The sequence below is a fragment of the Psittacula echo genome, assembly GCF_963264785.1.
Source record: "Psittacula echo genome assembly, chromosome: 1".
NCBI lineage: Eukaryota > Metazoa > Chordata > Aves > Psittaciformes > Psittacidae > Psittacula > Psittacula echo.
In genome coordinates, this window is record NC_137735.1 from 63,251,768 (window position 1) to 63,319,181 (window position 67,414).

Consider the following 67,414-nt stretch of genomic DNA (forward strand, 5'->3'; position numbering starts at 1 on the left):
CACTCTGTTCTCATCAGATTATTCCTTCTGTCCGTGACTTGATTTTCACAATGAAACCACAGATTTTTGAGCTGGCCTTGACTGTGTCCCAGGGTGCAGGGGAGCTACCAAGGCTGCTGCACGGAGCACGGGCAGCAAAGGGGGAGTCCCAGCAGAAGCCAGGGTGGACATGACATCCCCCACACCCTTCCTGGCTTTCCCATGGCTGACACAGCTCCTCCCACTGACAGTGCTGAAGGTCCACAGACCCTCTCTCCACAGAGAACAATGCTGACTTTGTAGAGGACTCCCAGCACTGCTGCTGTGCCCTTGTGGCATCCCCAGCCTGCATCAAAGTCATCTCCTAAACCAAGGATGGTTTTGAGTCTAATACATTGATGCCAGGTTTACCTTGCTGGGCCTGAAGTTCCCAGATGATTCTTTCTTCCGATGTTGAATCCTTCTTGGGATCAAAGATGAGAAAGTCTGTCTCGGTGCCACCAAATCTCAGGAAGCCTGGGGACAGGGCTGTCGCCAGGGCACGCAGTTTGGGATTGCTGAGGGAGGGAAACCAGGAAACAGAAAAACACTGTATTCATGCAGACTATGGCTTTGGGGTAGAGACTAAACATGGCAAGTACTCAGAGGACGTGCTGCAGTAGGTGACCTGGGGTTACCCTGTAGAGAGAAGCAGATGTGGAACATCTGGGGAACACAGTCACAGACAGGGAGTCAAATCTTGGGGCAAAGTAAGGCCATACTCCAAAATAGGGGTTGAGGTTTTTGTGCAAAGCATCTTTCTCCCCTAGATTTTTTGGTTTTGCTTATACATACCTGCCCCATGAGAAGGTGGATGTATAGCTGACTTCACACCATCAGTCCCCATTTCCATCAATGAGACCCAAAGCAATCACTTTTGTACCCAAGAGAGATTAAAAGTCCATGCTGGGACACGTGTTAGCTTTAGCAAAGCAGGTCTGTAAAATAACTCAACACGCAGCACCGACACTGGCCTTCACTGGGAGAAACCACAAGGCATCAGAGAACACCAGGCACACCAGCACTATCTGCTTGGTGGTGACACACAGCAGATTAGAGACCACCAAGTACTTCCCGCTCCCTGTGGAGGCAGGGCGGGCCCCAAACCCAACCCCAAGGTGTTTGGTTGGGGTTGGAGACCCAAGTGAGCACTCTCCAATAAAGCTGTTTTCTCCCCACTTTGATGAGGAGGAAAGATAAAAGTGGTGGGAGAAGGGAGATCAGGACTGGAAAAGTACTGTAGGGTCAAAAAATGGGATCAGACAGACAAAAAGGAAAGAATTAAGATTGCCCCCCAAAAAGGTACAGTCAAAAGGAACAGAGTACAAAAAAAAACTAGAGAAAAAGCAGGGAAGAAAAGGCGGGAGGGGTCAGAGCCAAAAGAACAGGCAGGAACAATCATCACTTCGCAGTTTCAGCATTACCCAAGGGGATAAAAAAGGCTTCATTTTTAGGATCTCCTGATTCAGCTTTGATGGTGACAGATCTTCAGCATTTACTCGGCTTTATGTTGACAGCGCCCCGGCAAATGCCTGCAAAGCCGGGCGGCAGGGCTAGCAGCTCTGCCATTTGTAACCCTTCTGCTCGGCGGCTTCCTTCTCTTTTTCTGCTCGCAAAGCAGCTCCTCTCCCTAGTTTATCCCCGTGCTGCTTCCAGCGAGTACCACTCGAGCTGCGCCTTCCCTCCACCCACCGGCCCTGCCGTTCATTCCCCGAGCACTCACGGCAGGGACCGCCTTGCTGCTGCCCCGGGAGGGCGAAATCAGGGCATCCTGAAGCAGGGCGGATGCAGCAGCCGGCCCCAGCTCCAGGGATGGGGTTCCCCCTTTCCCCCCCCTCTCCCCTCTCCGCGGCAGCAGCGCCTTTGCCGACTCCCCGCCGGGATGCCCGGGCTCTCTTCTCCGTGTCTGCGGAGCTCTCCGCCTGCCCTGGACGGCCCTCCTGGGGGGACCCCTATGCTGCTCCTCATCCCTGGGTTACTTTCTCCTTAGCCCAGAAGGGGCGGGAGACGGCTCACCTGAGCAGAGCGACATAGCGCGGGTCGCGGGCCAGGCTGGCGTCCAGGGTGAGGGAGAGGAAAGCAGGGCTCACCTCGCCGCGGGGGGTGCCCCGCAGCCCCATCCGCAGCACCGCCGCCTGCCCCTCCGAGAGCAGCAGCAGCGGCAGCAGCCGCGGCAGCAGCAGCATCCTCCGCTCCCGGCCGCAGCTCCCGGCCGGTGCCAGCCCCTAGGAGGGCGGGCCTGTGCCAGGGTGTGTGTACTGGGTGGGTGTGCACCCTCCGCTCCCCGCCGGGACGGAGACACGGATGGAGGCAGCGTGAGTAGTGAGCGCCGGGGCCCGCCTCACCCTCTGAAAGGGGCATCGGGATGCAACAGCGTCTTAGAAGCGCAGCCCCGCTGCCGCGCGGTGTATCAAAGCAGCGCCAAGGCACCTGAAGCTCAAGGCTACTCTGCCAACACCTTCAACCATTACAAAACAAACCTGGGGTTCAAGCTGGTTCTTTGCCTGCTTTGACCTTTTGAACATTGCAGCACGACCAAACAACTTCTGCAGCTTTCTGCCTTGCCTGTGCAACCCTGGGCAGCTGCGTGCAAAAACAGCGGACTGGAAAATCACTGCACGCTGAGTATTGCTACTGCTACCACTGAGGGATGAGATGTCAGCCTGACATCCCAGCTGGAAACCGAGTCACAGTAGCACACAGCAAGCCTGTGACAAATAACACGGGGCAACCCTGGAGCTTCAGGCTGAAGCTCACTTCCCCCCCCCCCCCCCCCCCCCCCGCTGCAGCACTGTTGCAATAAGGGTATTTCTTAATTACAGCCAACATGCAACGTGGAATTGCTGTTACAACAAAAAAGACTTGGGCCTGCTTTGAATCTGTACCCCAGGGACTCCCTGCACAGTCCATCCCATGCCAAAACTCTTCCCCTTTGGACTTGGCAGGGAGCCCTGCAGGGAAACAGGCTGCTGCAGATTAATATGCATGCTGTTGAATCATTGGCAGAGTTTCTAAACTCTGGAAGTGTTTATCCCTGGCAGTGTTCAAGGCCAGGTTGGACAGGGCTTTGAGCAACCTAGTCTAATGGAAGGTGTCGCTGCCTGTAGCATCTTTAAGGTCCCTTGCAACCCAAACCATTCTATGAGTCTATGAAGCAATTACACATAACGCTATTGCATTTCCCTACCTGCATCAGTTCACCCTGAAGCATAAATGTTTCTTATCAAGTTTGTTTTGAAAACAGGCGCCTGCTGGAACACGCTGCAAATTGTCCGGTCCCTATCTATTACTTTATTCGGGCACAGTGCTACCCACACTCCCTGAAGTTGGGGTATTAATCAGTGTGGCTCAAGTGCTCCGTTGCCTGTCCCTTCCTGTTCCTGCTTGCTCTACATTTTTATGCTATTAAGTAACTTGCCACCAGAACGAGAAGAACTAGACCAAATGAACTCTGCTTTTGATAAACACAGCCATGGCTCTGCCAGAAAGGAAACACCAGTGACACTCCTGTCTCAGTATCTTAGCCAGCATAATGCTTCCCATTCCGGGGTACACCACCAATTATATGCCTACACCCACAGGAAGGGCTGGGGTGACTATCTGCCAGACGAATAATTCATCTATCAGCAGATGACTGGAGCACCACACTTAACTACCCATGAGTGAACCAAGGATTTAAGAATGCAGCTCAGCACGTGGCATATCACTGCTGCCAACCAGGTTAAAGTCATTACTGCAGGTACAGAAAATGTTAATAGCTGTCAGGTGAGATGCACCTTGTGCACAATTGTTTTGTGCTGGAATTCACTGCTTTTCCCTTTATGTGCTTCCTTGAAGAGAAGCACTTAGAATCACTTGCCCCTGTACCATATTTCTCATGGCAGAGTCACAAGGTGTGTGTTTCAAATAATCAGTGCTACATTCTGGATTCAATTGCTGTGTGCACATGTGTGTACAAAAGGTGTAGCATGTGCTATGCTTTCAGCAGCCCACAAAACTTTTGTATCTGGAACATAATGCCTTCCACCAGTAACACCTAAAGAGCTACAGGTACTAAATGGGAATGGGTAGCTTTTGCCTGGGCATTTTCCACGTTGTATTATACCCATTTTTAAATATGGCAAAGCAGGGGAGAAAAAAAAAAAAACAGAGGTATTTGGACTCTCATGGAAATTAGGGCAGAATCTGAGAGCTACAAGGGGAGGGTGTAAGAACCGGGACTAGGGTTAAACCCACATGCATGTTATTGGAAGCCAGCTCTGTATCAGTACCCGCTCCTGCTCCCGCACTCCACAGACCCAGCCCCTGCCTTGTGGTATTCAAATGCTGTGGTCACAGAGCTCCTATCAGGCAGTTGTGCTTCTCCCGCGCCAGCGATGCCACTAGCAGACACATTGTGCTGACCAGGTTTTCACAACTAGGAAGAGCTAAAAATAAAGCTTTCCAGGAATTTCAACGGCCAGCAGCAGCAGTGTGTTATTGCTAATAGCAACCCCGCTGCTGTTCCTAGGCAACAACCAAGAACTGATGTCTCTATCTATGCATATCTATACCCATCTTTCTGCTTTACCTGTGCATATTAAGGGAATTAGAAGGGAAGAACTGTCTGTATAAAAGGCAAACAATTCTTGTGACATAGCAGTGTTTGGGCAGATGAACAGGGGTGACCCATGTCAGAGTAGCACTTAATCTGTATTTCTGTGTGAGAAGCCTCAGGAAGATGAAATTAAGACTAAGCTTATGCCAAGAAAGCCTGAAAACTGTAAAAACAGAGAGATGTGTGTATCAAGGTGTTTTTTGTAAGCTATCCTTACTCCCTGCCCCCAAATCCCCAGCCCGACCTGGTCCTGACAGTGCTCTTTGGACTCTCAGCTGGTTTTATTTCTGAACCCAACTGGTTATGACTCTCAGATAGCACACACTCTGTTTCTTCAGAGATGAAAATGACACTTTGGGTCTAGGTTTTAGGAGTTGTCTTTGAAGTACACATAGCTTCATAGATATTGCTAAAAGACACTGTTTCCACTGAGTCTGCAGCTGAGAAATTCAGGTACCAGGGGAGCTGCTGAGCTCCAGCACACCAAAGAGAGCACCACAAAAACACTCAGCCTCCCTTCTAATCAAAACAAAACTTTTAAGTGATGATATCTGACTCTCAGTACAACCAATAGTCAGTGCTGGACCACCATGCTGAAAGAGATCAAATGAAGCTCTAAAAGAACAAAGTGAGAGCCGCCTAGGCAGGACTAACTCACTGGAAGCAGCTTTCCAGAATATAGGAATACAATAGTTCTTTTCACACAATGAAAGTGAACAGCTAAACGTTAACCTAAGCCTGACCCTTTTACCAGGCTTTCCAGAGAGACAGTTTTCAATAAGTTGTTACATTTCAGGCATTCCTGAAAATACAGAATTATGGACCCAGGGGAAGGAAGGGAAGGGAATCACACAAACTCAAGAACTAATCTGTGCAGGCATGTTGGGAAATAAATAGGCATAAAGACTAAGAAATATGCTCCAAGGTTTTTGGTCAGAACACTTGCTCTGTACTAGGTGCAGCCTGAAGAGACTTAAACACATTACAGTTCTGATCCAAGTGACTGTGGGTTATGAAGAAATTAACATGAACATCTTACAGAGCATATTTTTGCAACCTACCTTTGCTTTGAAGCGTTTACCATTTCACATAGATAAGCCAATAATTGTTGTTTCTTTCCCTTTAACTCAGGCTTTAGAATATAAACATCCCATTGAAGCAAGAAGTATTTGCCTTCCAAAACATTCTGATTCCATCCTTAGCACAAGCTTTAGTACATCCTTAGTACAACCACCTGTAGCAGACATTCACCAAACCCAGCATATACCATTCCGACACCTGCACATGATACAGCATTGTATGAACACAGGACTATACTTGATGCTGCAGCATATCAGCATCATACAGCAGCACAAAAACACTGACTAGCATCTGTTACATACTTTATTCCCTTCTCTCAGGGGAAAAGCCCAGGTAACAGAGCTTTCTGATTTCAGAAAAACAAGGCAAGCTACATATAAGCAAAGCTTTAGTGCAGATCACTGCAGTTTCACCTCTAACGTTATTAAAGGTCACAGAGAAAGCCTTGGAGGAGTTGCACTCATCCATCTGTCAAAGCACAGCCTGTAAAACAGAGCAGCAGAGACAACAAATGTCATCCTCTCTTTTCCAGACCAGCTTCACACAGACCTGAAACCACCTGCTTGTCTCAAACCAGCATTTGCTGTCATTTCAAAGGGACTCTACCATTTGTAGGGAATATTTGACTTCATTCCTAAACATGCATCTCACCAAAACCTAGTCTTGCAACAGTGCTGGTAGTTACAGTGATGTCCAAGCATGAGGATAGGCAGCTGACAACCAACAATCGACAGCTGCCAGAAACAATTGTTCCTCCTGTTCTCCTCTACAACATAAAACTAAAACCATACGCTTTAAAATTAGCATACAAGTACGAATCTCATGGGAAGTATTGTACAACTCCAGTAATTAATGTACCAATTATTGAACTATTTACCCAAGTTATTGTAATAACTCAGTACTCAGAGTAAATAGTTTTAGAGTAATTTGCTGTGGGTTCCCCCTCACCCCCCAAATCCATGCAAATGTTTCAATCTTTGGAGAAACACCTACATCGAGCACCAATAAATCTTTACAGCAACTGGTTGGGCTCTACAGGCATCACTGAAATTTTCCTACTTGCATCAGCTGCTTAGACACATACTCACGCTGGAGTGGGCATCATCTGTCTTTTGAAGATAATGCAAATAAACCAATAGAGAAATTCTCATTATTTATCATTTGGTCAAAAATATGTATCTCGATTAAAAGGGGAAGGCTTAGATAACCTCAAGTCATGGCAAATACTACTTCTGCACTTGAGGGCAAACAATACCTTGCTGTTAGAGCCAGCCGAACATGTTCTCATGTTTCCAAAACCATTTCTGCCTCAGGCACTTCAATAGCAGCACCAGGATTCCCCTGCAGGCATTGAATCTAGCAACGGAAATGAATCATGTTGCCTCTGAAAAAGTGCTGGTCTTAAATTCTTGACCCGGTTTAACAATGAATGCATTCAAATATCTCACTTATCCAAACTTTGTAAGCCTCTATAAAGTACCATAATTATAGTCTTAGAGGCATGTTTCTGCTAAAGAAGGCTTATAAAAATCTATTCAATTGCTACTTATGATTTCGTTAATGCAACAACAAAAGGAGCAGTAAAATACAACACAACCATAAATTGAGTAAAAAAAGACAGCTTAACTAAGGCTTATCTTAATTTTCCTTTACTGAGAAGGGACCCCCAAAATTTACACAGAAATGCCGTATTTAATTGTGCCTGCATGCTGGCTACCATGATTTAATTCAGCAGTCTATCACAGCTTTCTAGTTGTTCTTAACTTGCAGTGCTCTAGCATTGTTATGTACTACAGAGCAGCTTTGAAAAGGAATTCCCTGTATCACAATTGGGGAAGTTTCAAGCATCTTCAAAATAACTTTCACAAAGCCTAGCTTTATGCTAGAGCAAATCTGGTTCAGAGACCTTCTAAAATTCTAAGTAATGTGACTGATACATGCCTATGGAGTCTCAGAACTTAGAATCATGAATAGTTAGGGCTGGAAAGGACCTTAAGATCATCTAGTTCCAAACTCCCTGCCATGGCAGGGACACCTCACACTAAGCCATGCCACCCAAGGCCTCATCCAACCTGGCCTTGAACACCACCAGGGATGGAGCACTTACCACTTCTCTGGGCAACCCATTCCAATGCCTCACCACCCTCTCAGTAAAGAACATCCCTATACCTAATCTAAACTTCCCCTGTTTAAGTTTGAATCTGTTACCCCTTGTCCTGTCACTACAGTCCCCAAAGAAGAGTCCCCCCCCAGCATCCTTGTAGGCCCCCTTCAGATACTGGAAGGCTGCTATGAGGTCTCCACGCAGCCTTCTCTTCTCCAGGCTGAACAGCCCCAACTTTCTCAGCCTGTCTTCATACGGGAGGTGCTCCAGTCCCCTGATCATCCTCGTGGCCCTCCTCTGGACTTGTTCCAACAGTTCCATGTCCTTTTCATGTTGAGGACACCAGAACTGCACGCAATACTCCAAGTGAGGTCTCACGAGAGCAGAGTAGAGGGGCAGGATCACCTCCTTCGACCTGCTGGTCACACTCCTCTTGATGCAGCCCAGGATACGGTTGGCTTTCTGGGCTGTGAGCGCACACTGAAGGCAGTTCATGTTATATTTCTGATCAACCAACACCCCCAAGTCCTTCTCCGCAGGGCTGCTCTGAATCTCTTCTCTGCCCAGCCTGTACCTGTGCCTGGGATTGCTCCGACCCAGGTGTAGGACCTTGCACTTGGCATGGTTAAACTTCATAAGGTTGGCATCAGCCCACCTCACAAGCGTGTCGAGGTCCCTCTGGATGGCATCCCTTCCCTCCAGTGTATCAACCGAACCACACAGCTTGGTGTCATCAGCAAACTTGCTGAGGGCGCACTCAATCCCACTGTCCATGTCACCGACAAAGATGTTGAATGAGACCGGTCTCAACACCCATCCCTGAGGGACACCACTCGTTACCGGTCTCCAGCCAGACATCAAGCCATTGACCACAACTCTTTGCATGTGGCCATCCAGCCAGTTCTTTATCCACCAAGCAGTCTCTTGATACAGCTTCTCAAAAATCAGTTTCAAGCCTTTGTCTTTTAGTCTTCACATTTAGGCATGAAATTAAAAAATATTCAAAAAAACCCCATTCGCTTTGTTTGGAAAACTGCTACAGAAACATCCTGAAAATTCTCTCTTGGGAACTGCCAGAGACTGAATGTGAATTCGATATTCGCATCTTTTAACATGGCTTAAAGTAGGCATCAATTACAATGCAAATCCGAGACCACTTTGTCATGAATTGCAACTCACTCTCTCTTTCCATTAGGTTACACCTAGAGTACAGGGATTCCTGCAAATAGAAATTTTGGATTAGCTCACTCAAACATGTGTCCAATGTATACACATTATTTAAGTTAGCTATGAACCCAGCCTCTAAGCAGAAGTACACACCAGGCAGTTAGTCCAGTCCTCAAAGCACTCCAAGGGCTATTTCTAAAACCAGGAATGAATTAAGCGCATATCTTTTGATTCTAGCCTGTTGCTCAAGAGGTTCAATCAAAACCTCCAAATGAAGTCAACTTTCCAAGACACATTCTGAACTCACACTAAAATGAGGTATATAAAAGATATAAATATTTATTAGAATTACAGCAGCTTCACATAGCAAAGTTAAAAATTTTAAAATATGTCAATTTCTGCATTCATGATTTTTCTTCGCGGTCAGTAGGTCTCTGGGATATCTGTAGGCACCTTTAAGAGTTCTTCAACTTCTTCCTGTAAAGCCTCAGCTTTTTCACTCAGCAGCATCTATAATGGGAAAAAATAAAATGAACACAAAACCCCCTTGAAAATATGAATATAAGCATTAACTATAGCTTAGGTTCAAACACCAATGTTTCTTTCCAAGCTTGCATCTGGTCTGTAAAAAACTTCTATTGCTGCTGCTCACAGGACTACGGTACCTTTGCCTCAAAGGACCAAAATTTTCACAAGTACTACTACCAGCATTTTTTACTTTTTAGTGTATACCCATATGAAAAACACTAACACAAAAATTTATACTGTACACAGCTGGTTTGCTCAGTTCTGCCATCACTTAATATGCTAAATATAACAGAATACGAACAGTTTTGTCTAGAACTGTTAGCAGGAGCATCTACAACAGACATTTGTTTTTCACGCTGGAATAAACATCTGTAAGTAGTGCCTGCCAAGTTACCAAGTTCTTGCTTAATTCAAAATTTCTTACTACAGCATTTTACATCAGACATTTAGGGACCCCTAATATTAGGAACTATGTAATCCACTACCCTGAGCTGTTTGTTGCTGACAGCTGGCGTATAACAGTTCCCCAGTAGCATGTATAGCATAACACATAGAAGTATTCTTAACTTCCCAATTAGAGAAAACTCAATCAGTTTAATATCTGAGCATGAGAATAAGCTAGATTGCTGCATTTGGCACTGATGAGGAATCTGCTTATATCCTTTTTTTTTTTTTTTTTGGCTTATACAGCAACAAAAAAGCAGTAACGAGCCTACAACAACTATAAACAGCCATGATCTAAAATTACTTTTACTCCATGAGAATATATAAACCAAGACCTCACTTGGAGTATTGTGTACAGTTCTGGTGTCCTCAACATAAAAAGGACATAGAACTGTTGGAACAAGTCGAGAGGAGGGCCACGAGGATGATCAGGGGACTGGAGCACCTCCCGTATGAAGACAGGCTGAGAAAGTTGGGGCTGTTCAGTCTGGAGAAGGGAAGGCTGCATGGAGACCTCATAGCAGCCTTCCAGTATCTGAAGGGGGCCTACAAGGATGCTGGGGAGGGACTATTCATCAGGGACTGTAGTGACAGGACAAGGGGAATGGGTTAAAACTTAAACAGGGGAAGTTTAGATTGGATATAAGGAAGAAATTCTTTACTGTTAGGGTGGTGAGGCACTGGAATGGGTTGCCCAGGGAAGTAGCGAACGCTTCACCCCTGGCAGTGTTCAAGGCCAGGTTGGACAGAGCCTTGGGTGGCATGGTTTAGTGTGGGGTGTCCCTGCCCATGGCAAGGGGGTTGGAACTAGATGATCTTAAGGTCCTTTCCAGCCCTAACTATTCCATGATTCTATGATTCTAAGACTTTGCTATTGACTGCACAGTTTTTTCACACCACCCACCCGTTCATTTATTCTAGACATTCCCTTACTTTACCAAAAGGTCAGCAACTGCTCAATTTGTTACTCTTAACCATCTTTAATAAATTATATTGTCAAGAAAATATTTCAATATTCTTAATACATATTCTTATTTGGATCACAAATATCCACTAATGCCTTATTAGTAATTTGAATCCTTCACTTTTAATGTCATTCAAACACCCACTTTTGACATACTGAAGTTCTGAAGCAGGTTTTTATAGCTTTGTTTCTAACTTACCTTTGCAGATGAAACAATTTGTTTGGCTTGACGTCGTGACAAGTGATCAATCATCTTGACCAGAGTTTCAGGATCTGCATTAGCCAAGTGTGCTAAAGTTTTGTACCCTGCATTATAAAGCTGTTTTGCTCGTGCCTGCAAGTTCAAAAGTTGTGTTAGCTTCTTAGAATAGGCAATAAGAATTGCCATTAAGTGCCAACCTCTGTGCTAACCTAAAACATTTAATCTCTGCTTATTAATCCAATTCTGATTTATTTTTCTAAGAACACAAATACTCCCTGAGAATCATACCTCCCTAAAATACAGCTTTACTGCTGAGATTTATCTCCCAATACAATGTTACCCAGCTCTTCAGAATTCAGTTGTTGCCATTTTCTCTGAGCCTAAATGATACTGACTCTACCGTCCTCTTTTTGTTATCATGTTCTCTGCATTCACTACCACTGACAGGAATGACTGTCACATTATTTGATGATGTCCGAGTGAAAGATTTTGCCCATATTTCCCCCCCCCGAATTTTCACATAACAGAGCTTTCAGAGAGTTCCAGAAGACTATACTTCCCTGTTTCAAGCTTATAAATAATTTCTCTTTCAGTTTAACAGTATCTTTTTTATTTCTCTAGTTTCGTGCGAAGTCATGTCTGTGATCTCACACATAGCAGAGAGATACACATCACAGAAGAGACTGTCTAGAACTTGATTATCGCCAGTATAAGGGTTTGTGCACTATCTGCTTCTCCTGACTTGGTTTGATCCTGCTGCTATGTAAGGTAATCACGCAGTATTTGCTTAACAGAGGGCCTCTGGGCAAACATTTCCTTTGCAAAACAAGTACTGCTAGAACTTCACAAATTTTAAATTAAAATGCATTTCTACACTAGTAGTGGAGTAATTTGTATACCCAAGGCTTTCATATCCTGAGTTATGAAATAATACCCATCTGATGAGCAATTATTGCACCTCCACATATCTGGTCAATTACCTTTTGTTTTCCCTCCCTCCCCTTGCCTCTTTTAAAGACAAGGAATAGAAATACATTTATTTGATGGCATATGTGTTTCTTTAGCATCTAACAGGTAATGGCTTACAATACATTATCTTCCTCCAGGGTAACTGAGGACTATGCATGTTCATTGATGTGAACCAGGTGTCATTAATCTCACCAAAAATAGTAACTATTGCCAGCAAATATTTTCTGTGACCTATTTGGCTGCTATATGCCTAGCATGACTGACAACACAGAATCCTTCTACACTAATGACTTAAACCCCATGAAAAGGTTTTATATTGCTCTTTGAAAACTGTGCAAGTAAGCATGCAGAAAATAACTCTCTCTTTCAATACAGTAACCTCAAGATTGATTTTAACATTTCCTCCACAGAAATCTAAGCAAATTATGTCTGTTCAAGATGACAATTTATTCTGCTACAAGTATCAGCTGTGGCACAGTTTTAACTCCAGTGCAGAAATGCTTTAATTATAGCAGTAATTTTCAAGAGTCATCTTTAAAATAAAATTTTCGTAGAATCATGCTGTCGAGGCTGGTTTAGCCCTTACACAGAAATGTTCCCCTATGGACTGAGCCATCAAAAAACTACTTGCCTCCTGCATCTAATTCAGAAAATCCAATTACAAAAGACACCATTAAGCTCTAAGTCTTCACTGTTTTGCTCCTTGGACTAAAGCCTTACTGCCACCAAATTCAATGGTTGCTGACAAACTGATTTTACAACAGGTTGGACAAGCTAGTTAGATGATTTTGCAAAGGAGTCCAGTAATTACTTATAACCTTGCCCTGAAGTCCAAAAAGATTTTGTACTTTAATAGGAGTCTTTCATTCAGAGACAGAGTAAGCTTCTTACTTAGAACATATGCAACACTGCAAGTGATTGTAAAAGCCTAAGTTCCCAACAGGACTTCACATATTTCTGTGAGGATCTCGTAATGTAACTAAATATGTAAATTATTGTTTCTCTTTACTCAAGAATCCTTTACCACAAGAAACCTGGACTCTGTTTTCCAACTGAGTATACAGCTAGATTATTGTTCTGTTGCTGTGGTAGCAGCCAGAAGAAAAACATCCTTGACTCCAGCTCACATTTCCTCAATAGACCACTTTTCCCCCAATCTCCAGGACTGTTGTGGGATATCCGCACTATGCCAAATTCTCAAAAAAAACCCTAGCTTGGTCTTCCAGATAAGGGACAGTAACATATAGCATACTAGTTTATATTGGGAAAACCTCATAAAGCCAGGTTTACTAACCTCTAGAACACCTGCTACCTCCATCAGAGGGATGAGTTCTGTCTTAACACAGTATGTCAGCTGCTTGGTAAGTTCTGTCAGCAAAGCTTTATAAACCCAGAATTCTTCCAATTCCTGCAGAGATAAATAGAATTAAAAATCAAATTCTAAGTTCTGTATTGGGGGGTATGACTAATAAGAGCTCTGCTATGGCAACAAGCATATATTACAGGGGAAGCATTGCTATTTCTAGTTATCCTTTCAGAGTTGCAGAGTTGTATTCAGCACTCCTCAGCTGAACATCCCAAAGCTGTTTTCCTGACATTCCACAACCAGATGGCCTTATTTCCAAGAGAAAGCTAAAACCATCAGTGCACTATACACTTTGTATATTTTCTCTGTATATAAAGCTTACTTTTAATATAAGAAATATCACTGTATGAGCATGTTTTTCTGAATAGGAAAAATAAATTTGAACAGGAAAGATGAAATACAACACCTGCATTCAGTTCTAATGTAAGAGAACAAGACTCCAGATCTTGCAAATCCCAAAGAATTTATTGGAATCCATTAACACACTACCTCACAGAAGCGCAGAACACAGGAGGCGAATGAGGCAGCAGAATTAAGGAGATTTTGCACATATCCCCGGGACATATTAAATTTCTCTGAAACACTCCATATATTGGTCTCTTTCAGTAGCGCATAAAGGACAAATGACAGGTACAGCCTGTTTACCACAGCACTGTCCACATTCTAGGAATAAAGCAAGTCAGAATTCAGAGCCAATATCATATTCAAGATACTCTGTTAGCACTACAAGGAAGTTCTTTTCACCTCTACTCCTTCCTGTCTTTAAAACATGACTACATTATACCCCATGACATTAAACATTAAGAAAATCATCCAGTGAGGTTAAAAGAAACTTAATAAGTACAACAACAATAAAGAACACTAGCAGAAAAATAATCTAGAATTTGTAAATAACCAAATGAAATGACTAAACTGTGATCTTAGGTATGAGAAATCTCCAGCCTACCTTTCTGATGGCTTGACCAGAAGCTTTTTTTGTAATAAAGCTTTCGGGTACTCCCACAATATCTGCTACTTTTTGCTCTGCTCCACTTAGCTGGTTGAACTAAAATAAGATTTTATAAAGAATTTTCAGATATTTAATTCTCTTAATATTATAGAAAACATAAGTCTATTACTTGAAGTGAAATAATGTTTTGTAATATCTCTATATAGTGCTTAAGTCACTAGACTAGTAGAGTCACTAAAGTCAGATCGCTAACTTCTTTGCCTACTTGTTTGAATTACCTGTTACTGTCAATCTCTGAATGCCACATTTTAACACAATTAAATAGGTATTAGTGCTACCCTTAGTATACAGCACTTTACAATAAAGAGAGGAATTGAATTATGGTTGGATCTTAGAGTGTGCAAAACTAGGTTAATGGCTGTGCTGCTAGGCTGACATTAGCATGAGTAGCCTGTAGGAAGGTATTGATCACAGTGTAATAGTTGCAATCATGGCTGGAGTTAAGCATTAGACATATCAAGGATCAAGACTTAACATTCTGTAGCAGATTTGGCTCCCAAAATTACAGATTAAATGATTGAGCATTAGAAGGTAAATATGGCTCTTGATACATTTAATAGTCGTTTTCTTGCAGTCTACTATGATGCGGTTACATATAACTAGCTCAGAGGAAAGCACTGATTTAGGATTCACCAGACCTCAGTGATGGCAAGGCTAGGCCCAAGGCTAGAGTCAGGATTTGGAGTACTGGCAACTCAAAAGATGTGTTTCTGCCACTATTTCCCCCAAACAGGATCAAATATTACAGATGCAGAAGAGAACTTAGGTTTTTATGTAATAAAAGACAATACTTCTGTGCTGTGAGTGAAAATAAAGTAGCATATCTTAACTTTTCATCGAATTGCTACCCCACTATCTGCATTTCCTACAGTACAGTATTACTACATGCCCTGATGCAAGTTTGCTCGTAAATTCTCACCTGTCGCAAGTATATCATCCAATCTGGGCTACAGTTAGAAGTTGTATCATACGGAGTTGTCAGATACAGAAGATGAAGATTGCTTTCAAGAATCAGCCCTTCCAAACCTTTCTTCAGTTCTCTATAAAGAAGATTGCAGTATGCCAAGTCTATAGACCCTATAATAAGCACACAATGTACTGCAACTTTAAACAGGCATACACAGTTAATGTAAAAGACTTTAACATAGAATCAACATTTCCTTTATCTTCCACAACAGCTTGTTATGCCATCTGAACTGAAGATGGACAGTTGTAACCTGAATAATTGCTCCAACCTGAGCAGTGAAACAAGAACTGATGAAAGACAGTCATCTATTTCCATCTATGTCCGTTCAGGGTGTGGTTTTGGAGTGTTTGTGAATTGCCTTGGCTTTAAAGAAATCCTGGAACAAATCTTGCAGATTGAAGGAATCTGTTTCAGAGACTCACTCTATTCCAATGGCATTCCATACTTTGTATCTTTATGCTATGACAGGAAAACAGAACTTCCTGATATATTCACTATTTTATTACAACTGGTCTACATGTCATATGTTTCCTTTCCCTCCTAAGCTTCCCTCTAGGTCAAGAAATCCCCCTGTTCACCATAACTGTTCATAACAATGAATTATAAGATGAGGTTGTGAGGCATTTTGAGTACAACCACTAAATCAAATCTTTAAATCACTTTTTTTGGGGTAGAGTTCTGGTTTTACTCCCACTGTGATCAACGTTATTACATTTCATTCCCATCATGTTCAGCCCAGCACATTATTTAGCAATCAAATCTGTCTCTCTACAACTTATTTTTCATTACAGTTTCAGACTGAAGATGAGAAAACATACTAAACTGAAATAAGGCTGAGATGAAAGGGTATGTTGAAATAAAGATTATAATAAGAATAGAAAAAAAGTCTTACCTTTATATGTAGCTTTACCCAGCGGTGAGATTGTTAGTGTACATTTGGAATGGTTGTCCTTCTCAGATATTCTTCCTTTTAGGAGTCCTTTTTCTATTAGTTTTTCTAGCCCATCTTTAATTATCTCTGAGAGGCTCCTCTCTTTAGACAGCAGCTGCTTCTGAACACCCAGCAATGTACTGCACATAAAATTGTTGACCTCTTCACAGGTAACTGCTATCTGTATCAGTTTTGCAAGAGATTAGAATGTTAAAAGGTGTCATTTTACACATTCTGTAAGCTATATGAAAAAAACTGTCTACAGAAGCAGAGATATCCTGTTAATGTGTTTCTATAGAATTACATGGGAACAAATAAAAGGACAGACAACTTATGATGGACCTGATGGATTACTCTCTATCTGTTCTATTATTCTAGCTACTGCATCATGTTAATTTGTTTCTAGTTTGAATTAAGTATCAGAAATGGAAATGTTATTAATACTGCAACGTATCATAAGGTAGATTTGTTTTTTTACACATAAGGAAATTATCAATTAATTACGTAACATGACATCTGAGTTAAATAAGACTAATCAAATCTTTGTTCTTTTTATATAACTAGAAGCTGTTCTGAGCTTATAAGCCAATATGTTTAAAAAGTCTATTTTTCCCTAAAGAATCAACAGATAAGATTTTCTTTGTATTTCCAAGCACTTAAGTTACTCACACAGAAGAGTTAACTGATACCTTCAATCCAACCAAAGACAACAACAGAGTCTGCATTCCCTTGGTCAACTCCAGGAGAAGACTGCTGTAACAATTCTCCAAAGGACTGTTAATTAAATCCTGAACCTAAAAAGAGCAAGAAATAGTAGTTCAGAGAAAAGATTTATGCACTAGTTTCACACATTTAAAAATATTGATATGCATGATTCAGCTTTAAAGAAAATAAGTATAGGCATCTAAAAGTTTACAGTTCACACCTGAAAACAAACCACATAAAGGCAGGTTAGAGGTATTATTACATAAGTCAAATACATGCAACATTAAGAAGTGAACAAAAATTGAGCTAGGCATTTCAGCTCCTCCTGTTTATCCCACCAGCTTAATCCAACAATTTAAATTATCAATAGCTTTATAAAAATTACCAAGTGTTTGTCTTTCTCTTGCACTATGAGAATACTTTCTCCAGCACTGTCAATACCAGCTCGACCAGCTCTGCCAATCATTTGTTTATACTGGTTCTTCTTCAGGAAGTCATTAGCAACATAAGGAGCTCTGAGAATAACCCTGTGAAGAAGTCTTCAATAAGTTATGCTTTATATTAGAATTATTAAGTAGCAATAAAATTTTAAATACATTCTTTATATATGCCCCTTGCTTGCTAAATAATTAAAACCAAATGCATCTGTTTGAATAGAAAACCATTTAACAATTTAAGATTTACTGAATGACAAGCCATGTTTATTATGTTTTGCAGAATCTTTGGAACTAGTCTTTACCTCTACTCAGAGGCCTGAGTTTAAGATGAAAACCACTGAGATATGAAATAAACCCCACACAAAACATAAGCTACACTAACTATACATCAGTTACGCTAGTAAGACAATACTTGTCTATATTAATTTTTTGCCTTCCCTCAAATGCATCATTCCAACATACATGCACACAAAAATGAATTCTTAATAAACAGTCTTTGGTCAGAGTACAGCAGCCATGTCTTCAGCACTTGTGTAAGAAAAGATTGCATATTTTTTGTGTTAAAACATATTCAAACTGTATCTCCTTAGAAAAATGTCACGATTTAAACACTGTTCTTAGGACAGTAGCTAAACAAACCACCATGAATTCCTTGCTCTTCTGGATAACATTATAGAATACTGAAGCATATCCTCGATTTCTTCACGTTTTCTTAATTCATTTATGTAAGTGCCCTTCGGCTATGCATTCTGAGGGACTTGATACTGATTCACATTTTCCTGTGTAAAAGCTTTGCAGTCTTGTGTCCCGAGTTGAACACTAAATCCCCTATGGATCTAACTTGTTAGTAAAAGCAGAACATACTTTAAATAGCATCAATATTTCCAACTTACTAAAGAAACCTTTTTACAAAGCAAGAAAAATCAATGCAACAATTAAATACGTTTCAGTTACTAACCTTCTGGCTGGCAGGTTGACTCCAGCAGCTAAAGTAGCTGTGCAAGCAAGCAGACACAGGACACCTGCAGAATATGCTTCCTCTATAATTTTTCTTTCATCATTTGTAAGGCCACTATGATGATAGGCAATACCAAAAGGAATTGTTTGCTTCAGAACAGGACAGACACTTCCATTTCCAATATACTTTAGGTTCTTGATGAGATCTTGTTTCTCTTTCTCTCTGTGAGCTCTAAATTCTCTTGGAGAAGGAAAAGCATTTATTTAGACTTACCTATTTTTTCAGATCAATCATTAACTACTTAGAAAATAAAATTAAAAAATAAAATCAAGAGACATGCTTACTGTCTATTTCTGTTCATTACCCATTCCTCTAACATCTATGTCAGAGAAATAGTTATTCTCAGTAATTTTGAAATAGCAATACACAAGAGAGTGATTAAGTTGCAACAGAACTCTTTTCTTGTTTGTAAGCACAGGTAGAAAAGGGATTAAATTCTGACTGGATGTGATTATCAAGTGCCCTGAAAAAATGAAACAGAGCCAGTATCAGCTTGTAGTGGATGTTATAGATACATCAAAATGGTTTCAATTTTAATAGCGAGGGAGAGTTATTATTTATTTGAATATAATTTGTTCCTACATAAAATTTAACTCGGCTAGATCATTATGAGCTGATCAAATCACAATTACATGATATCATAATGTGAGTCTTACTTTCTTTATTAACAAAGCCTGGTTTAGATTTTACAAATTATATATACCAGGCTATAGAGAAAATGAAAAAGCCTGCAGAGACCAGTGCCAAAAGAGCCCAAGGTTAGATTAGTGTAGTATGCTTTTCCTTTTTCCTTTATTTGTTCTCTAATAACCATTTTATTAATTAGGGTTTTTTTAAAAAAGGAGTTTTGCTTGTTAAAACATTTGTTTAATAAGCCTTGAGCAGTTTGCTATCATTTATGCACTTAGCAACTTTACATGATTCCATATTCAAAATATTTACTTCTGATCACCAGAGAAAGTCACTTGCAAACTAGTGAAGTTATATCCTGACCATTTATTCCATATATAATTTAAAAAACCATGAAAGATACTTACTTCTTGAGGTACTTGCACACCATTGAAGCCACATTTTCACAGTTCTTTTTGGTGGGACAAAAGATTAGGCAGGAATATTTAGGAATAACTTCAGTAACCAGTGCAATAATGTGGTCAGGATCTGCTTTCTCCAGATTACTAGAATACTATCATAAATGGATATTGACAAACATTTAAACTTAGAAATTAAGTCATAAACTAAGTATTCAATACTTGCTCTCAACCTTTGCTAGAAAACTGTATTTGCATTAACACAACATAAATGCAAGAAACTGTGGGATAAGTTCTCCCAATCCTCACTTGAAATAGTTTATTAACACATGTATCTTGAACTGAAGAATACATGGACGTAAGAATCAAACACTTTGCTTTTTCCTCTCAAAACTTCAAATCATTTTAGCAACACCACAGTGATGTTACTTGTGCTATTACTGACAGCCTACTATAACACACATTTTTCTTTTTAAAGATTGAAATTAATTCATGCAAGGCAATAATGGAAAAAAAAACCCACCCCAAACAAAAAAAAAACCCCTGAAAGATGTCTTCTTTCAGCATCATCTAAGGTCAAGTACAAAAGATCAACTGGTGAGAAAATCTATCCAAAACCATAAAGCACTAGGTACCTATAATGCTCAAACCCATTCCTCTTCATATATCAAAATACTGAAAAAACCCCTACCTTAATGAGCAGTAAAGAATTGAAAATCAAGTTAAGTATTCAGTATTTTAAAGGAATTTTTTCTCACAAAGCCTAACATTTTTTTTCTCATATGTATTACGAAAGAACCATCTTATTTAAATAATTTCTTTGTAAAATATCTGTAAACAAATCTATGTAAAATAGTACATTTCATAACTATACTTCAAAGAAACTATAAGCACTTCAGGTTTACCTTGAAATTAAGGAGACGTGAAAAAGTAAAGCCATTTTCCGTTTTGCTGTCAACTGCATAAATGGTGTCTCGTATCTTTATGTATTCTTTTAATTCTACCTAGGGAGATAAAAGCCATGAACAAAAACTTTAGTTAAGTCTTTTCTAAAGGTTAAGCTATTACTGATGTCTTTTCTAAGCATCACATTTCATATACATACATACATGCATGCACACAAGAACACACTCCACCCATCAAGAATTTTTTTAGAGTTCATTGTTTTAATTGTTTGCCCTGAGAAAACATCTGACTATAATGAAGAATACAAGAAATGTTGTTTCCCATGAACTATTCATAAACCATTGTCATGGCAGTGTTCAACCACCAGTAGTACAAATTCTAGTTATATCAAATGAACTATAATGATATCAAAGTAGTTGTAATTTAGGAATTGGTTTAGTTAAACTGACACAAGTGGCTTAATATAAAGGTACTTGCATTTGTGCATTTACAAGTGCATAGATATTAGTACAACTGCAAGCATTAGCGGGCATTATATTACACTGTGAAATTAAGCATAAAGCGATACAATCCTAAATGGACATGATATAATTTTAAAGTCAAATATCTTTACTAGTTTATGGTATCTTGTATACAGACCGGTCTAAAATTATTAGTATAGTACTCCGCTTGCAGGAACTTCTGCAGGTCTCCAACATTATTTAAGGTTGCACTCATTCCAATGATTTGTGTGTTTTCTGTAAAACAGAAGTTGACATGAATTTATTATTGCCATGCTCACAATTTTAAACACTTCTGCTCAATACTGAATTCAAAAGCCTGCTTCTTTATTGTTAGTCTTCCTAAATGCCAAAGTAGCAAGTTTGAAGTGGGATATAACTAAGAAATATTACTCGAGATGTACACATAAAAAAGAAACCCTTCTCTATAGAAGCTTTTAACTGAAATGACTAAGAGACTCCTACAAAGAAATGGAAGGCATTTGTCAATACTCAGGATTTTCCAGAGAAGTATCAAAAAGCTTCAAAAACACCTGGTCCATCATTACAGGGTCAACTGACTAACAAATAAGTAAACACTGTTACTGCATGGAGTCATTCTTAGTTTTTCAAAAGCAGCCAGAACACCACAAACCCTGAAAGACAAAGTATGATATCTCTCTAAAGATGCCATCGCTACAATATTTTAGTAACATTAACTGCAGCTGTGACTTACTACTAGTGTAAAGAATTTTTGCAAGAGTCATTTCCAGTGTTGCTCCACGACTTCCCTCACCAAGCATATGCAACTGTGCACAGAAAGCAAAGAGAAAATGCAAGAATGTTACTGAGTTAAGAGTATTTCTACAACACACAACATTTTTTTAAAGTCCTAAATAAATATTACAGGACTGCCTATTACAGAGGGATTATCATGGACTTACTTCCTCATTATATCCCTCTGGCAAATTCTGACTGCCAAGCTCCTTCCACAAGTATAGCCTCACTGAAACAACATTTAATAATCATGGAAAAACACACCCAAGGGCAAACTCAGAAAACAAGATTTACCTTCCATTTAATTAGACCATAAGTGATACACTTAACTCCTGATAGTAAACAGTCAGCATAGAGACCTTTGTGTTCACCAGCCTCAAGCAAACTGTTTTAAGCAACGTTTACAGTGGAAGTTGATATAAAAAGATTTCTAGCAGTCAGCTACTTCCAGAAAAACAAGTTAATCCTTAAACTGTCTTCTGTTTCGAAGCTACTAAAGTAAGCTCAGTTAGGCTGAAGCATTCCATGAACTAAACATCCCTGTTAGATGTCATACATGTGATTCAACCCTTAGCAGCACAACTGGGCCGCACCACTTAAGAGCACAATAAGGGGCAATTCTCCCAGACAAATGTTACTTCATTCAGCCATTATTAGTACAAGTCATGTTTTCGACATTTAAGAGTCCAGTTGTGGGATTCATAAAATACATTCTCCATGACTATTTATGTTTCTAATCAATCAGAAATGTCTAACTGACAAGTACCTATCAGTAATTCATCACTAACAGTAGATTTCTCAATATAGAATCCATTGTCCTGATACAGCAACAAATGCTTCAGTTAAAGAGAAAAAACTTTCAATATTACAGGTTTACGTACCAATGTAGAAAAGTTAAGTAGTGATGATAAACACTCAAAGCAAAACCAAGTAATCAAAAAAATGCTCTTTGCTAATAAAGATAAAAGTTTGCATATTATAAATCTTAGTAAGTCTTGTAGCATACCTCATCTACTACAATGAGACCAAGGTCATCAATTCTTTCTGTTTCAATTAAAGAATTCACTAGAGCATGTCCTTTTTCTATAGTAGCAATATAAAGAGACTTTTTTATTCTCCTCTTGATTGGTGGAAATCTTCCTTTACTTCCTGCATATTCTTCAACCAGGAAACCCAATTCTATCCCAAAACTTGATAAACCCCTAACCTGTTTAAAGAAATTAAAAAAAAAAAAAAAAATATATATATATATATATAAAAAAAAAAAATTAATCAGCCAGCAAACTCACACTCTTGCATTTTAGAGCTGCCTCAAGAACTCAACGTGCATATGACCAACCCACACAATAATCAACTGCTTGGATTAGTGAAAACGTATTAGCTATGACTACCTTTTCCACCTGCAAAGCTGAAATACTTACAAATATTATCAAGCTTGAGTTACATCTATTCTCTAAATTAACTTTTCCTTTATGCCAAGAGGATAACTGCAGAACTTTACATAATATTGTAACAAGCTATTATTTCAGCATGCTTTATTAATTCAGCATGTCTTATTTTCTGGCTCAGCATTCTTACCTTTGTAAGTCTGTTTTACAACAAAATTACTGACCCTCTGAGCAGCATTTAGGAGAAAAGACTAACTTCCCACCATATATTTATAAAAGTCATGCAGTTCACTAAAATTAGTGTTAAAACCAGCCAAGTAGGAAGGCATAGCAGAGAATATGAGCAGTATCAGAAACACTGTATCCAGACCTTTTCCTGGACAATGGCAACATATGGCAGGATCATCAGAACATCTTTCTGTCTGCAGAGTAATTCTTGGAGAATTATTATTTCAGCTACAAGTGTTTTTCCACCACTAGTTGGCAATGAGTATATTAAATTCCTTCTTTGCTGTAGAGATTCTAACATTAAGCAATCATGCTGCCATTCTGCAAAATTAAGAAACAAGTATTAGCAGCCCCCAGAAGCATATTAATCAATATAAAAAAATGCCTATGCCTCATATAGACTACTTTAAGTCTAGTGTTTGAGTTTTTCTTCAATAGACCACTAAAAGCTATTAGTGACTGAGCCTTCTAAAGTATTCTATAGACTGCATCAAACTTTCCTACCACCTAAACACCCAAAATAACCACCTAATAAAAGAAAACCACCACTTTCCAACATGGGTTACATTAAATATTACCTTAACTTAAATATTTTTACAGTGTTAATGGGTAAAACAGGCAACTCTTCACTAGTATTTCTTTTTCTTTCTCAACAAACTCTTAGTTACATTACCATAAAGCATATCAATCCCTCGAAATTGCCTGAATAGATCTTTAACTTTGCTAGGTAATCCGTAGAAAGGGCCTATATCAACAGAAGAAGATTCAATAGTTTTCCTAGCAGCACAAATTTCTTCAGATAAAACAGCTTCTTGAAGCTGCTTGGTTTTAGAGACCTGCAGAGTCTGGGCTTTGGCATTTCCAGTCATAGCACTTTTTAGATGATCTTTAAGACTTTCAGTTTTAAATAAATCACTCTTGGAGTCTGAGCAAGAGTCAGTAGGTCTGTTTCTGTGTTCAGCATCATGACAAAAAGATGATGTACTCCCGATTTTCTCTAAGGAAGAATTCACACATTTATTCCTCCCTTCTGAGGCTGGAGATATTCTAGAAGCAGAAGCAAGTTCATCCATTTTCTCAAAATACAAAAGTTGTGATGATGGCAATTCATCTAAAATAGAGTCAGTCTGCTCTTGATTGTTATCCACTGCTTCCGTTTCACTCACTTGGAAAGCATCCTCCTTGTCAGCTTTAAGGACAACCATATTTTCTGGAATAGAAAAATTAACTTGTTCCTTCTGTGGAAGTCCTGGCTGAAGATTCCCAGGTATGATTTCTCCAGGTGCTGTAATAGCCAGCTTCTCATCCTGCAGGTATTTGTGCTCTATATCATCAACTTGAGCTAACAAAGAATCATTTCCACAAAAGCTGTCATAGTCACCAAACATATCTTCTTCGCTATCATTACTACACTGTAACAAAAAAAAAAGTATTACTACTCCAAAGTAACACCAAGGAAGGCAGCGTAACTTGCACAACACATACGAGATGCAAACCATTTAAGCTTTTCCCAACTTCAGAAGAAATGTATATGCTTTTCTGATGTTATGAGGAAAACCTAGCTTCACTTCTAAGTGAACTTGCAGTGAGTGAAGCTTAACCTGCAAGTAGGCATGATGCCGGCTAAAGCCAAACTACATCCCTTCTCATACAAAGTAAAGCACTCCCTGATAGACACCCGCTGGGCCAAGCCACCCTCCCAAGCAGTGTTCCCTCCACCTCGATACGCCTCCCCGTACCCCTCCACCCCCGTACCGAGGTCTCCGCCGGTGGCCCCTCTGCGGAGCTCAGTCTCTTGCGAGCCACCGGCGAGCAGACGGCGCTAGGCTGCACCGGGGCCCTGCTTCGCTTGCGGACAGAACCGGGGCAGCTCTTCCTCCGCACCGCGAGTCGGGGCTCAGCCATCACCGCCACCCCGTGAAGCCGGGGGGCGTATCGCCTCCGGCCGGCGCTACGAAAAAGCAGTACGGAGACCGTCACAGCCGCGGCAGGTTATGACAAGGGACGACCGAACAGCCGAGGGTAGATGCGACCGCCATGAGACAAGCGGAAACCCACCTACACCTGTAACAGGCGCCAACATCAATTCCGCCAATACACTGCTAAGACACGGAACCCGCGGCCAGGCAGCCACCAATCGCCTGCCCCCAGCTGGGCGGGCCGCGGTCCCAGCGAATCGCATTTGTGAGGGCGGTCGGGCAGGCAATGATCTATAATCGGAAATGATGCTTGTGGGCGGTAGGGGACAACATGGCGGCGCGGGTTGTGGCGGCGGGGCCTTGGCGGGCACTGAGGCCCGGTGCGTTCATTTGCTTTACTCCTTTAGAGCGAGTGGCTGTGGGGAGGAAAGTTGTGAGCTGGTCTCTTCTGCTGTGCTGCCGTTAACTATAACTCTTTATCCTTTACAGCCGCGTTGTGGGTGCGGCCGCACCGCCTGCAGCATGAGCAGCTGCCCGAGCAGTCCGACCAGGTGAGGTACCCCCTGACCTCGGCGTCCTCTGCCTGCGCCCGGGCCAGTGCCGCTCTCGCCAGGAGGGGCTAAGGTCGGGCAGCGGAGGTGTCCAAGAGTGCCTTGGTCTTCGCGTAACTTGGGCTCCTGAAAAGCCCCCCTGAACTCAAGTAACTCGGGCTTCTAAAAGAAAACCAGCTCTGAATTCAGTTACTTGGGGTGTTACAGAGCAGGGACCCAGTGCTGAGGGAAGCCACCAGGTATTCCAAGTGAAGATGCCATTGAGCTATAGCCCAGGATCTTAACTGTGGTGGTCATGTAAGTCAGCTGTCTGAGTAACACAAATGTGGAGCAAAATGTTTGGCAGAACTAACTGATTTCTTGCATGTAGCTGAGAAATAACGGCATGTAGTGATAGGACAAGGGGGAATGGCTTTAAGCTGACAGGAGAGATTTAAACTACATATTAGGAAAAAAATTCTTTATTATGAGTGTGGTGAGGCACCGGCACAGGTTGCCCAGAGAAGCTGTGGCTGTCCCATCCCTGGCAGTGTTCAAGGGCAGGTTGGACGGGGCTTTGAGCAACCTGGGCTAGTGGAAGGTGTTCCTGCACATGGAAGGGGGGTTAGAACTGGATCATCTTTAAGGTCCCTTCCAACCCAAACCATTCCATGAAACAGACTAAAAAGAATTCATTGCATGTGGTTATGTCATAAAAAAATGTTGTCCTGTACAAGCAAAATCTTTTAAAGATACTGTTTCTCTGCCCAATTCTGTCTGTGCCTGAATTTTTTTTCTTTCTCATATCTTGTTCTGAGGCTTGAGGAGCATTTCAGGGCTTAGTAAATATTTGAGAATCTCTTTGTTAAAGTGTGTGAACAGACAGAAGCTCCCTCAGGCCTTTTGCTTTGAATTGATATTCAGAAAAGCCTCTTCAGACTTACCAGGCGGAACTACCTTACTACCAGCTTCCGTAGATATTGCCTTCTAAAGTAAAGGGTGTAAGCACTATCTTATTAATTAGAATAGAATAGTTAGGGTTGGAAAAGACCTTAAAATCATCTAGTTCCAACCCCCCTGCCATGGGCAGGGACACCTCACACTAGACCATGTCACCCAAGGCTCTGTCTCAGCCTGGCCTTGAACACCGCCAGGGATGGAGCATTCACAACTTCCGTGTGCAACCCATTCCAGTGCCTCACCACCCTAATTAATTGGTTTGTTACATTATTACTAATATATAAAAGGCCGTGTAGCTATGTAAAGCCTTTTAGATTGCTAGATTTCAATCACTATGTTAAGAGAAATCAAGATAAGTTACTGAAAAACTTCACTGATGCACTAAATACCTCTTGCTTTCAAGGCGTGTTTTGCCCAACGAATAAAAATATCAAATACTTCTTAGTTTCTTGTGAAGCTTACAGGTGTTAATAAATCTCTTAATTTCAGCCCATACAAATGGAGAATCCCTATAAAGAGCCTCCAAAAAGATGTGTCTTATGTGGAATAAATGTGGACTACAAGAATGTGCAGGTGAGTTAAAAAAAAATCTTGTTCTTAAATGATGGCAACTGGTTTACTAATTTTTAAGTGTGTATAGGAAGTCTACCAGGATTAAAAAATAAGAATTTATTCATATGTATAGGGGTTTAAAACTTAAGAGCAAGATTGTGTGCAGATAATGGTCAAATAATGTAGTTGTGCTAAACTGTTCAATGTACTAGACCTGTGTGCTGATGTTAAAACTTTATTTATCAAATAGTCCTTGGTTCTACCACCACTTAAATGCTGTGGCATAGAAAATACTGTAGCTCTAATTATACTTTTTCTTGTCTCTAGTTTAAGAACATCAAAAAAAGAAAAACAGAATGCAAGTAATAAACTAAAGCTGTCTTAAAGTTCTTAAACTGATTTTGGATTTCTTCATTTTAAGTAGCTTCTTTCCCAGTTTGTTTCTCCGCATACTGGCCGCATTTATGGCAGGCATATAACAGGTATGTGAAATGTTAAATCACTAAATGCTAATGTTAATGTGTTTGTGAGTCAGAGTAACTGTATATTGGTTATCTTTTCCAGAAGTAACTACCAATTCCATACATTCTGTAAGAGTATTCTTCTTAGTAGCCTGCTTCAAGGAATGAAAATAGGCCTTAATTATATGCATTTCATATTCAATAGTATAAGCTCACATGCATTTGTCTAGGAAGACTTAGGCAAAGCTAGAGGGAATTGCCAGTAATATGCCTTTCACCCTTTAAACTAATGGTTTGGTGGTTGTTGATTTAAGAGGCTGACAATGATTCATCTCTTTAGGCTTGTGCAACAAGAAGCAGAAAGAAATTACGAAAGCCATTAAAAGAGCTCAAGTAATTGGTAAGTATGACTATGCTTTTGAGTTTTCTCAGTCAGGCTTACTTTTCTATTAAGAAAAACCTCCATCTTCTCTTTTTACAGGATTTATGCCAGTTATGTTTAAGAACCCAGCATTTCTCACAGACCCCAAGATATGTAATATTAAGTATCCAGAGTAATACACTGTAAAGAAATAAACAATAAAACTACTTCTCATGATCATATGCTTGTTTACTGGAAATGCGGTTGGCTAGTACAATGCATTGCTGACTGAAGGGTGGATGTCAGGTTTTGGGTTTTTTTTGTTTGGTTTTTTTTTTTTGGTTGGTTGGTTGGTTTTTTTGCTTGTTTTTTTATGAAGTGTCAAGTCTCTAAAATATATTGTCAGAAGTATAGAAGATGAAAGCAACAACAAAAATTGGCAGCTGCATGGACCGCTTTCTCCACTTCCTCCACAGGTCTTGCTAAAGTTCAGGTGGCTGTTCTTTCCCTTGTAGAATAGGAAAGGGGAGGAATAAACAAGTACTAGATACCTAAAGAGAGGTTAAAGTAGTTAAATTGTGACAGTCTATGCAAACAGAATTCTGGTAAGCATGTTACCACTTCTCCAGCAGCAGCTTCAAGTTGTATTACTCTGAGGCTGTATGTGATACGGTTATATTACTAACATACTGCTACTATAGTTTTTAAACCCTGAGAGAATACAGATCTAGCCCTGTAAGGCAAAATGAGGAAATGTCATCTGGACTTGTCTCTGTGCCAAACAGGATTCATTCACTGGAGTTTAAAAAAGCTGGTTTGCAAAAATGTACTATGTTACTTTCATCCCTGCAGCACTATAAATTGATATGTCACTTGAGTATGCTGGCAGTAGCTCTTGGTGGAAGGTCTGGATCTGGACAAATCTTTAATGGATCAGAAAGTAGGAGAGTGGGGGTATTCATTTCTGTCTCTCTTTTCAAATGAATCATCATCTGTTCCAGTAGTACTCAGTGTAAGCTTTCTTTCCTGGTCACTGTCCTCTTGGTCTTGAAGTAATTTTTGGTGAAGCTGCAGTGATCTGGATTTCTTGAATGACTTTGATCCTGTTGTGGTCCCTCTGACTTTACGCTTGGTTAAGTGTCTTGTTTCAGCTTCAGTGATGTCTTTTTCCTCTACCATGAGAGTTAGTTTGTCCTTGACATTAATGTTATGGTCAATGTTACAGCAGTTCTTTGGTATATGTTGCCCTTTGAAGGAAACAATACATGCCTGAAGTCCAGAATTGGGGAAAAAAGTTTGCAGTGCCTGACAAAGGAGAACATTCTCCTTTGGCTCTCCTGCGTAGTCTGTGACTTCTGGAAAAAAAGAAAGTACTAGAGTTGCAGTCCCTCTTGTACATTACTACCACTACTGTTTTGGCTGCCTCAATATCAGAATTGGCTTCTGCCAATTGAATCAATTTTGGAAGTCTTACTGAGACTGGCATTACATTTATTTAACTTACCTGAACAAGTCTGTTGCTTTTTCCTCTTGATTTCTTCTTTTAATTGGCTCACCTCTGCTAAGAGCTTCTCTACAGATCGTTCACTGACTTCTACTGTAGAGCATATTTTCTGCAAGGAAAAGAGCATTCAGTGGGATTAACAGTATTTGCAGAAGCTGAATTTAACCTTGTTGCAATACCCTTAAAGGTACTTGTAAGTTGGACACAAAGTAGTGAAAAGCTTAAGTAATGAGGCAGATTCTAGAGGTAACTTAAACCTTGTGTTGAATGAGGTGCAAGATACTTTATTTGTTTCATCTAAGCAAAGGAGATGTAACAAACTACAGGTAGTAGTCCATCAAAATAATCCTACTGTGAGAATTTAGTGGGCTTGAGGATTTGTCAGTGTACTTTTTGATCAAGTGCAAACTGAAGTCTTCAGCTTTGAGAACTTGATGTACAGCTCTTAATAGCAAATGCAACTCTCTGATCTTTCAAAGACAGCTTTAGTTCTTTAGTGAAAGATGGCATACCCTTTTCTTGACTTATTTTTATAGTACTGCTGAAAGTAACAGCATGTAACAGTAACTGACTTACCTTCAGTTCCTCCTGCAAGGTGGCATACATCTCATTTATCTTATGAACCTCTTGTAAGGATCCATCTTCGTGAAAGAATTCTGACCTGCAGACCAAGATGATAATTGTGTAATTGCAAGTTAATGATCTCAGTGCTTGCTTAGTAGGAGATACAATATAGAAAGAAGCTTTCTGAGCTTCAACAGTAGGTGCCGATGTTGAGCCAGACAGCTCTCACGACAAAGTATGGGACTGAACCAAGTACCTTAGAAAGGTAAATATTTGCAGGAAACAGGTCAAAAAAGTGAGCAGGGTATGGCTGTAGCATCTGCAAAAGCACTTTAAAGAAAATACTTTCATAGGAAGATAGCTGTAGCTTTCAGTGAAGTATAGTTATCAATGAATAAGGTATATATGGTACCTGTGTTGTCTCACTGCTCTCACAAACCCTGATGATACACAGGAGCCAGACACTGTTCTGTAACCCTGCTGTTCTGCCATACCCAAGTTAGTAACCACCAAAGGAACTTTCTGGAAAAGACTTAAAAAGCAGAAGTACAAAACCATGATTTATTAAACATCCAGAGGCCTCTCTGATAAGTTTCTTAACCATTAAGCATCCCAGATAGTTTTACAGTGTAGTCAGTTCTTGCTAAATGCATTAGATAACATGTAGATGACTACTTATGGCTAAAGGCAAACTGCAAGAGCAACAAGATCTGAGCAATGCCTCTAGCTTTTTTTTTCCGCATTTCTGTATAAGTCACAGACACATGATACTTGTTTGTTACACCCAGCCTAGGGGCAGCAGGTTTCTGAAGAAAACTGCAAGTTACCACCAGTTTAAATATTTCAGTGATATGTGAAGATGAACACCATGCACAGTCGAAGTCCAATACATTAAATTGATCAAGAACATAAATTGATCAATTATGTGCATAAAGTGTCTGCCTATTGACACTGGCACTACAAATAGTTATAAAGGAAAATCTCTGAATAGAGCTCCGGGGTAAGATTTCAGCTGGGCTCTAGCAATCTAAGTAGTAAGATTATTTAATGTATAAGTTTCAAGGGTAAAATAAAGTGTTACCAGTAATTCAGTTGCAATGAAGAAAACAACCTGTGTTAAGTTATAGCACATCTGCGCTACTGCTTCATTAAAACCGGAGAACAAACGAGTTACCCTTCTTGTGGCCGATGTAAGGCGTGTTCCAGTCTGTAAGTAGAACAACTTTCTGTCATAACATTAGAGGTTAATAACAGGAATACAAGGCCCTGGTTTGATAGGTGTGACTGTAAATTCTTATGAAGAAGTCTTTCCCGGAATGTCATGGTCTGGTCTGTGTTACGTCTGAATTTGTACCATCCTATTACATTCTGCAGGAAGAAGAAAATTTATTACTGTTGAATAATCTGCTTCTGTGTGTCATGAAGCAAGTTAGATGATTCAGTACAAAATCACAAATCTGAATTGTTCCATGCTGTGTACATATTCGAACATCTAGTTAAGTTGAAAACCTTAAAACATCTAACCTGAACTCTGGTATGACAACTTCCCTCTTTCCTTCAAAACCATGTGTTGAACTGCCTGTTTTCTGAGCTTGTGCTCAAGCTGAAACTCTGCAAACTTTGTTGTGTTATTTTGCTGTTTGTCTCTTTCCAGTTTGTACTTTCACCTTGAGAAACTATTCTGTGGAGAAAACTAACACTATTTTGTTCAAGTGGTGCTTAACCACTTGAATGAGCTGACTTCAACTGAGCTTAAGCTAGAAATCATTAGAACACCTTTGGGATATTTGAACTGTTTACTTGAAAAACAAATAAGAACAAAGTTGTGACATATATGCAGGCAAACCGTAGTCAAAAATAACCTCATCTGTTTGTTTTAGGGGTAAAAGATGATGCAGCTACCTTGACCAGCAGTGTGACTAGGTATAAAATTTTTTAAAAGGGGTGGGAGGGGGAAAGCTTGACTCCAGAGGTGTCCAGAATAGCTCTCCAAATCTGAGTGAGCTCCTTGGTATGGTTTAAGCTTGAAAACAAAATACCTTCTTACAGCCTGATAGTATTTTCTTCAGGGCAAGTTCGTTCAGTTCTCCTGCAGAATTATAAAAGCTAGAAGAAAATAAGGATAATTAGAGGAAAAAAGAATGCAACTGTAGAAATAATTATTCCCTAGCAGCCTGGCAATCCTCTCAATTTAATAGCTTTTTTTACCCTGTTAGGCCTAAAGATATGCTGACGCAGCTTCTTTGATAGGACAGTACAGTTAATTTAATTACTCAAATAGCTATGTAGGTGGTCTTGTACAGCCCAGATGCTGTCCCTGTATCAGTGCTACTGGGACACACTAAAGGTAACATCTGTGTTCTCTCAAACACAAAATAGTAAGATGCCTTCAATTTGATATGAAATGTCTTTCTAATAACATCTGGGTTTGTTAATTTGCAGAAAGATTTGAGGAGGAGACTGTTGTGATTCTGCTCTCACAGGGGTGTAAACCTGCCCTGCTGTATCTAAGTAACTAGTCCTTGAAACTACTGCCATGGCTCTAACAAGTGTTTTGTTTTCTGACTCATTTAAAAGCCTCTGGCTGATGCTTTTTCTTTTTTTTGTTTTTTTATGGTGACACATTGGGATGTATGGTTTTTGAAAAGCAATGCATTTTATTTATTTATTTATTTATTTTTAGTATGTTGACATTATTGTGTAGTTTATATGGTATCATAACTCACCAGAAGGTAGAGAATGCCATATCTCTTTCTGTATGCAGAGACAAACACCAAAAAGGGGCATGATAAACCAGAATAGGAATAACATAAGGCATTTCAAGAGGTTGATATGGCTACTGTAGTTACAGCCAGGTGATCTTCTCAGTAATGTAATATAAGTTTAAATCTTGAAGAGTTCAAGTTAGAGTTAATTTAAAATTTTTCATATCTGCTCATTTAAGTGTCTTACCTGAACAACTGGTAGCATGGAATATGCTTCTGTATATCTGGAAAGAGAAGGTAATATTACTCTAGGTTCATCAGTTCAAGATGTGTATTCTTCTGTGTACTATGATCAGAATTAAACTGGTAGAAGACAAAGAATTCTATATAATTTCTTAAAATCAAATACTTTGGCATCTGATTAAATAAAGTTAAGAAAGGAAATATTTAAAAAATATTATAGTTTTTCAAATGTAAAAGGAACCACTTATGAACTATTTTTAATACATTTTAAGTGAAAAATCAAATTGGGCAGTTTATTTTTCCCTTTGTTCTGTCCAGTACAGGAATAGCATGTAATATGAAATATTTCACTTGAGTTACTCTGCAGCAAGGCATGGATGCTGTTAGTGAGCTGAGGCTGGAGAACAGAAACCTGTAGCATAAATGGTGAGAACTGGAAGACTGACTACCAGAAGGAAAAACACTAAGTGATCTAATGGCATGATAAATCCTTTCCTTTACCTAAATTCACCACTTTCATTTTCACCTTTAACCTGATAAGGTACTTGGCAAATGAGCTATTAAAGGAACTAAGAGCTAGTAATTTTGTTCAATTATATTTTCTCCAGTAAAATTCTTTTGGTGCCTTTTTTTTGTGGGTGGGTTTTGTTATTTTTTTCCTGTGCAATTAAAATGTTACAAAATAATCCCTTTGGTGTTTTTTTGGGGTTTTGGGTTTGTTTTTTCTTTTTTCATCAACATGGATCCCAGGCAGTTTTGATCACTCTCTTAAGATGTTGACTGCCCTAACTGAAAACTGTAAGAAGTCATATATTTTGTGAAACCAAGCATGGTATTAAAAATGCGGACAGACTGACCGATTGTATACACAACTTCGACATCATCCATTTGTGAGTCAGTAATGCTGTTCTTGGCTTCACCTTTCACATCTCCAAGGAGAAAACCTTCCTTTATAGGGGAAGAGAAAAAAAAGTTCACATTAACAGCACCATTGAATGGGACTTTGTCTAATGTTAACAGTGTATGTGCCGTCTTTCATTCAGGAGAGGAAAAAAAGCTGTCAAGATGAACTGTTTTTCTTAGATTCTCTCACATTTTTCAGTATCTGCTCGTGTTTAAGGAAGAAAAAGGTGGAATGTGCACTCAGCTGCTTCCCATTCCTCTTGTTTTCACTCGCAAGTGAACAATTTGTGGCTACACAGGCGATGCCCAGCTCCGAGGCCTAGGCCAGGCAGCCTGACCAGCATTCCGGTCAGCCCTTTGCAGGCACGGCGCTGCTCCCACCACAGCAGCATTCGGCGGCCCGCACCCCCTCGTTTGGAAACAACCACGCTTTCCCGCCATTGTCAGCACGGAAGGCAATCTCCGCGGCAGCCGGGTGCATCGGGGAAGGAGAACGCTGCAACACCGAGTCCCCACCAACAGCAAGCTGTAAGGCCCTGCATGTTCGCGGGGCCCTCCCAGCACCAGGGTCCAAGCAGGCATCAGCGCGCCCGCCCAACGAGGACGGGTGAACCCGGCGGCGAGCCCGGCCATGGCGGCGGCGGCCCCTCCCTCCGCTCCCCCTCCGCTCCCCCCGCCCGCGATGTCCGCCCCGCCCCGTCCCCTCCCGCCTCTCCTGACAGAGGTGACCGCGGCACCCACCGTGTCCGAATCGGTGCTGAGGTGTTGGAAGGCGAGGGCGCCGAAGACGAAGCCCGACAACAGGGCCGACGTGCTCTCGCCCTCCATGCCCCCGACAATGGCGGGCAGAGCCGCCGCGGCGGGAGCCCCCAGCGGCCGCCGCCGGCAGGGCAGGGCCGGGACGGCACATCTCGTTCCGTGAGAGCGGCGGAGGTGGCCGGGACCCGGGCGGCTGCCTGGCCCGGGCCGATCGAGCGGAGGGGCGCGGGCTGTACTCAGCCCTCGTCTCCACCGTGCCCGCTTCAGCCCTCTCTGACTGTCCCGTTCTCTTCCCGCCACCTGCCAGGCGAGGCTCAGTGCAAACCTGCTGTTTCAGTTTGCCTTCAATGGCATAATTCTTAAGTCTACATTCCTGTTTTGTTTGTACTGTGTAAACAACGCTCAGATTTAGGAAGGCTGCTCAGTCGCCCTGCATTCTCATGGGTGGCTTCTGGAGGGAAGGACCTGAGGGCAGGGTGAGGTGACCTGGCCTGAGCGGTGCCTGCCTGGTCACCTGCCTGCAAGTCTCAGGACATGAAGTCTCCTTTCCAAAAGTCAGGATCTGAGCTTATTGGAAGCACCTCACTGATCTGTACTAAGAAGTTTAGTAAAGCATCACACCAGCATTTGAACAGAACTGCCTGGTCCACATCACCTGTCTGGGAGTGTGGGTGGAGAGACCTGGGTTCATGTCTTTGGAGTGAGAGGATTGTGTCATGCCAGCCTGCAATATGAAAAGGCAGGGCACTGGCTACTGGCACTCCTATCTGTAACAAAGTTGTACCTTTTGAAACAGGACAATGAAGCTGTGAGTATGTCTGGAGGTGCATTGTATTGTTTAGGGTCGTGGTGAGAGTCTTCTGAGTTAATAACCTAATAAATTGTGATAAGGAAGTAATAAAGGGAGAGACAAAAGTGGCGGTGTGCTTTGAAATGTGATCAGAGATCTAGTCTAAAGGCTCCCTTTCACTTCAGGAGAGCAAATGTCTGATTTCATCCCTCACCAGGACTATAGCTGAGTATATTCTTAGCCTTAGACTCTCATTTCTTGACTCTTGAAATAGGATGTGTGTTCTTTTGGTCTTTCAAGAGGTATTCCCATGACTTTGGGATCTCATGCATGTATTTTTAGGTTGCATATGAAATTGACCTTTTTAGTGCAATAAGAAATCCAGGAGGTTCCTGGATTATTACCTGGATATCTTCCTTCTCCAGGTGATAGAGAAGCCAATGAGAAAAGGTGCTATGCTGGATCTTGTCCTCACCAACAAGGAAGAGCTGGTGGGAAATGTGGCCATGCAGTGACCATGAGATGGTGGAGTTCAAGATCCTTAGGGTGGAGAGGAGCATGCACAGCCAGCTTGCTACCCTGGACTTCAGGAGAGCTGGCTTTGACCTCTTCAGAGATCTGCTTGGTAGAGTACTGAGGCATAAAGCCTTGGAAGAAGAAGGGCTCAAGAAAGCTGGTGACCCTGCCCATGGCAGGGGGATTGGAACTAGGTGATCTTTAAGGTTGCTTCCAACCTAAACAATTCTGTGATTCTGTGATCTCTGAATAAGGGGGTAATGAGTCTCCAGATGATACAGAATGGTGACAAGATTAATGGAAAAGAGCTAGTATGCATTTCTTGCAGTGCAGGCCATGTGATACTAAACAAATGGGTAATAAGTACAACACAACTGAAGTGGTACATTGCAACAAATGACTCTGCTATGACCCACGTTGCTATGGTGGAGGTAACAAGAACATATGGATAAGGCCAGCTTCCATAGCTGTTTGTGGAGAAAATGGGTGAATGCTGACATCTTTCAGAATTGCCTCAAGTGACCCTGTGCTGTGGTTGCAGTCACTCCTAAGCCAGAGGTGTAAGAAAATTTTACACATTTAATCAGTGCAATAAATGTTGGGCAGGTGCTGACAGATTATTCTATGGCATACAGCATGGATGATACACAAACCATATACAACATTTATAGTGACAATGTATGAGATACATACTGGCAGTCATGTACTGGCAGTCATGTAATGCCTACACATCTGATGTGTATCTCTGAGGCAAACATGCAGCGAGAACATGTAGTGGACTTCCCATTTTTGTGACACAAAGATGCAAGCTTACAAAGCTACAGAATATGATAAATAAGTTTCTGTAATTGTTGCATTTATCTTGTGTGGAAACAATAACACTTGCGTGGGCAGAGCTAAATGTGTTACAGTCATCCTGATAAGTGATACAATACTTAAACATACTTCTTCAGTGTTTTCCTAGTTCAACCGTTGCTATCCAAAGATAAACCATAAATAGCACAATCTTTTTGTAGTCAGTTATAAACACAGATCTGTGTAGATGGGTGATCATTGTTGATCAGTGGTATAGATGGGATCTGTGCAGGCCTGAAGAGCAGCAGACATAGATCAGTTAGAGTATGAATGCAGAGAAGGGAGTATTTGCACTTTAGTGTGTGCAGACAGAGTGCTTTCCATAAATGCATACTGCACCTGACATTGCTTACCATGCAATAGGTGAGCTTCAAGGTTATACTGTCCTTTTGGAGGGTTTTTCACAAGTGAAGCATGAACCTCAGTCTTGATATAAATGGAAACAAAACTACCAGAGAGGTCACCCTTGATTAGCAATCAGGTGAGGAGTTTGCTGAATGTAAGGTTGAAACATTGAGAAGATATAAACAAAAACCAAAAGGGCCTTTTTATTTATTTAGTTAGTTAAACAGCAGGTAAAAAATTAATTGAAAAGGAGGTATTCTGAGTTGTTTTCATGTGTGAGTACACACATCAGAATTACCAGAGTGTAGAGTGCTCTGGTCTGTTTGAAAGACTTTCCTATCCTGCAAAACATGATGTTGGTACCTCTGAATGTTAAGAGGAATGCTGAGGAATCAGCCCAGGTTTGCTTCCATAACTTTGTGTCATTGACTCAAAGGGTTTTTCTAAGTAGATCAGTCTGCTTTGCTGGCTTTGTAACATGGGAAAACTTGAATAGAAATACCAGGGAGCCCTACAGCTGAAGGCAAAAGAACAATTTTAGCAGTATTAACACCTTCATGTACCTACTGACAATGCTAGGGTGTACTTCTAGATACAAGCAGCTTTTAATCATGTTGCAGCTCAAAATGGGTAAACAATATACTGTGTATATTTGTGTAAAAAAGGTCAACTGATAGGAGATTGGCCATGATTGATAGTTGTGGAGCCTATTTTAATTGCCTTGGGTAGAAATACCTCTGTTAACCTGTAGAAGATGTATTACTTGAACATCAGAAACACCACCTGTGTTGTTGATGTGTCAGTGCTCTTTCAGAACTGTATCTGCTAGGGACATACGATGTTCCGGTAGTCTGATAAGAAAGGCATTACAAGAAAGCAGGCCAGCATCAGCTGCAGACTCTCCTCTCTGTGACATCCCTCCAGGCAGCTTTTGGAGTCACTGGGGTAGCCACTTCTGTTTATACCTGATTTAATCCTTCCATATAAGGCACTACAGATAGGCAGAGGTCAGTGCTGTGTTTACTTCTCCTTGCAGTGAAAAAATAAATGGGTCATAATTCCAGTTCCCTCAGACACTTGCAAAACATTGCCCAATAAGAAATTAATAGAACAACCTCAAGGATCGAGAGCCAAGAGTAGGCAGCTGACACCCACTCCATCTCATTTCCCTAGGAGACCAAGGATATCTTCATTTTTCCAAGTGAATTTCTTATGATCACGGATGTCAATTTGAGATTTATTAAATTGAAGGGAGCTTTTCTCTTAAATTACTCCTCTGTCACTAGCATGCCTTTTCTTCTAAGTTGTATTTCATTCTTCCAAATGAAGACAGTTTTGCACATTGTCTAGTGACTTTTCCTGACATATAAGGTACTTCATCATAAAGAATTGCTTGTAGTTATTTGGTAGAAATTCATCAGCTGTTGCTTACTGGATCTTAAAAATGAGCAAAACTACATTCTGTTGTTGCCAGTTTATCTGAATTATTTGCAACACCTTCACACGCCTGGATAAAGTAGCTCTTCCAGCTTCAAAACAGACACGATTACAGCAGGCTGGCTATGGGTAAGAGGGATAAATGCGGGAAGGGTAGAGGAATGACATGCAGAAGCTCTGTTTAGTTGGTGGATGGCAGAGCTAAATCTTAAAGAAGTTATTGTGCTGAGGAATTTCAGGTAGCACCATCACAAACTGTATTTATTCAGTCAACATTCATAGTGTTGGATGCATGTCTATCCATACTGGAATCTGACAAACATGTACATTTCAGTGGTTCTTTTGAAATAATAATAATAAAAAAATAAAAGAAATGAATCAGTGATTGTGATGGGAGCAAAATAAGCTATGCCAACTTTCTGACTGGAAAAGAGGAAGCAGTGTTATGAACTGCCTGGAGAAATAAATAATTTATTTTCTTCTTCACATTGCGAGCATGTGCATCACCTTCATACAGGACAGAGATACATTTCAAGTCCAGATTTACTTCTAATAGCAATCCTGAGTGCTTTGGAGTTAAGATATAGACCTACTTTGACCATTGTGTCTCAGTTGTTTCCATGCTCATGATCCCAAGAGCAGAAAGATGCTTTATAAGCTTTGCCAGCTACTTTTGGCAGAAAATTAACCAAGACTGAACTCCTGGAGTGCTGCTGGAGTGGCAGGGAATGTGACTTTGTAAGGGTTAGACATGCAGTGCAAATGGTAATGTGTCACAGGATGGAAAACAATTCTCCCTCATACAGGAGAGGAACCCCTCAGGGTACAGAAGTCTGTTTTTCCTTCTCTCCTTATAGGAAATATCCCTCTTTTGTGTGCTTAGGCTTATCGCTGAGGCATCTCATTAACTCAGTCAGTACACCTCCCTGGTGTGCTCCAGTTCACCCACCTTTCCTGCCTCAAATCAGGTCCCAGAAACTACCTCCACCCTCCCGCCTACAAAGTTTTTAGCGCCCAGCTGACACACATACCAGGCCCCTGTGCCGAGGCTGAAGGCAGCTCTTCAGAGATGTGCTGCCTTGTGCCAGAGGGTCAACACCCACTTACCCAGCTTTCTACTGTATGCCACCCTAGGGAACACGTGTTAGCAGGGCAGGCTGCTCGAGGAAGAGACCAGAAATGAGAATGTAAGGAATGTTAGCTAAACACAAATGGGTGAGTAAAGCTGCTTCACAATGAAATGTTCCTAGATAAGCCTAGAACTACAGCCTTTTGGTGAGGCAGGTGAGGAATAGTGGGTAATGGCATGCCTGGCAGCAGCAGTGTAATGGGAGAGAGGGGCTTGCAGTTGCCATTGAGAGAAAAAGCAATGGGAAGGCAGAAAGAATTAAAAATCAAACCTGTGAGGTTTTGTAGAACATACAGAAGGCTCAGAAACAGGTCAGCAATGGGAGGGAAGGTAAAGTAGGCAAGTAATGAAGAAAGATGCAAAAGAAAAGTCAAATTGCTGAAGAAGATGTGGTGTCGTTACAGAGACCTGAGGGATGGCATTCAGCAGCAAATCTGAAGGTACAAAAGCTACTTGACTCGTATGGCACAAGAAGCAAGTCATGGTATCATGTGAGCTTGCAACATCAAAAGCCTGCTTGTTGGTACCTGGGTACATGGCGTAAAGTAGAGGACTTAGTGGTGGTGCAGCTCACTCTGCTGTTTGCACTTCTGTTACTGACTGGAGAGTATTGGGAACTCTTTCTACAGAGGATCTTTGTGTGTGCTTTCATTTCTAAGGAATCCAGTGTGTGTGTACTGGGGCGGCTCCACAACACAAACTAAACAATGGTATGGGGATATTTTAAAAGGACAGCCCTGGCTTTAGACAGACATGCTAATGTAAGCATGTGCAAAGGTAAGATATTCTGTGGGCCTTTCGTAGGCTATCACGTGGATCTTTCGTGGATCTTTTGTAGCGTATCACTGTCTTAGAAGTTATGCCCTAAATGCTCATGCCACCAAGGTTTGTTAATTTATTCTGTGATAAGGCGGTAAATGAGCAGCTGGTTGGCTCCTCTTAGGTTCCAGAGATAGTTATTCACCTTTATTTCTTCTGTGATGCATACAAAAAGGCATGAGAGGGGTTGGTGTAATTGGCTGAACTGTGTGTCTCCTAAAAAAAATACTGAATTAAATTACTGGCATTTTATAGGGTAGAAGGAAACACATGCTTATGTATTGTATTTGAATTATGTAATCGAATAGATATAAAGGTGGGTGACTTGTTATTTCACCACAGTGCATTTTGTAACTCTGTAATACAGTTTGGCTAATTTCTTGTAGAGCAGTAGAGGGAACAGGTTTTATTGTATTGTCAGTTCCTGCCTGATGAAATTTACATCTTGATTACACAGGTGTTATTAAAATAAAATAGTTGATTTAAATATTAAACTGAAATTAAAAAGCCTGACTTGCACCTCAAGCTTCAGTTTGATTCCTTTGGTCAAATACCAAAACGAGGCAGCTATTTTGCTATGAAGTAAAAAGTCTGACTAAGTAAGTCACTGATTTGAGCAAATGTCAGTTTGAGAAGTGCTTCATGTGTATTGAATGAGTTTTAGAAGAGAAGATTTTAGGCAGTCTGAAGGCAACACATACTTGATTCTGTATTGTAATTCACTGGTAGGACACCTTGTGAAAGCTAGTTGACACATTGACAAGTTACTTTTATTGGCAGTATCTTATTAGTTAGCATATAATATTACTTATTATGGTTTTTCTTTCTTCTCCCGTGTATTATATCTGATAAGTAAATGCTTATCGATTAAAAAGTGGGTGGAGTTAGGGCGGGACAGGGTTTAGAAATTACATTATCGTTGAGAGCTTCTGTGGTGTCAGGCTTCAGAGGGCAGCAGCCTTCTCCTAGAGATAGCTTGGGCTCTTAGAATGTTCAAGTTTTATTTGTGTCTTGGAGCTTGCTGGATTCTCCACTATAGATGATCTCATATTGTCAGAAAGGCAGCAGGTTGGCATTTTGAAGAGGCAAACATGGAAGAAAATACAGAGGGCCATGGTCTTGCAGAGGGCGAGATTTTGTTTATCTGGACAATTTTGTTTGTGGTGTTAGTATTGTTGCCTTCAGTATTTCGAGTGTCACTGGGGATTGCTCATTTCTATGTGAAAATTCTAATAACAATGTTTGAGGTAAGTTGAGAATTGGGTTTAAAAGTTGTATGTTTGCCTCAGGACGTGTTTAATAAAAAATAAAAATCTGTACATTTGACATGGATGCCATAAAAGTCAGAAAGAATTCCGTTAACTTGGGTGTTTTGTTTGCAGCTTTAACTTACAGGATGGTTCTTTGAATGGTGTCTTTAAGCTAGTTATGCACCAGGTTATAACAAGTACCTTTCCATGTACTGGTTTGAAGTCTGCTTGGGTCAAGTAGAGATTCCATGTTATATTGCTCTTAGATAAAGCTGGTTAGAATACTTCATGACAAGTCAAATATAAATAAAAAGATGTATTAGTTTATGAGAATTTGTAATAAGAACATGTATTTTAGATGTAGATAAGTTTCAGTGGTTTTTGGGGTTATTTTAATGACATGGTATTAATGAATACTGTTGTAGGTTAGAATACTATGTGTGTTTGCTTCTTCCAGTTAAAATCTGAGGCATCCAGCAGTCAAAAGTTCTGCTGTGTGATACTTGAGGAATCAATGTAGCCTTCTAAAACTGTAATTTTTCTAGAGATGAACAGGTCATGGCTAAGATTCAGATTCTGCTGATATCAGTAGAAGTGTTTTGGAGCTTTTAATAAGGCAGAACTACATTTAATTTTTCAAGTCTGACTTTTCATATCCATCAGTGGCCAAAAGTAGGTGCTGTGAGTTCATCATATTGAACAGTGATGTATTTCCATTTTCCAGTAGATTAGTATTGTCTTTTTGGCATAAACCTTCTTTTTGTGAATATACGTTGTGGCAGAAAACTTATTACTAGTATTGTCACTATTATCAAGCTGTTAGAGCCATCTATTTGTGCAGTACAGCATGTCTGTAACAATGTGATATATTTAATATGATTGTCTTACCTTGCCAATTCTGTCTGATTTCTGTCTTATAATTCTTCTCTCTCTCTCAATACTAATTAAGTAAGAGCTTTGGGCAGGGACTGTCTTCAGCTGCATGAACGCCATTTAGCATAGTGTACTTGATGGCTAACTTGCAGGGTTACTTGTTTTTTCTGATACTGATGTCAATGGGAAATAAGTCCCTGCAGTGGCTATGTGTAATATTGGCTTTTATATGTAATACTTTTTTGTGTGTTTTAGATCAGCCAGTGTTATGCAAATTACATTCTTGCTGGTGCCCTGATTAAGAGGCTTGTGGCATTCAGAATTGATTTCATCAGGCGCCCTCATATCAAACACAAACCTGAGGTGTTGCTGGACAGCTTTGCTGCTGCAGTTGGCAGGCATGAAAATAATTCCTGTATTTTTGTTCCTCCTATGGATTTTCCAGCTTTGAAGGACTTGTGACCCACTCAGTAGTACTTTTTATAGGCAGGTACTTTATATAGACAGGTAATTCTCTTTGGAAAAGCATGTTAAATGTTTTTCTTTCCGCAGTTTTTCTAACAAGGTATGAGCATGAAGACTTTGTGTTCACACTGTGGAGGATTAATTTATCAAAAAAAGAAGTAATTAAGTTGTTGCATAGTCATCTGAGATCTTGCTAATGAGGTAATGCACAAAGACCATCTTTGGTTCCTGTCGTTAGCCTAAACGGTGAAATAAGATGCCTTACTGGACAGCTAGCTCAAAATGCTAAGGCAGATGCTTGATCATGTGTTAGCACACTACTTACTATATTGCAGGAATATCAGTGCTCTAGGAAGTATCAAACAACTGTTTGATGTTCCACCAATAATCCAGCCTTGAGCACTATGTCGGATTCTCCATTTCATTGCAGTTGTTTTAGTCTATTGCGTAGACTAAAAAAATTAGTACTGAAGTTCTTACCTTACACTTTTTATTTGCTTCTTAGAGCTGTAAATGACTATGCAAAATAGGAGGCAGATGGAAGACGTCTTATTTTCCTCACGTTTTGTCAATTTGGAAAAAATGAGAGTAGAGGCTGAAATCAAGGATTTTTAAAATCCAAAGATAATTTTTTCAAAGCTGTGTTTTCAAGGAAAGCATAGCTGTAGCCCTTTCTGAATTTGCTAGGAGCTCCAGGTGTTCTAGGATAAAGTCCAAGTCTGCAGATGTATTACTAAGCAATGAGTAATGGTGGCATATGATAAGTAATTTTGATTTCCTGACTTCACCGAAGTGTTTTAGCAGTGTGAGCAGTGACTGGAGCAAACATTGGGTAATCTATGTATAGCAATTTTGTAGTGATAGAACAAGGAGTCATAGGTTTAACCTAAACAGGGGAAGTTCAGGTGAGATATAAGGAAGAAGTTCTTTACTGTGAAGGTGTTGAGGCACTGGAATGGGTTGCCCAAGCAAGTTGTGAATGCTCCATTCCTGGCAGTGTTCAAGGCCAGGTTGGACAGAGCCTTGGGTGGCATGGTCTAGTGTGAGGTGTCCCTGCCCATGGCAGGGGGGTTGGAACTGGATGAGCTTAAGGTTCCATCGGGGAATCTAGATACTTTTGTTCTCTTTTGTTTGTTTGGTTGGTTTGGTTTTGGTTTGTTGCATTTTTTTAAGAGCAAACCAAGTTTTTTTACAAAAGCAAGACCTAAGCTTTCGAAAATTGGGGGGTGGTTGTTTCTATTTGTGGGGGTTTAGGTTTTGTGAGGTTTTTGTGTTTGTGGGTTTTTTTTCATGTTGTGGCTTTTTGGGGGCTCATTTTTCAGGTCATATGGATGGTATGATAGTAGAAGATCTCCAAGACAGTAATTTCTCTATTTCATAATTGCTAGCTCATAATTACTATTATTACCCTTCCTTTATCCATTACATATTTCTGGCAATGATAACAAAGAATTTAGTTTGTTTTCTGATAGGGTTATTCTTTCCCATATGATTGTAAACTTTTATTGTGAAATAATGTGTTTTCTCTAAGCTTTGTATCTGCTTGTCCATAATAAGGGTTGGTGGAAATGACACTATTAGCAAAACTGTGGTAGGGACATGATTCCAGCCCTTTAGCACTGCAGCTGCAAAAGAAAATATATTTGCTAGGATGAAATCTACACCACGATCTCGCAGTCCTATGGAGAGTCAAATGCACATGTTAAACAGCTGTAGCCCCATGTGCCCAGGATCTTCTGGAATTTCATGGGATCTGAGCTTCTGTAGGCAGTTGGAGTATTGTTGTTTCGTGAGAAATATGGATGTGTAGGAAAGACCTCAGTCAGCTAATACCTGTGGATTTTCTTTGAGCTGATAGCTCACTTGTACACTGAGGTAGCTAATATGCTGTAAACTCCCACTGCAGCATGGGCACATGTTGCAGACACTTAAGCTAGTGGAAGAAACTCACTGCTGCGCTTTCAAATACATGGTTATCCTGAGCTAGCCAGTGCATCACAACCATCTCAAACAAATGTTTGGGACCCTTCTCAACCTGTTTCATTTCCCTCACTAGAATGGCCAGGAGACTTGTCAGTGCTTTTCACTCTCTGATTGTGGACAGACACGGCTTGCACATCCCCTCATACATGCAGTATCATACACAGATCATTTGATCTGGGTTCCAGTCTGGGACCTGAGAGGGGAAATGACACCAGGCAGAAACAAGGTTGGATGAAAAGCTCATAAGTGCTTGATCTTAGGTGGTGATTTTTACTGACCTTCTGTTCGTATAGAAAGACTTTAAATGGAGTAATTGCCCCAAGGCCTTTGTCACACATGAGAACAAAGCCAAGAAAAGGATTGAAAAATCCCAGTGTAATGAGTGATTAGAAAAATCTTTTGTGATAAGAGGGAGAAGAGGCAGTAGAATGTGGGATGTAGAAGAAGAGAGGCAAAAAAGAATTATTACACAGCATGGAAAAATGGAATACCAAACAACACACTGAACTGTACTTGAAAGGAAAATGGGAGGAAAAAACAAATGATATTTTAAAAAATGAACATTCCATATTGTATAGTTTTTCATGTCATGTACTATGAAGAAAATAGTTTAATGAAGTATTTAGCACCCTTATTTTGTTCAGAACTTAATTACAGGAAGCCTCAAACAAATGGACTGTTGGAATTAAGCTGCCAAGTCTTCACAATTTCAGCTGGCATCACTCATTGGATGTTTGGACTTCTTGTGTCCTTATCACTTCAGAAATGGGAAGGAGAAAAGCACAGCACCTGAGTTCTGATTTGGTCAGCAAACTTACGAATTAAGTTGCTCCATTTAATGCTTAAATTCTGTGTTAGTTGCAACATCTGTGTTTTTGTAAGATATTTAAAACATCCTTTCATTACTGTTTTGCAACAAAGACCAGCATGGCAACTCTGTCTCAATGCTGTGCAAAACAAAGGTGATCGCAAAGCCTTATTTCATTTGTAAAAACAAATTGAGCATACAGATGCTACCAAATGCAGGACAGCATAGAAGCTGCTCTGCTGGGTCAGTGCAGAGTCTGATGCAGACCAGCAGCCTGGCTTTGACAGGCATCAACTCAATTGCTTGATGAAAAGCCTAAGAGCTGTGTGATTGTACAGTCCTATTGCCAGAAACGCCCTCCCAGCTGCTTGTTACTTCAGCCCCCAGTGCCAGTTCATGGATTCGGAGAGTTTTGTGTCCCATGATGATTTTCATCTGTGTTTTTATGTAACTCTTCCCATCTCAGGTGATCTCTGGCAATACGTCCTGGACAATGTACTCCATAACTTCGTTGTGTTTTGTGGAAAGATAGTACCTTTTTCTTGCTTATATATTCTGCCCAACACTTTCCTATGATGCTCCCCGGTTCTTGTGCTAGAAGAGAAAATGTTAACTGCTCCTTATGCACCTGCTTTGTGCCAGTCCAGATTTGTAGACTTCTGTCATACACTGTCTCAGCCAGCTCTCTTCCAAGCAAACAAGCTTTGTGTAAGCATTCACCTGTTGAAAGCTCTTTCTCATCTGCCTTGTCCTCTGCTTGACTGACTATTTAATTATACACTGCCACTTTTGTCCCAGTTTCTCTGTGCTATGAAGCAGGAGTTTTTATTTGTAAACTTTATAAATTTTTGTTGGTTTTGACTTGTCTTGTTCATTGGAATTAGCATATATTTGGTGAGGCAGCGGTCAGTGATTATCACCCTTTTCTACCTGGGATTCAAAAGCCAGCCTCCTTGATGTATTCCAAATAGTTTGAGACGGTATGAACAACCTCATTTCTGGCAGTGCTTGCCAACTGGCAGGTGCATAATCATGTAGGAGGATCATGATGAGCAAGATAAGAGTGGTAGACAAGAGAATGCAAAGCAGAGAGTAAAGCAAAAGGCTTTATTTGTCAACCTAGATGATTTTTATTTTATTCCTCCCTCATGTCATACAACTCTCCTAGAGGATATTTGGGAAGGGTTGAGGGACAACAGTGCATTATAAAGAAGTTAGGTTTGCCTCATGTCTGCCTTTACTCTCTTTTGCAACATCCTTGTTCCTCTGCCATATGTTCTTTCTTATCTCAGTGTGTGGGCTGCTGTTTTCATGACATCTTCTGACTCCCCAATTCTGAATGACTCTCCATGTGTTGCAAAAGACTGGGAGATGGTGTACAGTTTGCCTTTCCTAGGGAACAATTGGAAACTATAGATAAGGTGAAGATCTGTGGTGTTTGTTTGGTGGTGGGGTTTTTTGGTGGTGTGTGTTTGTTTTCAGTATGGTGCTGTAGTAGATAGTTTGCATGAAGCTTAAAATCATCACTGCCTATTCTGCTTACTCTTTTTTAATTTTCTTTTAAAATGGCAGGTAAAAAAGTCAGCTGAGGATAACTGTAATATCCTATTTATGCCATGATAAAGTGTTCCTTTTTGTTACTGACTTAAACTTCAATAGCTACAGACGGAGATGGTAGAAAGCACGTGAAACTTAACGATGGCGAAAAGCTAGTTGATGTTAGCATATGCAGCATGTTGTAATGTGGCGATGACTGTTTGAGGTCAAGCTTCATGGTAACTTAAGTGGCTGCGCATGTCAGTAAGAGGGAATAAACTGTTTAGCAAGAGTTTATCCTGAAACAAACAGATGTGTCCTTATCTGTTGTAGGTGGGAAGCCTGAATAGCAGGAATACAGGAATATCTAGTACTTATGAGAGCTACTATTTATGTCTATATAAGTATGATGAAAATATTCAAAACTATGAAAACTTCAAAAATTAGGCATATTGGTATATTTGATTTTGCTAATGGAGGAGTTTTATGCTACTCTCCAAGGGGAAGAGAAACTTTTTTTAACTCAGAAAGGTAAAGACAGGGAAAGGTGAAAGCTCATTACTAAAACTGCTACTTCAGAAATGCTATGGATACGAAACGCTCTCCCCTGTTTTCTGTTAACAGAAACTGCATGAATGCCCTAAAACTGAGGTAATCTTCTTTTATTATTCAAAATGAATTTTTAAATCTATTTTTTCCAGCATGTCTAATGTCAGTGATAGCATTTATCATCATTCTATTGCCTGAAGCTAGCTGGGGAAGAGAGAGTTTTCAACCCAAGGACCTCACAGAGTCTCTGAGGGAGCTCAGCGATTTGTGGGGCCCGAGGAAAAAAAAAAACTACCTGCTTGTGCCAGACCATTTTTCCTGAAAATGGCAAAAGGTAATCTATGTAACAAATGAAAAGGAGGCGTGCAGGGTAGCCTGCGCTGAAAATCTAAGAACTGGCTTCAATAAAAGAGGCTCAGACTATTCACCTAAGGTAATTATAGAATGTCTGGAAATGATGAAATGAAAACCATCAACATCTGCCTTTCTTGTTTTGGGAACAGTGGGCCACCCTGCAGATTGAGGAGGGAGTAAAAAAGCAGAAGGCGATGGCACTTGAAAATTTAATCTCCACTGGTAAGATCTCCGAATGAAGGTGACACAGCACTATTCATCTTGTTAAAAGGAAACTAGTTTAAAATCTTACCTAAAAAAGAGTAAACAGGAATATAAATTGCATCTGATGTTTTTTAAGTAAGAAAACTGGAATGGCGAAAATGGAGTTTGATGGGCAAATAACTGCTGAAGTAACAAACCTACAAGAGACTTTAAGTATATTATAAGCAAGGTAATCGGTAAATGGTTGAGTCTTCTGACTAAAAGTGTTATGGAGTAGTGTGGGTATAGAAAGATGTTACTGATAAGCATTTGAGAAGCTGTCCTTGTTTTCATGAGTATTTAGTACTTGACTCCATCAGCTCTCTCTCTCTCTCTGTCCAAGATTAGGAGGAATGAGTATTCTTTGCCTTTGACATTGCTCTGTATGGATTCTCTCTTGCTTCTTGTAACTTCTAGCATGCAAAAAGACAGGGTCTGTCAAGTAAAGGAGCTAACGATCCCACAGATCATAGTTACAATTTGCATCCTTCTCTAGGCATGGGAATAAAGTCTGAGAGAGTGGTAATTTTTTTCTCCCTAACTACTTTTCCTTTCTTCTTCGACCAAAGGGGACTGGGCTAAGTTCTCATAGTGATCCTTTTACTTGTACTGCCATGTTTAGTCTTGTAGAGTGCTTGGGTTCTCAGCTAGTGAATTTTAGGTCTGATGATTTCTTGGACATTGAAGGTTTGACTGAAGTGCAGCTGGATGAAAGTTTATGATTGTGATGGGGGCTAGTATGTTGGTTAAGATAATTTAAATGTACACAATGCTTCTACGTTACACAATGTATAACTTTGGGGGGGGGAATCTAGACACTTAGAAGTTTCTTTATAGTGAAGTGACTCTAAAGGAAAAAGGGTAGGGCAAGAGAGAAAAATATCAGAGGAAGGTGTTCGCAACAGCTGGGAAAAAGTAAAACTAAATAACAGCAATAGCAACAACACTGCCTGAAGTTGAGTCAAGGCACCAGGAGGTCTCTGGAGTCTTGGCAGTACACTGTTGCCATTTCTAGGTGTGTACATACATGTTGTAGGTATCGCGCCCAAGGTTTTATTCGCAGCTTTCTCTGAATGCTCTTTGCCTTTCTTCAATAATTTAGTGGTATTATATGGCCTAGGATTAGAGAAGTAACTTCTGGAATTAAATGCCAGTACATAAATGAGACATAATGATGAAATTATAGTGCTTGGAGTAGGAGGAGAGCTATTTCTAAAAAGCACATGTATTTTAGTCTCCTTGGAATCCACACTGTCCATGCCCCTTGTATGGAAGGAAGACTCATTTCCTCATGCAGGGATCATCCGAAGAGAGAAAACCTCCATGGAAGAGGAGCTTGCTGGCCAGCATGGAGGGCGCTTCAACCTTGCTGATGTTATGTACTTCTTCAAGAAGGGGTGTGAGGCAGTTGCAGAAGATGAAGTCACTCAGCGGTTCTCCTCTGAGGAGCTGGTGTCCTGGAATCTCCTCAGCAGAACCAATGCTAACTTGCAATATGTCAGCTGGCAACTGACCGTTGTGTGGGTCATTGGGATCCTAATTCGGTATTGCCTCCTGATACCCTTTCGGTAAGCCAGATGTAATTCACTGGGATCTGTTTTTCATGTCGCTTTTTACAAAAGTTGTGAAATAATACGCTATTGACTAGTGCAGAACGAAGAACCTGGCAGGACTTTATTTTCCCAGATGCCATCGAAACTCAAATATCCCTAAAAGAAAAAAAGGTGCTGAAGATGTACCTTTGTCATGTTCAGGATGTTAGTAATTAATTTGATTTTAAAATCCTGATATGTATAGAAATGATCTGGAGATCGTTTTGTTATGTGAAGGAACAACTGTTTCCGCTGAAAGGATCGGTCTCTATCTGTATGCTGAACACTTGGGATGTGAAGGAAAGGCAATGTTCAGGGAGCACAGGGCTGGATGGAGAGACATCCATACAGAATGTATTAGATTTTCAAACTTTTAAAATTGTCTATTAAGCAAACCCCATCCTTTATCATATTGACCAAACGGCTACAAGAATAACAGTTACAAAAATTCATGTGTTCTTGTAAAGAGCAAATGCTTTTAAAATTTCTTATTCCTTTGGGAGGATGGAATCTTTAAATCATACCAGTCAATCACATAGCAGAGCACATATCCTCCTTCAGTTTACATATGTAGCTTAAAAAGGCAACATTTATGTAGAAATGGCTTCAATACTGGGTTTGCTCGGTCGTTAGTAACCAATGTTATTTAATTTTCATGATTATATAGTAGCTTACTGCTTGGAGTGAAAGCATGTTCTGAAATTTCTGGATAGGTTTAAAAACTTGAAATGAACCGTCCCTTTTGGCACTGAGAAATCTCATCTGTGTTAAAGAATACCAGCACTACTCACCATCCTCTTTGAACACAATGGCTTCTTTACCATGTGAGAGCTTCAGATCAGGGTGTGGTGCTTTTTGGAAGATAGACTACAGGCAGCATGAGGTTTTGTACTCAGTGCGGAATTAATTGCGGGAAAACGTGCTCGTATTATCCTGTTAGCCTTAGCTGGTTTTTATTGCTATTTAGATGCTATTAGTGACAGAGGGAAACATTGTGAAATGGATCAAAGGGTTAAAGAAAATATTTTCTTGCTTGCTCTTCCAATTTTGCTTCTTGGCATTTGATTAAGATTATTTTCCTTCGTAGCATCTGCTTGGCTGCTTTCACCATCCTCTTGCTAATATCAGCCAATACAGTAGTAGGACAGTTTCCTAACGGGAGGTAGGTGTTTTCTGAGGGCTCTTTCCATTCCTTTTTTATTTCTTTAAAGATTTTAATTACTGTGTTGAAATATAAATCTGCTTGAGTCCAGAGGATTAATGTGGACTATCATGGGGTGACTTTTGCTCTACTGTAAACTCATAGAGCACTACAAGAGAGAGTATGGCAATGGCATCTGAAAGTGGACATGCAATGGAAGCCAGATAGATACTGCTGGAAGCATGTCTTAGAGTGGAAAATAGAATATGCTCTACTTGAGTCATAATAGGGCAAGTAAATCATCTGTCCTGAGCAATTCTATATTAGTCCTATGAGATTGTTATGTCCTGTCAGTGCAAAAAATGCAAATGTGATTCATCAGCTAAATATTTTTCTATTAAATTAATGTTAATGAATGAGTCCATAGTGATTATTTCCAGAGAAAATCTATAAAAGAAACTCATGACTGTTATCTTCTCTGCTTTGAATCCTGTGTGCTCAGAATAGATTACCGTAGAAGACTGAACAAGAATATCTTTGATACCTGATTAGCTTCTCCTTCATGGCATTGTTAGTGCAATGAATCTTAGTATGGTCTTTGTAATCACAGCTATTGGGAATAATCTGGGGAGCTTACATTATGTTGTTCTGTGAATGACTACGTAGATGTGGAAATGTATGTTCTTTTCATTTCTTTCAGAGTTAAACACTGGCTGGCCAACCAGGTTCAGATGATATGTGCCACATTAGGTGTCCGATGCCTGAGTGGCCTTGTTCATTTACACAACAGGTGAGTGGTGCCACCCTCCTCTTGTGGGTGGGTATTGATTTCTTACAGTACTCAGTGTCTCAAGTTGCAGAACGGGATTCTTATTCCATTACTGCACAGATACTTTGATGGTACAACTTGATCCAAGAAGCTATTTGGATCATCAAGACTCTGTCAAGATGTTTGTATGCACTACTGTGTTTTCTGTTGTGTGTTGGCAGGGTATGTGAAGGTGAAGTAGTACTATGTTCTCAATTAAATATTATACACTTAGACATTCAGCTGTTCTATCAGGCAGATTTTTTGGTAACTAGTTCTTCATGCTTCTCCTAAAGTAACTTATGGATGATATTTTAAGAAGTTTTTGTAATATCTTGCTTGCTTAGTGATGGAGCTTTGTGTAATGGGGGCTTCTGAACTATTTTTTGTTTACGCTTTAGAAAACAAGAAAAAACATGCTCTAGTGTCTTTGCTTTTAGAGTTTTAGTGTCCAACTATTCTTTGATATATGCTTCTGAATGTTAATTTATGCAGCTAAAATACCTATAAAAATGAAGTCTCACATTCTCAGCTAAAAGGAAACTGGTTTTGGTGAAATACCAAAACTACTGAAATATGAAGGGACTCTTGAAAGTACAAGGAAAAATGATTTATCTGCTGTAATGAACTGCCAGAAGTTTTAATATGTATTATACTAATATTTAGTATTTTAAAATGTTTTGTGTCCTTCTACTTCCTGTGGATCTGCAGAATAGCTGTATGCATGAAATACTTTTGTCAGTGACAGTCTCAGTTGTGGATGTACGCTCACTGAATGGATCACCTAATGGGTGTAGCCTGTAGTCTGCAGAATAAGCATTAAGTAATTACTTTTGTGGTTGTCACTGCAGAGAAAACCGACCAAAGGAAGGTGGCATCTGTGTAGCCAACCACACATCTCCATTAGATGTTCTAATCCTGGCCAGTGATGGATGCTATTCCTTGGTATGAACAAGAGAGTTGGTAAATATTGGTAATGTTGGTATGCTCTTAGACGTAGTCTTGGATAAGAGGATAAACCTGCTGGTGGAAAGAGTAGGATTTGATAGCATTCAAACTCGCATTCTGGGCTGCAAAATAATAGATGCAGGCAAGTGCGTGAACACTTTTGAGCGAGAAGATTGGTATAATTTGTGACTAAGCTTAGAAACTGATGCATTTGTGTTCAGAATTTTAACATTTATGTGTAGTAGTTATGCATAGTAACCAGTTCCTTTTGGGCTTGCAGGTTGGCCAGACACATGGAGGGGTTTTGGGACTTATTCAAAAATCTTGCATGCAAGCCACTCAGCACGTTTTGTTTGAACGCTCAGAAACGAAAGACCGTCATCTGGTGAGGAAAAAGTAAGGTAGTGAGGTGTTTGCTTAATTGTCCTCTCAGGTCTCTTAATGGTGAGGTCCAAGCCTGAGTTGAGGCTGTTCTCATCCTGCATCTCCCTTTGGTGGGCAGCTGCAGGTTATCATCAGTGTAACGTTTGGAACTACTCCATCAATGAAGGTGCAGGCTGTAGCAATCATCTGCTGAACTTCTGATTGTTTGCCTCATAACCTCTGGGAATTTCCACATTGCCACAGTTGCCTTGTCTGCCACAGGCAGGATTGAGGAATGTCAGGACAGAAATGGGAATTCTGTCAGTACACGTGCTTCCCAGATCATGCCACATTTTTCATCAGCTATGAACATTGAAGATGGTTATATCTCCTGTGAATAAAGGGTAAAAGGACGCTGACTGTAGCAAAAAAAACCCCAAACCAAACAAAACCCAGGAGGCTGGTGTTACCATCTAGCTGCTAGAAGCTGGAAGACCACCCTGGAAAAGTGTAGTCTGTTTGTTTAGTGCCTATACTGCTATCCAGGCCTGAAATACTGATTCTTGGCACAGACAGCATGTTGGACTTTAAGGACATGAACAAGATTGACAGCATGGCAGTTCTCACATTCTCAGGTGCTCACAGGGACTGTTCTTAGTCATCCTAAATCTTCATGAAGTAGAGTGCAATGCAGCTAACGTTAAGTAAATGTCTGTGACAGTTTGTCCTTAGAAAAATGGAGAGGGTCCCCCCATGCTTTTTTTCTTTTTGATATCTGATGTTTTGGTTTTGTTCTTTAACGCAGACTGGAGGGGAACTGCATGCTCTTGAGTCATAGGAGGAAAGACAGGAAAATGACAGATTTTGTATGTCAGTAACCTGCTTAGTGGTGATACATTTTTTTTGCTTTTAAGTGACGCAGCAAATATGGGAAAATAGTGTCATATTTCCACTATGTGTAGAGAATCATTAGATACATATAAAACTAATGATATGAACCTAGAAGATATGAAAACTTGAAATATGGCATATACGTCAGTCCAAAGAAGAATTTGACTGTGTTCATAGCTGAAACCTGTCAAAGATAAGGAAATGATTTTTACATGATTCAAGTGCCACCATTCTCTGGCTTCACGATAACTGGGTTAAAATGGTAGTTTTGTAAAAAAACTACTTTTGCAATTAGCAAGAGAGAACCTTGAGATAAAGACTTGAAACTAACATATATCCTGGCTGAGGCTAGGGTAGCAAAGGGCAATTGGGCAAGGCTTTTCTTGTCCTAAGTAAGAGGTAATGGGTGTTTAGGTTCTTGGCCAAATACAAATATGAAGCATACACTGAAATTTTATTTTCTCTCCACAGAATTAGAGAACACATTGCAGATAAGGCCAAATTACCCATTTTAATTTTCCCAGAAGGTAGGAAACAACTATATTGGTTTTAATGCTCTTCTCACTTTTTGCCACTGAGTGCAGTTTATTATACCCAGTCTTTATAAATGAGGTGTTTGGTTGGTTTTAGTCTGTAGAATTAATTAGCTATTGTGAGATATTAGAATTTCAGATTCTATTACTTTACAACAGCTTTTTTTGACAGTCTATTTTCTTTAGTGTATAATATGGAAGAGAGAACAGGCCCTGTGATTATGTTTCAGAACTAAAGCTTATTTCTCCTCTAGCAACTTAAGTCTCCGCGAGGACAGCTTTTAGGATTCATTTGCTGATACTATTCTTTGAGCGGATACAACTCTTAATCTGCTTTAATTCTGGCCAGGTACCTGCATAAACAACACATCAGTAATGATGTTTAAGAAGGGAAGCTTTGAGGTAGGAGGAACCATCCATCCAGTAGCAATCAAGGTAACGTATCTGCAGTTTTCCAAACATGGCAAGACTATTTGCGGAAGCTTCTCATGTCAGAGAAGCTGTTCATGTGTAAACCTCAAAAACGGGATTGTTCTGTGTGAATAAGGTACTGAATAAGCCATGAGAAAACGGAATCTTTTCATATGAGCAGTGTCTTGCAGTTCAGTGCAGTTTGGAAAATGTTTTGCTGAGTATCTTTACAGCTGGTTAGGAGCAACCTGAAAAGCAGAGTTGCAATTGCTGTGCTGCAGGTTCAGCTCGGCCTGTTCTTTCTGTCCTAGGGCTTCTTTCTCTTGTGTGCTTTGGGGATGAAGACACTTTTCTTGGCACTTCCAAGGCTTTCTGAGTAAACCTAGCTCTAGATACCTTAGTTGCTTTTTCTGCTACTGTAATGTTGCATTTCTTATGGAAATTCTCATGGAAATTGTTAAAACTGGTGTGAGCATTATCAAGGAATCCTTTGTATCCAGCATATCTGTAGATAACAAGTCTTTACATTTTTAATAGATCTGTTTTGTTGAGATGTTTTTCAATGTGTCTGTCACAGTTTGTGGTCTGTACTGCTTGTGGAGGTCAACTTAAAAACTTGTAATGAATGCTGAAATGTGGAGCTTTACTCTGAATTTACTGCTGCTTTTTGGAGGTGTGATGTGCCTCTAATTTAACAAGTTGAACTGTGACTTCGTGGCCAAAGAAAAGCAGCTTATGTGATTTAAACTAAAGTAGCAGATCATGCCCTTTTTGCTTATTCTTCTTGTTTTTCAGTATGACCCCCGCTTTGGAGATGCATTCTGGAACAGCACAAAGCATTCCATGATGACCTATATTTTTAATATGTTTTCCAGCTGGGCTATTGTCTGTAATGTGTGGTACCTGCCACCAATGGTCAAAGAGGTACTTATGCTATCATACGCTTTGAAAATGCTCGTAAAATGTTGTCTGGGAAGAAGTCTGCATTACTACGCATGGTGTGTTGGCATTATGTTTGCAAGTCTTTATTGACAGCTTAATGGATAAAGGCCAGAAAGCAACACTGTGGTCTGAAAATTAAATGAGCACAGATTTATGTGGGTTAGTTATCTTCAAGTAAAAATTACTCTTGCAGGTATTCAGACATTTCTGCATCATTCTCCCTATTGCTCCCGAACAGCAGCTGCCTTGCTTTCCTCTGCTTGCAGAGACTAGAAGAGATGTTAAAATGTGGTTTTATGCTGCAGGAGTCCTGCCCCTCAACCTGGCACAGACCTCCCTTTTTTACTCCACAAGTAATACATAGATTCAGGCCTTCTCCTCACTCCGTACGGGGGTGCTTTTGCCTAGTGTCCCCACAGTACCTCCATCTGCACAGCTTCCTTTTACTTCCTTGTTTCTCAGCCCTGGAGAATATCCAGCTTATCTTTTGCCAGCAGCTTTACACCACAGCTGAAGTACTGGGAGCAGATGTATCTCCAGTTCTGGCCAGACCTATGACCTCATGCTGTGTGTTGTTTGAGATTGCCCCAGAAAACAGAGCCTTCCACTTAGTTCTTTTTGGCATCAAATAGTAGCAAACCCGCCAGTGTTCCCTAGGACCAGCTGGAACTGCCCTGCAGGTCACGTTTGGCTTGAGGGCATGGCATGAACCCAAGTGCCTGCTGTCTAACAAGAAGTATCTCTGTAAGTAAGACACTAAATGTTTCAGTTGCAAAGCAAGTAATTCATTCTTTGTCAGGAAGAAGAAGATGCTGTTCACTTTGCCAACAGAGTCAAGGCTATCATTGCTGCTCGGGCAGGAATGTCTGTTCTTCCTTGGTAAGAAGCAACACCTTTGAGGTTGGGTTTAAAGCATTTTTAGGTGTTCTGAAATGTTATCTTGGAATCCTTTAAAAATTCTGCCGAATTTGCTTTGCTTGCGCTGTAGTCCATCATCCTTCCTGACTTTGAGTCAGAAAATACTACTTTATTTCTTGAACAATTCCGCTAGGATAAATAGAATAATAAAGTATAAAAAGAGAAATGGAGCTGACAGGTGAATGTAGCCAGGAGGTAGTATTTGGTGAGAAAAAATTATTTGCTTGTTAAATACGAGGTTAAATGCAAGGCATTGCTTGTGTTGTGTACATCTTTACAGTACCAGTCATTTAGCATTGTATTGCAAAAGCCAACATTTGGGGTGAAAACTGCTTTGACTATGTGGTCTAAACAGTGTGATGTTTTTCTGCTTTTTTCATCCTGAAGTGAGCTCAAGGCTGTTTCCTTTCTGTGTCTTTCAGGGATGGGGGACTGAAAAGGAAAAAGGTCAAAGAGTCTTTCAAGGAAGAGCAACAGAAAAAATACTGCCAGTTGGTAATAGAAAATGGATCTGTGGGAAATGGAAGTGTTTGTTAAATGGTATTTATTTTATCTCATTTCTTAAATTAATCTCAACCAGAAAATGGGCTATTTTTTACATTAACCTGACATGTTCTCTTTCTGTCCCTGTAAGATACTTTGCAAATGAGCAGGGAAACCATAAAGAGCTAATATTTGGTATTAAACAAAGATATCATTTATGTAAGTAGGAAGATTTACAGTATACTTGTAAAATTCTCACTGATGTGGAATCAGAAGAATCTGCAATAAATTATGAGGTTCATTAAACCACCTTTTTAAAATCTTTGCATTACACTGAAGGCTTAAATAGTAACTTCTGAACTTGTAATAGAACACCTCTGTACCTGGATTGGCGGTTTTCCTGTGAGCCACAGTCAGTGTTGTGCTGTAGAGGCAGCTCTCCTGATTTTAGAAGATATTAGGATATTAAGCAGTTTACCAAAATATGTTTTCCAAATTGCAAGTTGAAAAGAAGTGCTGGATGTCAAAGGGAAAGAGGCAGTCACTGACTTTACCCTCCACGTCACAAGACCAGGGATGGAAGCTGTTGCGGAACTGGTGGTTGCCTGCAACAGTGGACAAGATGTGTTAGAGAGACCCTCTCACACAGGAGGTTCAAGAAGGAACCCCTTGCTTTCCAGATGATCCTCAGATACTAGAGGGGCTGGGTGCATCTGGATTCAATCCTAGTCAACAGCTTATGTCTAAAAGGATTGTGTAGTGCTTGCACCTCCTTGTCAATATTTGTCCCGCACACCAATCAGTTTTACTGTCACGTTGCAAGGGGGGGTGTTCTCAAACCCTTTATGTTTGACCAGCCTGACAGTTTCCTAAGAAAGTTGGGGCTCTTGTGTCGACCAGCCCATTCAGTGTCTCATTATGGGGACCCCACTTTACAACCCACTAAATTGGAGCGTGATTCGACCAACCTATTCAGAGACCTGCACCGACAGCGTCCCCCAGTTAAATCCTTTATTACAACTATTCAAGTCTCTGGAGACTCATACAAAAGGGACTTCAGCTGGAGATTCATACAAAACACAAGTTTGTGACAAGATAAGGTTCAGAGATTGCAGGTGATAAGATACTGTCTGCAAAAACAAGCTTGAAGTGATACACAACCAGACTATAATCACTAACTAGCGTGAGTTAGTCATTCAGCGTGCATAATATAAAGTTCTTGCCTAAGAGGTGTCCCTGTGGGGGAGAAGACATGTTCAGCCCGTCGACTGATCCCAGAGGTTACAATGGAGTCTTCTCCAACTCCTCCCCTCTTCTATACTTCACTTTCAGGTGGAGCTTGAGTGACTGTAGTCATCCATTCTTTTATTATTGATGGGTATAAAATTCTCTCACTTTTAAAGATATAGCCAATAAAATATATAAAGTGCTCAGAGAGGGGTAGTCATACCTTGGAGGTGGGTAACTTTGGGTTGGAGGTGTGTGTTGCTTATTACAACAACATTATAATGAGCAAGGTTCACTTAAGGAAAGTGATTTTGCCATAGTTGCGGACTCAGCAACAGACATCTCTTATATTTCCCATTTGACAACTGTTATGTGGCTTATCAGCTGTGTGGTACCATCCAGGCAAGTTGTCTTGCCTATGGAACCATGGGGAGCAGATTCCATGCATACCAAGCATTGTCACGGAAGGGACTCAGTCGGAGATCAATGTGATCAGACAAAGCCATTTATTCTAGAAAACTAACTCTTTATATACTATTTCTTAAAGTTGTTTTCACTAACTTGGCACATTGTGATTGGATACATATCTGTGAGGCCCTTAACAACTAACATATAATTGGTTAAGCACAGGTGTGAGAACCTGACCTTCAAAGTTTTCCAACAGTCCTCAATTTAGCAACTCAGTAAATTCCAGCTCCTTCTTATCTTGCTGGGATTCTCACTCCCAGTGCCTCGCTCCCATCCTCCTTCACCTTTTGTTGTTCCTTGGTTCATGTTGAACTCCATGTAGGCACTTGCTGATCTGGGTATGTGGCTGTTCTTTGCCAGAAAATCATCCACATCTCCCCCTTTTTCTTTTTATACAAGCCAAACACGCTTTGTAGCACTCATCATCATTCGTTGGATACATTAAAAATACACAGCAACAAAATCAAAATTGTTAAAATGACAATAAACACCATTAGTCCACCTTTTACTAAAGCAACCAGCCAACCTGTCAGTCCCCATTCACTTAATAAATTGTCCAGCCAAAAGGCTTGCTCATCCTCATACACCATGTGTAAGATCTTAGCATGTTTCCATATTTCTTCAACATAGGTCAATCACAGGCTGCTGGGTCTGCCCTTTTTCTCCTGGATGTCTCTCTGATAACAGGGGAGGCCATCCCTCATATCAAGGTCTGGCATGGCATGTGTCCCCATCGCTCCACGCCTGCTGGGTTGCAGCCAACAGCGGAGCTAAAGGTTCTTCTTGGTGGCAAACACAGAGGCCAACCCAGTCTTGCCCTTGACTGTGGCAGCAGGCATTTGGTCAACCTCAGTTCTTGTACCTCGTTGTCAGTGCAGAGTTTCACCTGCTTCATGCAGTAACAAGTTGCTACTGTGGCAAAGCACACACACATTTACATTACCAGAGTAACTATTACAGGTTACAGCAGCATGTTGAAGATGCTGATGGCAGCAAGAAACCAGCCAAAGAATTTTCTTACCAGTGGAGTTCTCCCACCCTCTTAATTTGTTCCATTACCTGGTTTATAACACTACCATCATATTAGAATCTTTCTAGCTTTTGCCTTAGCATTTTCTAGCAACTGCTGCAAATTTGCATGCTCTAACATCTCTTTTACAAGTAACAAATCCACACAACACAAGGTATAGTTTCTCATTAGCAACTGGCTAGTAAATACAGGTGGTTTTATACACAAAATCACAGCCTCTAATAATAGCTACATTACAAGCACACATATTCAAGTTGTTACTTTTCAGCTGCCCCTAAGTGATGTCCTGTAATCATTCATTTTTTTCTTCCTCTATCTCATTCTGCTCGAGGTATTCACTGTCAGCTCCTATAGCTGAGACATTGGGTTCCTCCACTTGTCTGTCCAGCTCATGGCAAGGCTTGACAAACTTTGCAGGCAGCTGCCACAGACCTGTAGGTAGGAGAACACAAACACACCCCCTATCCCAGGCTATCAGCTCTTGAGAAGGAGCTGGGTTAGAGTGATTCAAAGGCATTCTGATGGGAAAGAAATGTGAAGCTACAGCTGCCTGCCTGGTTAGCAGCAGCCATAAATACCTGCTAGCAACCACACTTTTGCATTAACCCTTTCTTGCCCAAAATGTTAATCTGTTACCCATTAAAACTTTTACACAAACCCAACAACAAAAAATACACAGAACACTGTCTGCCCTCAACACACACACACATGCATGCATGGGATCCCACAAGCAAACTCCATACAATTACAATATTTGAAATACAAAAACCAGACAATCACTACTCCCACTATACGGTCCCTCATACGGAACGTGGCTTAAGGACCCTGTGAAGACAATCAAAAATCAGCTCCAAGCAGCATCATCGCAGTGTGAGGTGGCAGGCTCAACTTTAGCAGGCATCCCCGCAGAGGCTCTGCCTCCCCCACATCGCATTAGTCTTGGGCTTTTACACTGACCAAAATGCACACTCATTCCGATGCAGGTGGCCAGCCTACATGGGAAGAAGTGGTCAGCAATATCCATAAAAGTCTCCAAGGGTTGATAGAAACATGGATATACTTATATTTGCCATCTTCTAGTACATGTGGATCACAGAGAGACTATCAAATGAGTTGTATAGGGGGTCCCAAGTCCACAGTCCGCAACGGTACTCATATAACATGTTCAAAAGCCTACAAGGGTTAAGACTTGTTCAATTATTTAAAGGGATTCCTAATAATGGTGCATTAAATTGCTCTACATTTTCACACACCCAACAGTTTTTCACTTGCGTACAATTAACTACCTTTTCTGACAGATCTACATAAGCATTAGCCTTAAAAGCAGTATTAGCTATCTGAAACATAAGCATGAATATTGAAAGAAAGAATACTCTATTTACACTCATGACTATGTCTATCTTCATGCTTCTAAGCAGATCGCTTGGCACACCTTCGCTTAGTCCCCTCCCAATGCTCAGGAGGAATCTGCCATTTGTATGGCACCAGTAAGGGCTTTGAACATTCAAACTGAATAACGCGTATCTGCTTCTTCTGCTTCAATACCCGTCTCTGCAGCTCAAACTGCCCTTCAGAAATTCTAGGCGTGAAACCTGGCTCGTGCCTCTTCATCCAGCCGATTCATTCGCCGGCAATGAGGGTGTTTTGTCTTCTTTTGGCAACGCTGGCTCCTTCCAAGGTTTCACCCATCGAGCTGGTACCCAACGCGGACCAGAGTCTGTGATTACACACATATATTCTCTATCAGTTAGTTTTACTTCCACAGCACCCTTCCAGGTACCAGTTTCCAGATCCCTATACTGGACCAGTATACCCTGAGTCTTATTCACATAACCTGACCCTAACACTTGATATGTATTACAGCAGGAGGGTCACTAGAGTCTCCTACCAATCGCAAAAAGTTCATAACATACACAGCTTTCTGTATTCTTGCTGCTGGGGTAAGCCCTTCTTCCCCCGTTTTTTGTTTTTCTAACAATTGTTTCAAGGTCTGGTGTGAACGTTCAATAATAGCCTGACCTGTAGGAGAATGAGGAATACCAGTGATATGAGCAATGCCCCAGTTATTTAAAAATTTAGACAGCATTGAAGAAGTGTAGCTAGGTGCATTATCCGTTTTAAGCTGTAAAGGTACTCCCATAACTGCGAAACAACCACGCAAATGCGTGATTACATGGTGTGTGGTTTCGCCAGCCAGAGGGGTAGCCCAAACAAAGTGCGAAAAGGTGTCGATAATAACATGGACATACTTCAATTTTCCAAAAGATGATTCATGGGTTACATCCATCTGCCAAAGTTGGAGAGGCTGGAGACCTCGAGGATTGACTCCAAGGCCTATGCTTATTGTCTGGCCCTGACAATCAGGACAAGAGTGTACAATGCCTGTCAGGGACAAGCCAAACTGGCGAACTAACATTTTTGCTGATTGGTGAAAGAAGGCATGAAATGCTTGGGCTTGTTGAGAAATATCTACCGGTGGTCCTGCCCAAGCTGGAGCAACTAATTTATCTGCTTTGTCATTACCATCAGTAAGGCTCCCTGGGAGGCCCAAGTGACTGCGAATATGCATAATGAAATATTTACAGTTATGATTATTTACAAGATGTAACAGAGTTTTCAACAAAGTCCATAACCTGCAATTAACAACCTCCTGTAAAATTGCCCTCTCTAGATGTTGAACAATTCCTATGACATACAAAGAATCACAATGTTAAGCAGAGTATCAGGCCATCGCTGAAATACCACAACAATAACAGTTCTAACGTTTGTAAGAAATCTGTAGATTGACCAGGTATTTTCTGTTTCTTCCAACCATCTTCTGTTTTCCAAATGTATCCGGTTATGTGATTATTTCTGCTAGCATCTGTAAAAACAGTTATACCTGAAACAGGTCTGTCGGAGTAAAAGGTAACATCTTCATATTGGTTGTTTTTTAGCACGGTAAACAAGTTATGTGGCCTAAAATGTGTGCTAACTTGGCCAACAAAATCTACTAAGACAGTTTGAAAAACAGTGCTGGACTGCTGTGCCCACTCCAACCATATTTTGGTAAGGGGTAAAAAAATTTGTGATGGATCACTACCTAGAATTTCTTGACAACGTTCACAACCTTGCTTAATTAAAAGGGCAAAGGTTTCCAATCGTGTAGTAGCAGTTTTGCGCAACCAGTAAGGTAAGAAGATCTATTCCAATATACACAAGGGATTCTTTTTCTGCAGATTCCATTGTGCCAACAGGCTAAACGGATAATACTGATTGTTTGCAACAAACAAAGTTATAGATAAATCTGGGTTCCATTGGGAAGCATAAGAAGTAGATATTTTAGCCATAATATGGGCTAGGGCCTCATGCTGGATTTTTGACAGAGTTCTCTTTTCCTCTGTCTGTGGTTTGCTCTTCAAAAGAGGCATTAGTTCTGCCAAATCATTAGTAATTCCACATAAGGAACACTGAATATCACCTATCAATTTCTGCACATCTGACAAGGTTCTTATCTCCGTAGTAATCTTCATCTTCTGGGGCCTAACTTCAGTTCTGGAAATAATCCACCCCAGGTATCTCCATGAGGCATTGTGCTGTACCTTTTCAGGTGCAATCACTAAACCTACTTTTGCCAGTTTGGAGAGGTATCAGTTATGGTAAAATCTATTGCTGTTGCCATGTCCACTCCGGCACTCCCTGCTGTAGCGGAGGGGACGCGGTCCAAACACTCTGATTTTGTGTCATCGCGTGGGGTGGCATCGCGCTCACATTCAAGTTTCCCAACAGAGTTCCATCTTTCTTATACTTCGAGTGACATTCAGTTGCCCTATGGCCATGTTTGTTGCATCTAGTACAATCACCTCTAAAAACTGAAGCACCACCTGCTGAGTTAGTTTTCTTTACTCTACATTGTTTTCTATGATGTCCCATTTGCCCACAATTAAAACATCTCATGCCCTTCATACCCCCTCGATCACCTCGACCTTGCTGTAACAGAGGTTTGACAGCAGCGGCAAAGGCAGTAGCCATGTATTCTGCCTTTTCCTCGGCTGTGCCCACCTTAGAACAAGCATCCATCATTTCCTGCAAGCCAGCAGATTTCGGTAAAACATGTAAAATACACTTACAAGCTGGGTTAGCATTTTCCATGGCCAAGGACATAAGCACAGATTCTTTAGCATTAGGTGCCAAATCAATATTCTTTTCAATAGCTGCTGTCAATCTATCAATAAATTGCATATATGGCTCAGTAATGCCCTGTTTTATCGATGTATAGGAGGGATTAGGTTTTCCTGCTTCTGGCACAGCTTTTAAAGCAGCTAAGGCCAATTGCTGCGCTTGCTGTAACACCTCAGTTCTCATACGAGCCTGTACTGCATCAGGGTGAAATTGTCCCTTCCCTGTTAACATTTCATATGTAACACCATGTAAGGGATCATTAGGGTTGTGACTCAAATTATCATCAGCAGCTCTTTGAGCAAGCTCCTCAAACCCACTTTTAAAATGTAATAGCTGCGAAGGAGTTAACAGGACTGAAGCTACCTTAAGACAATCACTGGGAGTTAAGACCATACTAGAAAACAAGGCAGTTAACATTTGTTGTGTATATGGAGAAGACAACCCATATTGAGAAATTGCTCCCTTAAGTTCCTTTATGATTTTCCAGTCCATAGGAGTCCATTGGGTTTGTCCCTGAACATTCGTAATGACTGGAAATGCAGCAGGGATGTCAATTGGTAGAACAGTGCCGTCTATGATTGCGTCTTGAATAAGACCTCGCCATCTCAAGGCACTAGGGTTGGCTTGCAGAGGGGGCTTCGAGGGCGGTGGCAAGGGCGTAGCAAAAGGATTAACCTTGTTTAACTTTTCTGATTCATGCCCCTCTCTCTTTGCTTCAATTCGCTCCAATCGGTCTCGTAGGTCCTGTAAATTTTTATCTAAAAGCTTAGTCCACTGCCCCCAACCCTGGTCAGTTTTTGGCCCCGGTTGGGGCAGCGCTAACGGTGGTGTACATGGCACGGGTGGGTATAAATTCGGAGTCTCAGTGTCCTCCTCTGGATGTTCCCATTCTTCTGCATCAGGCGGTGGAGGGGCGGCGGCGGTGTAAAAGCGGCCGTCAGGCGCGGGGGGGGCTGTGAAGGCGGCGTGAGGAGCGGGCGGGCCGTCGACGTGAGGGGCGGGTGGGGGAATTTGGGGTCTGGGCTCAGGGGCGGTAGCGGCACGAAAAGGATTCGAGTTTGGCCTTTTTGGCGGTCCATCATCCTTTTCAAAATCCCAATCTCTAGTTATTGCTGCCGCCGGTGAAGGCATTGTCGGCACAGCATAGGGAGGATGCGCTGGATCCTCAAACAGTCGCACTCTAGGGTGCACAACCTTTCGAACCAGATGTTTTGCGCTTGAAGCGGCAGGCAGTTCCCCCTTAAGTACGGTGTCAGGTATCGGACTCGCAGCAGCCGGTCCCCCATGGTTTTGTGACGGCGAGTCAGAAAAAGCCGCAAAAGCTGACTTTACTACTTGTTGCTCAACCTTCATCATGCATATAGTTTCTTTTAGTAACCGCCACAGGGTAGCTAGAGATTTTGCTTCTTTAGACCCAAGGGTAATTTCGTCCCACAGGCGTGCCCCGATCTTTTCCCAAGTCCCAAGCTCAAAGGCTTCGCTGACCCCCCGGATTAAGTTTTTCTCTGTACTCCAGAGCAACAACTTTTTTAACATAGTCATCATACTCTATCCCTCTCGTAAAGGGGATATGCTGGAAAAGCTTAAATATTGCTGCCTTTTTTTTACTCAATTGAGTCCCCATTTTAATCCTCTTCCGAACACTCGGCTGCTCACCTGAATTCCACTGTAGTGTCTCTCAGGCTCAAAGGCTCCGTTCCGTTCCAAGGCTTTTGCCTCCCGGGCTCAAAGGCTCCATAGCATTCAGAGGCTTCTGCCTCCCGGGCTCAAAGGCTCCGTAGCGTTCCGAGGCTTCTGCCTCCCGGGCTCAAAGGCTCCGTAACGGTCCGGTCCTGCTGGATGAATCCCGGTCCTGCCAGATCGACTTCCCCGCGGCACCCCGTTCTTCGTTTTCAATGTGAAAAAGCCTGTTCGGGCACCATTTGTCACGGAAGGGACTCAGTCAGAGATCAATGTGATCAGACAAAGCCATTTATTCTAGAAAACTAACTCTTTATATACTATTTCTTAAAGTTGTTTTCACTAACTTGGCACATTGTGATTGGATACATATCTGTGAGGCCCTTAACAACTAACATATAATTGGTTAAGCACAGGTGTGAGAACCTGACCTTCAAAGTTTTCCAACAGTCCTCAATTTCTCAACTCAGTAAATTCCAGCTCCTTCTTATCTTGCTGGGATTCTCACTTCCAGTGCCTCGCTCCCATCCTCCTTCACCTTTTGTTGTTCCTTGGTTCATGTCGAACTCCATGTAGGCACTTGCTGATCTGGGTATGTGGCTGTTCTTTGCCAGAAAATCATCCACAAAGTGTCCTGAAAGGGGCAACTGTATTTAACCCCAAAAAGGTTTCTGTAATACTACAACTTCTGCCAGATACCAGTTTTCTCTAATTCCTCCCCCTGCACTGATTTTCACACAGACACTTTCCAGGGTCCCACTGACAAACAGCAGAACAGCGTCCCTGATGCCTGTGTGTGTGACAGTGGGATAAACCAGTTGCAGCCAAGGACAATGTCATAGCAAAATACATCTTATTTTTTATACTGTGTCTTCTTATTTTGCTGTATTCCTTACTGTGTCTGTTTGTAGGCATTACACAAATTAAAGAAATCCTGTGACTTGACCTCTGTTATCCTCTGTTGTAATTATTTCTGGATAATTTGTGCCAAGTGATAGGCTTAGATGGAAGAGAATGAATATTTCAGTGGATCAGGCACTCAAAAAACCAAGCCCAAACTTAAAAACCCCCAATCTGTCAGTGTAAGTAATGC

At 40.8% G+C, this 67,414-nt stretch overlaps 5 protein-coding genes across 7 annotated transcripts in view; 2 read left to right on the forward strand and 3 right to left on the reverse strand.

The window, feature by feature from the left end:
• HPSE (heparanase) overlaps positions 1-2,265 on the reverse strand; it is a 16,606-nt gene extending 14,341 nt beyond the window's left edge. The window contains exons 1-2 of one of the 3 annotated variants that reach the window (XM_080639097.1): positions 2,035-2,265; positions 391-536 (exon numbers count right to left, since the gene is read on the reverse strand). In XM_080639097.1, the coding sequence (XP_080495223.1) occupies positions 391-536; positions 2,035-2,204 (316 nt within the window). In that variant the 5' untranslated portion in view covers positions 2,205-2,265. The remainder of the gene's footprint in view (positions 1-390; positions 537-2,034) is intronic. The other 2 variants (XM_080639098.1, XM_080639099.1) reach the window with 2 other exon arrangements.
• Positions 2,266-9,389: 7,124 nt separating this feature from the next.
• Positions 9,390-25,269, reverse strand: HELQ (helicase, POLQ like; the record flags this gene model as incomplete). Its single annotated transcript, XM_080627913.1, is given in 18 exon segments — positions 9,390-9,476; positions 11,102-11,236; positions 13,368-13,481; positions 13,929-14,102; positions 14,386-14,484; positions 15,368-15,525; positions 16,308-16,527; positions 17,036-17,140; positions 17,437-17,578; positions 18,447-18,686; positions 19,544-19,689; positions 20,440-20,532; positions 21,077-21,177; positions 21,656-21,728; positions 22,703-22,903; positions 23,455-23,633; positions 23,986-24,724; positions 25,068-25,269. Coding segments are annotated over 18 exon segments (3,156 nt in total). The 5' UTR covers positions 25,218-25,269.
• A 272-nt stretch (positions 25,270-25,541) lies between these two features.
• MRPS18C (mitochondrial ribosomal protein S18C) lies at positions 25,542-28,320 on the forward strand. The gene is made up of 6 exons (XM_080625956.1): positions 25,542-25,611; positions 25,721-25,782; positions 27,211-27,294; positions 27,698-27,755; positions 28,075-28,134; positions 28,216-28,320. The coding sequence occupies exons 1-6, from the start codon at positions 25,563-25,565 to the stop codon at positions 28,290-28,292; spliced, it is 390 nt and encodes a 129-aa protein (XP_080482082.1). The 5' UTR covers positions 25,542-25,562; the 3' UTR covers positions 28,293-28,320.
• A 692-nt stretch (positions 28,321-29,012) lies between these two features.
• Positions 29,013-34,842, reverse strand: ABRAXAS1 (abraxas 1, BRCA1 A complex subunit; the record flags this gene model as incomplete). The annotated part of the gene is made up of 9 exons (XM_080625946.1): positions 29,013-29,441; positions 29,585-29,708; positions 30,176-30,260; positions 30,576-30,695; positions 31,338-31,531; positions 32,203-32,269; positions 33,116-33,152; positions 33,969-34,059; positions 34,756-34,842. 9 exons carry the CDS (start codon positions 34,840-34,842, stop codon positions 29,029-29,031), a joined length of 1,218 nt encoding a protein of 405 aa, XP_080482072.1. The 3' UTR covers positions 29,013-29,028.
• A 6,913-nt stretch (positions 34,843-41,755) lies between these two features.
• On the forward strand, positions 41,756-57,809 carry LOC308228374 (glycerol-3-phosphate acyltransferase 3-like; the record flags this gene model as incomplete). The annotated part of the gene is made up of 12 exons (XM_080631658.1): positions 41,756-41,911; positions 48,632-48,704; positions 50,023-50,293; positions 51,405-51,479; positions 52,159-52,248; positions 53,118-53,211; positions 53,495-53,610; positions 54,940-54,995; positions 55,351-55,436; positions 56,208-56,336; positions 57,154-57,233; positions 57,695-57,809. The coding sequence occupies 12 exons, from the start codon at positions 41,756-41,758 to the stop codon at positions 57,807-57,809; spliced, it is 1,341 nt and encodes a 446-aa protein (XP_080487784.1).
• Between the last annotated feature and the right edge of the window lie 9,605 nt (positions 57,810-67,414).

What these genes read in the sequence shown, in the direction of transcription:
- MRPS18C (XM_080625956.1), top strand. Translation starts at nt 25,563, where the DNA reads ATGGCGGCGCGGGTTGTGGCGGCGGGGCCTTGGCGGGCACTGAGGCCC. An exon ending in TTGGCGGGCACTGAGGCCCG is followed by an intron (nt 25,612 to 25,720) that starts GTGCGTTCATTT and finishes TATCCTTTACAG; the next exon opens with CCGCGTTGTGGGTGCGGCCG. An exon ending in TAAAAGAGCTCAAGTAATTG is followed by an intron (nt 28,135 to 28,215) that starts GTAAGTATGACT and finishes CTCTTTTTACAG; the next exon opens with GATTTATGCCAGTTATGTTT.